The sequence below is a fragment of the Lynx canadensis genome, chromosome D2, assembly GCF_007474595.2.
Source record: "Lynx canadensis isolate LIC74 chromosome D2, mLynCan4.pri.v2, whole genome shotgun sequence".
Classification (NCBI taxonomy): Eukaryota; Metazoa; Chordata; class Mammalia; order Carnivora; family Felidae; genus Lynx; species Lynx canadensis.
In genome coordinates, this window is record NC_044313.2 from 18,842,037 (window position 1) to 18,914,125 (window position 72,089).

At 40.6% G+C, this 72,089-nt stretch overlaps 1 pseudogene; it reads right to left on the reverse strand.

The window, feature by feature from the left end:
- Positions 1-17,171: 17,171 nt before the first annotated feature.
- On the reverse strand, positions 17,172-47,772 carry LOC115526883 (annotated as a pseudogene).
- Between the last annotated feature and the right edge of the window lie 24,317 nt (positions 47,773-72,089).

The following is a 72,089-nucleotide window of genomic DNA, read 5'->3' on the forward strand; positions in this document are numbered from 1 at the left end:
GAAAATTGGCCCAAAAAACATTTATTTTTAATCACATTACTGTCTTCTTCTCTTCAAAATTTTTTTGAATGTATTGTCCACTAGATATTCAGTGTCCTCTATACAAACATCTACAGGATAAATTCTTCTGTCAGTGGAATTCAAAGAAAAAGTTTGTCTCTGTAGAGCGATTCTGATGTTTTCTTGTTATCAGATAATAACCATCATGCAAACCACAATTTCCATTCTTGTCCCTTTTTTGTTCCAGAAAATTCAAGGGCTGAATTCAGTCATTGAGTTCATCTACTGTAAAGTCATTCTCTTCAGAGAGTTGAAGAGATTTGTACCCTCTTTCCCCCTCCCTTTGTTGCTCTATTTTGTGCAGTGTTTAATTTTTGAAGCTGTTTCAAATGCTTTTGGAATAGGTGGGAGATAAACCCTAAACCAATGCAGATCTAATTTGTGGTCTTTCCTCCATTAATTCAAACTCTCGTCAAGATCCAAAATTGGGGATAATATCTCCTTGAGTGCTTGTTCAAATGCTATTCAGCACTGGGAGAAGGGGGAAAAGCAATTTGTGTTTTACTTTATTGAAGATGCAGCCAGTAAGAACATTTGTCTTAGCATCAATAACAATTAATCTTAATTGTAAGGATATGTTCCAAGTAACATTCCGTTCCCAAAGGAGCAGGTTTAGGTAATTTTAGCCTCAGATTAATTTTGTCCTCTGCCATGAAAGTCATGCTAAAGTGGATACTAATCAAGTTCAAAGTGATGAGGTAGAGATATAGCCCCTGAACTTGCATCAAACCTTTGGACACTCTTCTCATCTGATTAAAACTTATGGAAGAGGAACATTATGTGCTTACTACTATATTATATTGTTATTGCATGTAATTATTTGTATAGTCCATAATTATACAATAATAATTTAATGAATAAGGTTAGTCAGTTCTTGTAACTCTGATATGTTTTCAAAGCCTTTGCTAGCCTCTCTCCACATTGAGAATAAAACCTGAACTCCCTATACAGCCGCTAAGCCTGGCATAACCAAGCCCCTGCCTAGCTTTCCAGCCTCATTTCTTTCCAGTCCTTTCTGTTCCTTTAACTTCATATTTGCCACTTAAGGCTCTTATGTGCTTGCTGTTCCCCCTACCTTCTCTATCTCCTATGTCTGGTTCTTCTAATCTCAGCTAAAACAACATTACATCTTCTGAGAAGATGCCCAATCGTTGTCTATCACAACAATTAGCTATTTCCTTCCCAGCACTGACAAGTGCTAGTTTACTCATTTACTGTCTACTGCAGTAGATGATAATAAGCTTCATGAAGGCAGTACCCTACACACAGGCATATCTTTGTACCTCGCTAAGAGCTCTGTTCCTTTTCTCAGGTTATTTTCTGGATTGATACAATCGAACCTTTCCAATTCTCAAATGACAGACCAATCCACAAGTCAAAAAAGATAGTATATGAGAACTGGAACATCCTTTAGAAGTAATCTAGTCTTTCACTTCATAGAAAACAGAATTTAGGCACAGAGAAGTGAAGTAACTTATCCAAGGCACACAATGGTAAGACTAGACTGAGGCTCTAGTCCAGGGCTCTAATTATGTTTCAGTAAATGCTCCATTTCCTCATTGCATGTCACCTTTGGTCTTCCAACAGGTAAATCTTGGCCCAGTTAGGCTGATTGATTTGTCCATGTATACCCAGGATTTTCCTGGTTTTATCACTGAAAGTCCCATGTCCCATGAACCCACTCAGTCCTGTACAAATTGGTCAGTGACCCTAAATGGGTCAGTTGTGATATCATCCCCAGTGTGCACGTTGATACATCCTTCCTCCTCCCAGTTTGTGTGTTACTGCAAGTAATAAAGAGCATGGGCAGTTCATGCTCAGATCAACTAAAATGGGTATTTCCTCAGAAGCTATCATTAGCAACTAATCATCAACAGAAAATCAACACGCCAAATGTTAGCAGACAGCCTTTGAATTCAGAAACATTCCCTTTTGTAACAAGAATCTGGGGTCTAGGGGCGCCTGGGTGGCGCAGTCGGTTAAGCGTCCGACTTCAGCCAGGTCACGATCTCGCGGTCCGTGAGTTCCAGCCCCGCGTCAGGCTCTGGGCTGATGGCTCAGAGCCTGGAGCCTGTTTCCGATTCTGTGTCTCCCTCTCTCTCTGCCCCTCCCCTGTTCATGCTCTGTCTCTCTCTGTCCCAAAAAAAAAAAATAAATAAACGTTGAAAAAAAAAAAAGAATCTGGGGTCTAACAAACCATTCTCTTGGAATAAATGTGTCTTAGTCTGATCAGGATGCAATAACAAAATACTATGGGCTGGGTGGCTTACACAAAAGAAATTTATTTTCTGACAGTTTTGGAGGCTGGAAGTCCAAGATCAGGATGCTACCATGGTCAAGTTATGGTGAGGACTCTCTTCCTGGCGTAGTCCTTCCTCATCCACTCTCCACACCCTCCCAGTTCTCCAGGAAAGAGCATGTTTGTGGAGTTTACTCATGATTTATAACACTTGAGCAGGTCCCCAGGAGAAAGTGTGAAACAGTTAATCCCAGGCAGATCCCAAACTGCTGCTTAGACCCTGGAATGACCTCAGGGCAAAGCCAACTGCAGAATATAAATTTACTTCTTAGGATTGTTTTGCCCAAAAGCAATCACACAGCAGTTCTCAGGATCCCCAAACTGGAATGGCCTACCTGAGTACTTCTGGCTTATTTGGACTTCATTTTTAGCTTCTTCAATAAAACAATACACTCATAATTATCCTGACACAGAATTTTTGTATCCAAATAAGTCAAAGATTTTAAGATTAAGGAAATGCATCCAAATTAGACTTTTAATAATTTTCTATGCAATGGTCTGGAGAAAGAAACATATCCCCCCCAAAAAAAATTGCTTACTGGCCTGCTTCCATCTATTGTATTAAATCTTTCTAAAAACCACAGCTGTAAAGAACAACAAAAACAATAATCCTTAACCATAACTTCAGCCAGAAAACATGGTAGATTTGAAAACTCACAAAAATTTATCTTCAGTGCCATTAATTGCCTCCCACACCATATACCTCTTCAGAATCCCTTCTTGTATGAACACATAGTGTCAATGTCTTTATCCCCACTGTTCTCAAGAAAATTACCTATATCTACACATAAATTTCAATCACTGTTCTTTTTCCCCCATAGCTATGTGTTTAAGCTTCATCTCTGATTATGAAAATGACTTGGTTGCCTAGTAAATAATTTTAGAGACTAGATAGTTCACAGTGGGTGATCTGCTGGCACTATCTTTAAAAACAGCATAAGCACTGGGGCGCCTGGGTGGCGCAGTCGGTTAAGCGTCCGACATCAGCCAGGTCACGATCTCCGGTCCGTGAGTTCGAGCCCCGCGTCAGGCTCTGGGCTGATGGCTCGGAGCCTGGAGCCTGTTTCCGATTCTGTGTCTCCCTCTCTCTCTGCCCCTCCCCCGTTCATGCTCTGTCTCTCTCTGTCCCAAAAATAAATAAAAAAGGTTGAAAAAAAAATTTAAAAAAAAACAGCATAAGCATTGATTATTAATGAAAACATTATACTGGTGCCTTGTGTTAGTCTTCTAGGGCTTCCATAACCAAATACCACAGACCAACAAAAATTTATTTTCTCACAGTTCTGGAGGCTGGAAGTCCAAGGCCAGTGTTTCAGCAGGTTTGTTTCTCCTGAGGCTTTCCTCCTTGGCTTGCAGGTGCCTGTCATCTTGCTGCATCCTTGCATGTTTTTCCCCTGTGTATGGGCATCCTTGGTGTCTCTTGCTCTTCTTCTAAGAACACCAGTCGCATTGGATTAGGACCAATTGCCTACCTTAAGGCCCTATCTCCAAATACTATTACAATGGAGGTTAGGGCTTTAATATATGAATTTCTGGGGATTCACAAAAGATAAAAAGAAGAGAATCACAAAAGATAGAGATTCACAAAATATAAAAAGAGAATCAAAGCATACAACTATGGAAATTTATCAGTTCACAAAAGAAGACAGCAAGAGAGAATGAAAGGAATAAAGGAACTACAAAACCAGAAAACAGTTTATAAGATGGAATTAATAAGTCGTTACATAACAGTAATTACTTTAAATATAAATGGATTAAATTTTTCAGTCAAGAGGCATAGAGTAGATGGATGGATTAAAAAAGCACGACCCAACTATACAATGCCTATAAGAAACTCTCTTTAGCTTTAATAACATACAGAACTCAATGTGAAGTGATGAAAAAATGTATTCTATGAGAGAGGAAACCAAAAGAGAGCAGTGGTACCTCTACTTATAACAGACAAAAGAGACTTTAAGCCAAATATCTTAAGAGAAAAAGAAAGTCATTATATCATGCTAAAGGGGTCAATTCATCAAGAAGATATAATTATCATAAATATATACACACCTATTATTGGTGTACCTAAATATATTAAAGAAATACATACTACAGATCTGATGGGAGAAATATACAAAAGTAAAAAAAAAAATAGTAGGGGACTTTCATACCCACTTTCAACAATGGATAGATCATCGATACAGAAAATTAACAAGGAAATGTTAAACTTGAACCATATCAAAAGGTCCTAACAGACATATACAAAATGTCCCGTCCAACAACAGCAGAATACACATTCTTATGTGCACATGGAATATTCTCCAGGACAGATCACAAAACAAGTCTTAGCAAATTTAACATTGAAATCATAGTAAGTATCTTTTTAAACCACAATAATATGGAACTAGAAATCAATAATTGGAAGAAAGCTGGAAAATTCACAAAATGTGGAAATTAAACAACACACTTCTGTGCAACCAATAAGTCAAAGAAGAAACCAAAAGAGAATTCAAAAAATGACTTGAAACAAATGAAAATGGAAACACAGCATACTGAATCCTGTTAGATGCTCCAAAAACAGTTCTAAAATGGAAGTCTATAACAATAAAGGCTTGCATTAAGAGAAGAGATCTCAAATGAACAACCTAACTCAAGCTAACTGCAATTAGCAAAAAGACGGAAAAAACAAATATCAGAGCAAAAATAAGTGAAATAAGACCAGAAATACAATAGAAAAGGTCAACAAAACCAAGAGCAGATTTTTTGAAAAGCTAAAGAAAATTGAGAAATACTTAGCTAGACTAAGAAAAAAAAAGAAAAAAGACTTCAATAAATAAAACCCAAAATGGAGGAAGAGACCTCAGAACTGATACTACACAGAAATAGAAAGAATCATAAGAGACTACTTTGAATAATTACACACATACACACAAACTTGGATAAACTAGAAGAAACTGATAAATTCCTAAAAACTACAACCTACCAAGACTGAATCATGAAGAAATAGAAAATCTGAACAGACCAATGAGTAAGGAGACTGAATCAGTAGTAGTCAAAATCTCCCAATAAAGAAGAGTTCAGGACCCCCTGGTTTCACTGGTGAATTTTAACAAACATTTTTTTTAATATGTCAATCCTTCTTAAACTCTTTCAAAATCTGAAGAGGAGATAATACTCCCAAACTCAATTTATAAGCCAGCATTAGCCTGACACCAAAACCAGAAAAGGACACCACAAGAAAATTATAGACCAATGTTCCTGATGAACATATATTCTATATTTCATATGAAACTGGAGAAGTGTTCTTCAAAGCAATGTGGAAGAGGTACAGTTACTCCCCATCCTCTCCAGTACTTGATATTGTCAATCCTTTTCATTTTAACCATTCTTCTTTTAATTTTTTTAACATTTATTTATTATTGAGAGACAGAGAGAGACCGTTAGCAGGGGAGGGGCAGAGAGATAGGAAGACAGAATCTGAGGCAGGCTCCAGGCTCCGAGCTGTCAGCACAGAGCCAGACGTGGGGCTCAAACTCACAAACTGAGAGATCATGACCTGAGTGGAAGTCAGATGCTTAACCGACTGAGCCACCCAGGCGCCCCTAATTTTAACCAAAGCAGGCCCAGGTTTTGAGTTTGGGTTATTGGAGACACTGGAGACAGTTGAAATTGCTGGGAAAGATATAGAGCCAGATTTGATTCATACTGTATTTGCAGAACCTGACTCCTTTGACCCACAGTCCTTTTAGTGGTTCCTGGGATTTTGAAGTATGGTTCAGTTTTCCGGGGTCTTTCAAGAACTTTACAAGTTGTCTGGAGGAAACAGAATCACCCCTACCTTGGGGAAATCACAGTGAGTGGACCAGTGGTTGTGATTAGAGCATTAGTTCAACTAAGAGATACAGAAAGAATCCATGTCCCTCCCCACCCTTTTGAGTCCTAAATGAACACTCTAGATTTCTTCCCTACGAAGAGAGCCTACTGAAAGCACTGGCATTTGCATGAAAATCCCAGGAAAAGCTAGGGGGACACTCTCCCAACAGTCTCCAGGGTGTTCCCCAAGTTTTAGACCACATATTTGCAAAGAAAGACGATCTACCTTGCTAATACATTCCAAGTCAACCATCTTCTCTCCTCTAAGGGTGTTTCAAATGACAGTGACAATATAATGGTAAAAAGCAATTGTAGCAGTCCCTGTCACAATACTGAAAATATGAGCATGATAGGAAATGATCTCTATTAACCAGAGTTTGATCCCCATTTTTATTTATGCAGATACAAAGGGCTATTTGGATTAGTAATTATGTTTTTGGCATTTCCTGGGGTTTCAAATTACTTACTGGAAACAGCCTGCTGAATCCAAATACTGGATTCTAAATTTCTTATTCATCTATAAGCCATTGCTCAACAAGGATAATGGAAATGCTGCCCCAGTAAGTAACAACTTGGAATGGAAAATAGATCATTGGAATTCAGAGTGGATTTTTAGGATTTTGGTAACAGCTTCTTACAAAAACTTTAGTGGATTTTCCATGTCACTGAGAGAGACTTAGAAGTTTTAGTTTACTTGTTTTTTTTTTTTTTCTTTTTCAGTTCTGTTATTGTGGAGTTGTTTGTTTCTAGGAAAAATATAACTTTTTTCAAGTCTTGCCATGGATATGTTTGCTCCATTTAATTTACCACAGTGTGCTTCAGTTCAGTTTTCAAATTTCATTCCAAGTACTACCATGTACAGCTCTGTATGCAAGTGTGTGGGTGTATGTGCGTGCAGAGAAAGAGAGAGACTGTTTCAAAATCGCCTCAAGAAGATACTCTATATCCAGCCAGTAATAATCTCTGAGAGCCAATTTTTTAATAGGGAAAAAGATAATTATGAGCATAAACACAGCACTTTGGCGATTCCTTCTCTCAAATTCCCTGGAGAACGTATGTTCTCAGAGCCCAGAGGGAGATTTCTGCCACCCTCACTCAGCATGCCCTCTGCATAACAGGCTGATTCTGAGATAAGGGAGAGAATCATTCTTCAAACAACCGTTTCCCTGCCTTCTACTAATGATAATGGGAAGTTGGATGCATTACTGTTCTAATTTAAAAATCTACTCTTAGGGGTGTGTGTGTGTGTGTGTGTGTGTGTGAGAGAGAGAGAGAGAGAGAGAGAGAACTATCTTCTCAAAAACAGAAAAAGAGGCATAATGCTCGTCTTTTCCTCCCATTACAAACGGCTTTATGTTCCTAGGACTGGAGGTAGGAGGCTTATTAACATAAGAGAGTCAGCTCTACACAAAATATTAACATTGTTGCATTTTTATCTTTGTCCCTTCTCCTTCCCTTTTTCCTTTCCCAGTGTTCTGTTTATATATTCTCTCTCCTCCTCCATCACTAGTGCCTGGGAGGGAGTCTGATCAAGTACCAGTTCCTATCACAGGGCTGTCTGGTTGACTTAAAACAGTGATACTCCATCTTTTCCCCACACGACACACGATGGATGCCACTCACATGTTAGACTCACTGCTGAAGATACAAAGGGTTATAGACCATTCCCAGCCCCCAGCTAATTACAACTCCACCCTTTTCTCTCATGACCATAGAAGAAAATCTAAATTCAGGTGAGTAAGAGGAAGCGATTGTGGAGATAATGTTGAATCTGTCTTAATTTACAAAATGAAATAATTTGCAAGTTTCATTACTTTATTATTTTTTTAATTTTTTTTTAATGTTTATTTATTTTTGAGACGAGAGAGACAGAGCATGAACAGGGGAGGGTCAGAGAGAGGGAGACACAGAATCCGAAACAGGCTCCAGGCTCTGAGCTGTCAGCACAGAGCCCGACGCGGGGCTGGAACTCACAGACCGTGAGATCATGACCTGAGCCGAAGTCGGCCGCTTAACCAACTGAGCCACCCAGGCGCCCCAAGTTTCATTACTTTAAGTGCAATTAGCAACACATTACTTCTGTCCCATCTCACCACTGTAGGCCTTCATGCTGGCCATTCTCCATTTCCTTTCCAGATCCTTCCTTTTCTCCATCCTTCTCATCCTACTTTGTGCCCTGGGAGAGTGTCTCTTTGACCTGCTTCACTTGTGTTTCCTTGTCCTCTGGTCAATGGAGACAGCATCAGAACACTGGAAGGCAGGAGGAAAGGGGAGTTGGTGTATTTGTTCTCATCTCTTTCTCTGCTGGTTATGGATCCTCTTTCAAAGACCTCCTGACTCCTGGTAGACAGCCTTCTTCCATATCTGCAAACTTGATTCTAGTTACAGCTCTCAAAAGTAGGCAGGAATGGATACTTCCCCCACTCCCCCAAGGACAAGGGGAAGGAGGAAGACGAAGGCCTCTGGGGTACTTAACCAGCCCTTGTTGGTTCCTCTTAACTTTGTTCCTACCTTTGTCTTAGTCCACAACTGAGCATGCCACTGTGCCCCCTTCTCCCTGCCAGTACCCTAATTTTACAGTTGAGAACCAATTGCTTCGATTAACACTCCCCCCCCCCCCCAAGAGTGATGATGCTTAATAGGACATTCTTCTTGTTGATAGCACGAAGACTGAAAACCCCGGATATCCAAAAGGAATCACTCTCAAATGGCAGATGTGGATTCTGGCTGCTGAGGGTTGAGTTATTTGAGTACAAGATACCCATTCTTCATTAGTACTGCCTATATGGCCTTTTTCTTCCTGAACCCTTGGGAGACATTTTTCTTTCCATGCCTTTTCTCTTTACCAGGACACTCTCCTTCAACCTATATTTTACGGAGCTAATGTATGGCCAAGAATCCATAAAGCCTTTCTTGACCCATGTTTTCCCTCCTTAGTTCCCTATCCAAGAGTTTACAGTAATCCCCCAGGAAACACACACATACCCTATAACAACTGTAGTTTTCACATTCTAAATATTAACTATTACTTTTAGCCAGACCTTGGACAATGATTTTGTTCATGATCTGAGTTTGTGTCTTATATAAGCTGACAGGATAGGAAAGAAGTTAAAAGCATGCCATTGACTTCGGAGTCAGATGGGTTTGCTTGGAGATTTATCTTCCACTAGCCCACTGTATGTACATGTTATATAACCTTGCTTTGTATCAGTTTCCTGAAAGGAAAAAGGTATAATAATATTCTTATGTGATAGCTGTGAAAATCAAATGAGATATCTGTCTCATTTAAGCATTGTGCCTGTTGCATAGTCAATGCTAAGTAAATATTAGCTAAAACCAACATAAAAAAATAGATTGTGTTGTTTCCATGAAGTTCCTTGAAGGTAACAGATATCTTCTCATCTTTGTGTTCTCCTCAGTAAAATTCCAATATACATTATTGACGGATAGACGATGGATGATGGATGGGTAGATGAGACCAGCAGCCTCAAATAAAAAATTATTCAGGCTCCTTAGACCTTACTTGGCAGAGACCACATTTTAAAAATTTCCAACCAGTCCTTTGAGTCTCTGGATGTGCTTTTTCTTTCTGCTTAATTCATTCAAATCATAGATGGACATTTGCATTTACAGATTGTTTTTTCATTTTTCTTTTAGCAAAGAATTTAAATTCCTTCCTCCATGTTTTGGCATCCTCATTCCAGGTTTTTGGAAGCTTCGGACAGGTATTTATCTCACTCGAGGATTATTTTCAAGTTCCTTTAAAAGCAAAGGATGCCGTTCCTGCCAAAGCTAACAGCAGAGGGTGGAGGAGATCATTAGTTGACTAAATATTTCCATAACAAAAGTTGGGAAATTTAACCTCAAGGGTATTGGTATTTCCAACCATTCTCTATGGATCAACAATTAGAACAAGTTCATCTATCAATTATGAAACAGCCCAGAAAGAATTTGGACTTCTATTTTTGCCAAACAGCAAAACAAATTGAAAAGTATGGAAAATACCACACAAAAGCCCAAATTAATTATTTCTATGTCTGTTACTGTTTTGCCTCTTAACCAGTCAGAAGTTACTGAATCCAATTCAATATTTCCTTTACTACCTACTATGTGATGGGCACTCTGTATACCCATTAAAAGAACTCCTTTGAAATGAAATTTAGTGTAACTTAAACAATCCCTATGATGCATTTGCACTATTTGGCAAAAGTAGACTCTTTCCTCTTTGGCCAGAATGGCCTCACCTGTGACTGAATTCACGCACTACGGTGTCTTCAGGTTTTCCAAAGCTGATAGAGTGGACAATGCATAGACTTTGGTGTCACTTTTAATCCTGGCTGCACAGTTACCAGCTCTATGGCCGAGCAAGTTCTTCTGTCTGTGTGACCCTCTTTTCCCCACTCAAAAACGAGTGTAATAGTATTTACCTCACTGTGCAGGGTTGAAGGATGAATGCAATAGCGCGAGCATCCGGTATCAGCTTCCCTTATCACTTTATACTCATGCATTTTACATAGCATCTAGGACACACTCGAACAAATGCAAGCGCTACGTAACTCAGTTTTTGCTTCCTTATTTAATGACCACAAGAGCAGAAATTTGACCCGATTCATTCTGTGGACCTTCTATTCCTATGAAAGAAATAATCTGAGCTTTGATATGAGATTATTGAAACTTATATTTTGATGACAGGAAAAAAGTCTTTGTCTTGACTCCTATATGCACGTATATCTCAGATTAGTGGATTAGTAAAAATAGAGGAATAGCCAACCTAACCCCTTAGTGCTAAGGTTCTACATAAATTAAGTTCTGAGGCCATTTGTCCTTTTCTCCCAATTGAGTAGGAACTCTGACAGTCTGTCTTGGAGAAATCTCCTTTGAACAGAGATAACAATATAGGAAGGAGTCCAAGCCCTGCTGGTGGATATTGAGGAGCACATCACTCAGAGTACTCTGGTGCCAGCTGTGGAAGCCAAATTAGGCTAACAAAGTAACAAAAACCTCCTAGAAAACTCCTGGATAGTTCACAACATTGAGGGCCTGGAGAACTGAGCTCAAAGATTGGGGAAAAACCAAGGGAGATTGGGACACCATTAAGATGCTGTGGCAGAAACAGTTTTTGTAGACTGCGGCCACTAACCTTGGCACTTTCAAAAAGGCTTTAAGCTCTATTGTAGCTCCTATAATTAATCTCTAACTACTCCTGGGTAGACGTGCTACATTCTTGAGATTCATGTCCAAGTGGTGAGCATCTGATCTTCCAGTTTAGGTCACATGACTGTGCTCTACTCACCATGGAGCTGGGGGAAAGACCGAGATCTGTAATGGAGACAGAGGGAAGAGAAGCTTTGATTTCAAGCTACCATGATTCTTTAGAAAACAAGCAGGTAGTTAGCAATACTGTGTTGTCTGTTTGAAAGTTGCTAAAACAGTAGATCTTAAAATTTTCCGTTACAAGACAAACATTTGTAACTATGTGAGATGATGGATGTTAAAGTGTATGGAGATAATCACTTTGCAATGTATACATACATGAAATCATTATGTTGTACACTTTAAACTAATGCAATGTTATTTGTCATCTATAGCTCACCAAACTAGGGAAAAAAAGAAGGTAGGTTGTTACAATGTCAGGGAGCCAAAAGCAAGTATCCTCTGCAAAAAGTTCACCTCACCTTTCCCCTGTCCTATTGTCTCTTTCTTATTACAGTGGCTGGTGCTGGTCATTTGGGGGTGTGGTATCCTCATGAGCCCACATACAGACGTGTTCTTTGCAAAGACCATAGCTGCATTTTGATGGATGTAACCTTTCTAGGATGATCTGGCTGTGCATCCTGTAGTTAGCCAATTCTGGCCCCTGAATTCCTGTCATGCTCAGAGCTGATGGTTCTCTGGAGGGCCAGTCAGATTACTGGTGAGCACAGCCCCTGAAGTGAGACATCCATGATGGAGATATTGCCTATTGACTTGCTCAAAAATGAAAAATGGGATATGAGGTGCTGAAGTATTTGAGGACATCATGTTAAAAGCTTCTTGTTTGACTTTTAGCACTGAACAATCTTTGTTCGTTTCCTTCATTTCAGGCCCCAGAGGATTAGTTTTGCCAAAGGGAAAGAGGTAGCTAAAAGGCAAAATGGCAACCAAATTGAAAGCACTGTGATGAAAGTGTGTTATAGTGGATAAAAGCATTGATTAAATTTGTGGTCAGCTAGACCCAGGTTGGAATCCAGCCCCCCACACTTTTCAGGACCACAATCTTGGGATGGTAACTTAAAGTTCTGTGAGCCTAACCTATAAAATAGGGATAACAGTGTCCCTAGAAATGGGTGGTTGTGAGGAGTAAAAGAATCTCTTTTAAAGCACTCAGCCACACTACAGCCCATCTAACACTTGATCCTGTCCACCACCACCCCCCCTTCCTCACTCACAGAAGAAAATAGAGAAGTCAGCTTGGTTACTAAACTATAAAGCATGAAGTTACTAGAAACAGTTTGAGTAAAATTCAAAGGCTAGAGGCCAACAGTGGGATAAAACAGAAATAAAAGAAAGGGCATTGAACTTAAGCAAAGAGGAGGCAGAGTTGTGGTATCTGCATATTCCTGCGTCACAGTAAAGCCATTTGGAGTCATTTGGAGTCACTTGGGAAAGACAGGAAGAGGGATCTTCAAAATACGAGAAGTGATCTTTCCAGCGCATATGCTGTGCTCCAAGCTGGGTTCTTTACACACATTATCACATTAAACTACATATCCAGTAGGTACATTATTCCCATTGTGTAGATAGTGAAATTGAGGCCCAGAGAGGCAGTGAGTGGATTCCTTCTGACCTCACTTCCCCTGCTTTCCAAGTGAGATGGCAGAAAATAACTTCCTTCATCAGCCCCAGAGGTTATGTTTCTTCTACTAAAGAAAGCAACAGCCTGAGGTATGAATCACGTTGTCCCATTTCAAATTTGGAGACTGGGTCAGGTGTGAACTGTAGTCTAGTCTACAGTGATGAAGTCAGGCAGGGGAAGAATAGTGTCCATGTGAATAAACATCAAGTCTTCACTATATTCACGTACATGGTTGGGGGAGGGGGGCAGGAACACTGCATCAGCAAATCCAGGGGGCCCATTCATGTTATTTAGTGCTGTTAAGAAAAAGGAATCAAAAGGTAGAGGTACAGCAATAAGATAATTTCACCCTTAATGTCACCTTACACGTTAACTAGCTCACCAAGTATTATTTAATTCTCTAAGATAGGAATGGGCAAACTCTGACCCATACACACATGGTCTTATAAATAAAGTTTTATTGGAACAACCACATCCATTTATTTATGTATTATCTAAAGCTGTTCTTATGCTACAATCTCAGAATTGAGTAGCTTCAAAGGAAACCATATGACCTGGAAAGCCAAAAATATTTACTGTCTGGCTGGTTAAAAAGTTCACCGGCTCCCTGACCTAGAATAATGTACTTATGTTTGAATTTGCTATTTACTATTTGATTAGAGCCCATACTCTGAAGTTATATATCTACTGGTTGATTTTTATAAGGTAGAAAGCATAACCAGAAGGCTACAGATTTATTGCTCTGTAAGATATTAACCAGTTTCATAACATACCAACAAATTCATTTCAGTATCCCTTTGACCTACTAACTAAGGTCATTTGAGGAATTCCCTTCCTCAAATTCTCCTTTGAACCAGAGTTGCCATCCTAATGATCCCCTCATTAAGTAGTAAGTTGAGTAGACATTTGATTCATGTTCATTCTATTTTGTATGAGTCATGTGTTTAACTTTTGGAAAGGTATACTTCGGCAACTACAAGGGACACCGTCGAATACAACATGAAAAGAAAGGGTGATCAGTCTCAAGATAGGGATAGTAGTCCTAGAAAGCCAACCCTATTGGTGCCACTACAATCATACCTCATTTAATCCATAAAATAACCCTATAAGGTATGTTAACCTACAAAATGTATGGGGCGCCTGGGTGGCGCAGTCGGTTAAGTGTCCGACTTCAGCCAGGTCACGATCTCGCAGTCCGTGAGTTCGAGCCCCCTGTCGGGCTCTGGGCTGATGGCTCAGAGCCTGGAGCCTGTTTCCGATTCTGTGTCTCCCTCTCTCTCTCTGCCCCTCCCCCGTTCATGCTCTGTCTCTCTCTCTGTCCCAAAAATAAATAAACGTTGAAAAAAAAATTAAAAAAAAAAATGTAGAAACTAAGATAATAGCAAGACCCACCTCCTCAGGTAATTTGGGTAGTAAAAAAGATTGTGCAAGTCTAATATTTAGCACAATACTTATTGTTAATACTTCCTCATTAAATTATTATTATTATTATTATTATTATTTAATGGTACTATCCTGTGTATTAGCTGTTTCCTTAGTGAAAGTAATGGACATTTGATTCTTACTAGCTTTAGCAAATAAAATTTATAAAAGAAATTATTGGAGGAAGTATAATCAAAGGAAAGGCTAAAGCCCCCTCTTGTCCACATTGGCTGAGACTCATAGGCGAGAGAGCCTGCCATGTCTAAAGATACAAGTGATTTGGTTTTGCAGGACCATAAACCCTGATCAGATAGGGAACTGACCTCATTTCTTCCACCCTGTAAACTGAGGCAGAGATTATAACTTCTTTACCTTTGTATCCTCATGTTGCTCAGCACAGTACCTGCCACCGGGTACATGCTCAATAAAACTTTATTGAGTTAAATAACCAGCATGTTGATGGGGATGATAAGTAAATATGGCTGGCAAAAAAAAAAAAAAAAAAAAAAAAAGTCAAGATCTATAGAAATAGTAGTGTATCTGATTTGGTGGTTCAGATGGAGGCCAGGTTGGGACAAGCACTTTGAGTGGGGTAGCCCAAGGCTACTTTTCCTCTTCACAACTACAAAATAAGATAAAGCTAACATTCCCATCACAGCTTGAATGTGCAGAAGTCAGTGTTGTGTTCTGTTCTTTCTGTTGTTGGAATCTTCCTCTGCTTTGGGGGAAGTTAAGAGATAAAACCTATTCCTGTTAACCCTGAGGGGCACAAGATGGGCCACCTTTATTACATTACCAGATCTGTCTACCTCAATTGTATTGACAAGACCTGCCAGGCCTGTGCACACATCCTGATCCTTCTCATCCCTTCAGTTCCATCACCTGGACATTTTATTTGAAATTGATTTTTAAATGTCTGAGTAATTGAGGTTTATATGTAGTTGCCTCTCTGCAACAGAGGTAAGCTGAGGCTGCTTATAGCCTCATTAAATGCTGATTAAAAATGATTGCATTACTGGAGCCCCCAAATGGTGCCCTTCCTCAGGGCACCCATCAAAGAACAGGTTCTGTACTTGGCAGATCTGAGCATCTGAAAGGCAGAAACTGCAGAGTTGGGCTTTGCATCCACTGTTTATCATCCACAGATGACCAACTCTAATAGGAGGACTATTTTCCAGGCTTCCCATCTCTGGAACACATACAAGGCTTCAGGCTCCGATGAAGGCAAAATATCCACTTTTTTCCCAAGTCATGAGATTCTCACTAGAGTCAATCTTTTTTCTTTTTTCAATGATTTTATTTTTGAGAGGGAGAGAGCGTGAACAGGAGAGGGGCACACGGGGTGGGGGTGGGGGGGCAGGTGGGGCAGAGGATCCAAAGAAGAGTCAGCACTGACAGCTTCAGCACTCACAGCAACAAGCCCGACCAGGGGCTCGAACTCACAAACTGCAAGATCATGACCTGAGCCAAGGTCGGGAGCTGAACCAACTGAGCCACCCAGGCGCCACTCACTGGAGTCAATCTTATGACCAAAATTTTGAAGTAGGAAGTCTAATGTCTTTTGGGACAGATCAAGGGAACTGTACAAGTTCTGGAGCGTCTCTTTCCATTCCCCACCCCCCACCCCCACTCCCAATGTCCCAGTCATACACTGTATGTGTGATTCTAGACTTGTTCTTTAACAAATAAATTGGCCTTCAGATTTGGCACAGGGAAGGCCTACCAGTGAACAAAGGAGACCACTAGGAATGGTTATGATTTTAAAATCATTCTCTGTCCACCATGGTCTGGCTAACACCTTTACCACTGTCCATTGCAAGAGGCGTACAGTTTTGGTTTTGTTTTTGTTTTCCTTGGTGGATCAGAGATTTATTTAACACCAGCGGGCTCAGAGGAGACCGTTTCTCCAAAGATCTGAGCCCTGAATGAAGGGGGGAAGGGTAATTTATAGCGTCGTCTTCAACATTCGTGGCAGCTTTCACGCAAGGCAAACAGGGCAGGAAGAGCCCGGAAAAGGGGTTTCTAAGCTAAGGAACTACAGCTTCTTTTAGTCCTGTCAGCCATCTTATGGTGTAAAACTTTACTCATTTTCCCAACATTCCCCCCTTTGTTGTCTTTTTAAAAATCTTTTCTTAGGCATCACTTTTTGGCTCTAGGGGTTGGTACCCTCAGAGGGCTAAGATACGTGCTGCGGTTTGGCGAGCAACAGTGTTTTTCAATAAAACATACCAGGGTATTTAGTATACAGGGGCCGATGGTCACAAGTAAAATTAAGGAAAGGAGGGGCCCTGCCAGGGCAGGGAGCCAGGATGCCCAGTCTGTGAGATCCCATCCTCTCCATTGACTGATAGTTTCCTGTTGCTAAATTGAATTCTTTCCTTGAGTTCCTTAACCTTAATCCTGACTATTCCTGATTGGTTTACAAAATGGCAACATTCCTCCCCCCAGAAAGACACAAGTCCCTCCTTTTTCTGAAATGAGGAGGTGGAGGGCCTGCCTATTTTGGAGGGACACTGCTACCAGTGAGTTTATTTGGCTTTGTCAGGTTACCAGGGAGTCTGTCATCCGTTCCACATCCAGCCTGTTGGTGCAGTCCCTATTAGCCCAACAGCAAGAAGCAAGATTAGGGTTATGACACCAGTAAGGGGCAAGGGCTGGCGGAGTTGCATCCAAACCCCTGGGCTGAGTCCACAAGTTGATTCCTCAGGCTTTTGCCATGCGCAGGCCAGCCAGCTTCCGGGGTATGGCTGGAGCAGAGCTGGAGATCTCAGGGGCCAGTGTCTTTTTGAGGGTCAGTTTAGGCGGGTTGACTGGATCTGGATCACTTCGCCAGTTTGAGGGTTCCTCTGAGTTGGCCTTCTTAGCTCTGGAGTGATCACCATGGGGTGGTACCCGAAACTGAGTCCTCTACTTGGTTATACATCTGTAAAGTCCACCTCCGAGTCTTCAAAAGGGGTGGGTTTGTGGTAACTGTCAGATCAGGTTTAGGGAAGATATGGTTTGCATATGTAGAGATCCATCCTGTTTTCCAGCTCTTCAAATAATCATATGCCCATAGGGTCTTAGTACTATCCCCACAGAATAACAAGCACAGAAGATTGTCCATACACAAAATACTGTGACAATTTTTCTGAAGTTTACCTCAAGTTATCTAGTTTAGGCAAACAACAAACATTTAAAGACAATCAGAACTAGAATTTAACATCCGTAACGGTGCATTGTTGAAACATAGTTTTTCTCTCTAAAACCCCTGCTTTCCAGAGATAGCCAAATTAAGACCAATGCACTTGTAGAACGAGTCCAGTCTTAGCAAACCTGGCCTAATTATTTGCATAAGCTCAGCAAGAATAGCGAATGATCATGAAGATCTTTTAAAGTTTGCTTTGCTGGAACCTTTTATCAGGAATTTCCAGGTTGAACTTTTAGTAGCCTCTCCAGGCCAGAAGCCAAGCCAAATACTTGCCATCAAACAGGCCTGCAATACCTGTAGAATTGGGCGAATTCCTCTTTATGAGGTCCCCAAGATATCCTGAGGTTCCTGCACCTGCCAGGAAGTGACCTTCTTTCCTCACCTGGTGAGGTTGCTGGGAACTCTGTAAGCAAGGTATCAGTCCAACATTTCCAAGGGGTTTTATGGCTCCATGTTTCATAAAGCCAACCTTAGTTCCTTAAATCTGTCTGGTCATATCTGAGTCTATGAATGTCACTCTCAAATATGACATTCCAGTCAAAGACTTGTTCTTATTACCTCACAAAATGTGTTTCTTCTTCAAGGAGATTTATGAAAAGGACTTTGGGGACAAATACAGGTATTCTACATCTTTAAGATTAATACTAAAATGGGTAAGAATTTCCAGAACTAAAAAGCTGCATTCAAATTGAACAAGAATTAGGAACATGAGATTAAATGAACTGGGGAAGATTATAGTTTTGTGACTTTTGTTGGAAATATGGTTCTCTAGTGTTTGCTCTTCCAGATTAAGGAAACTTTCTCTTAAGATATCTATGATATACAGAAATGTCATAAAGCATTCATTTGTAAACTGAAGCATCTATCTTTTGTCTCTACCTAAACCCTCTGAAATGCAAACACTCTCAGTGAGTATTCTTTCTTTCATGGCAATTACAATTGTTTGCATAAGTTCAGTAAGAATCTGTTCATCCTGTAACAGGTCACCATTGGAAATTCTGGTTATTTTACCAAGGCATACAGTTTTGAAGTTGAAAGTGATGTTGGCAAATTTTGATGTTGAGGTCAGGAAATCCTGGGCTTGAATCTGGTCTCAACCCGTGAAAAGCTGGATAGCCATGGGTAAAATCCTGAATCTCTCTTTGGCTCAGTTTCTTCATCTGGGAAATGGGGATATCAGAGCCTGCTTCACAGGGTAAGTGTCAATACATAATGAATCCCATGGCGCCTGGGTGACTCGGTCGGTTGAGTGTCCAACTCTTGATTTCCACTCAGGTCATGATCCCGGGGTTGTGGGATCAAGCCCTGTGTCAGGCTGTGTGCTGAACATGCAGCCTGCTTAAGATTCTCATTCTGTCTCTCAAACTCTGTCTCTCTCTCCCCCTTTACGCCCTCCCCCACTTGTACTCTCTGTCTCTCTAAAAAAATATATAAAATAAAACAAAATAAAATAAAAAGTCAGTTATTCTTCCCTAAAGGATTGTTAAGGTCACCTAAAAAAATAAACAAAAACAAAATAAAAACACCCCACCTGACCCTTGCAGCTTTTTGGTTTTTGGTTTTTGTTTGTTTTGCTTTTGGTCTTGGATTCTCCATTATGGATGAGTAACTCTGGGTTTCTTGAAGGGGCATTAGCGATGTTCTGGAGGAAAAAAGGGAGATCAAAGAGGCAGGGCTCTGAGATCTCCAATCTTTCCCAGAGCATACACCATCTGGAGCAACTTACTTTTCATCTATTTTATTTATGGGGGTTCTATATAAAATTTCTGTTAAAAACTTTGCACAACTTTCAAAAGAAAAGTTGACTACTATTACTGTATTAGAAAATTCATGGAGTTCACAAGGTAAAAAGTACGAACTCCCTATTTCCCATCACACTGCAATGTCTTCTCAGCACACAAGGTGGCAGAAGCTCCTTGGTATGTCTGTGAGGAAATTTCACAGCCTGTCTGGACTAGTGCATCACTAAAGCTTTTGCAGCAGAGAACAGAATGCACACAGATTCAGTTAATTAAGGGCTAAGCCTCTAGAACTTGGAGTTCTCTCTCTCTCTCTCTCTCTCTCTCTCTCTCTCTCTCTCTTTTTTTAAGCCAAAACCCAGAGCAGCAGAACTCTCTCTGGGCTTTGTCTTTCCAGAGTCGTTCCTAACACATTATCAGTCTCAATTCCAGCACCCTACACTGAATTGGGCATTGGGTAGGAATTCGGTAACTGTTGATCAACAGAATGGTCTCTATTCCAAGTAGATCAGACCTCAGTCCTCATGGCTTGTGCTGGTTTGCCCTGCAACGCCCAGGCAGTATATCTTTTGTGCTGAACATGTGCCAAGACAACAAACTTAGAGTGGAGAGAAGCTGCTGGTGGAGGGATATGGCAGGGAGGACCTCACAGGGGAGGCAATGATTAAGATGGTCCCTTCTAGTGTTAGGACTTGGAAGAGACAAGAGAAAACCCAAGTGATTCTTGGCAGGGTCCAGAGTCAAAGCAAAAGTGAAAGGCAAGGCTGAGCAGAGTGTGTGAAGAGGAAAAAGATATGAGTGAATAGGACTCAAAAGAAATGGGAAAATGTGTTTTCCTAGATGCTGCTTAGAAAATGTTGGGTCCCTGTCCTCACTGTAGATCAGAGAATCGAGTCACTATTAAACGGCATAAACAGAGATCTTCTCCCAAAGTATTTAGCCAGGAATCTGTGTCCCTTTCCAAAAAGGAGAAGAAATAAATAGGGCAAAAGGTTAGGCTGCCATTTATTGGACATTAGTATGTGGCAAGCACGTTACTAAACACTTTAATGTGGACTCATTTAACACAAAGAGCGGCCCTATTCATACATTCATTTATTCATTCAACATAAATGTATTCAGTGTTAACATGTTCTGGGCTTGGTATATAAGCTCAGAATTTTGATATGGCAGAGTATAAAGCACCCCGTGTCTGCCTCCTTGTGGAATTTAGATTTGCAGGACAGAAAAACAGTAAAATAATAAACTAACATTTAGTAAACATGAAGAAATATTGGGTATTCCCTCGCTCCCTCTCAGATACCGAGGCACGGAGTGCTTATGCAAAATACCCACAGTCACCCATAGGCAACAGCAAACCCAGAAATGAGTGTCTTCAAATCCTGTGTTTTTAACCACAAGGCCTTTCTCATTCTTCTGGCATCATTGGGAAATTTCTATTCTTTTCCCTTGAAATACTCTGATCCTTTAAGCCAAAGGAACCAGCCAACGTCCATGGAAGACTTTTGAGATGCATACCCGGCCACATGCCTGCCCATGGGATGATTTTGAGCTCTGTGGAGCCTTCTTCTTTCTGGAGCCTTGAACATTAATTCATCTTCCCTCCTCAGATGAAATCACATAATTGCTTTTAACCCATCTCAGCTCAGTTCCAGGTAGGAATTTATAGACTGCTTGTTTCTAGGCCACTTCTGTGTCACTGTGACTTAATAACCTGATTTTAGTCTTTCTGATGTAGTCACTTACTGGAGTTATTGGGTATTCTATCCTCCCCTACTTCTTCTTAAAGAAATATGCTCATAGCCCAAAGCAAAAATAAATGCACTAGAGTCCGCATCTATACAATTAGGGACAAAGGATTCCCCTCTGCAGGTTCTGTCCTGGAAGTTGGATTCCCAGTGAAGCATCTTTAATAAAGGTTCTTTCATGAAAGTCTCATCTTTGAGACCCAGGCAGGGTTTCCTGTGAAAGTGAAGAGGCTCCCACTACATATTACAAATGGTATACATTGTTTCTCAAAATAAGTACTAGCTATGTATGCATCTCTCATTTCCCCCCAATATAAACAAATGTCACTGAACTAAAACAATTTGGGAGCTCCCAGGTGGTAGAATGCGTGCGTGGATCCGTGGGTGCCCAGGGAGCAAGGGGAGATTTGCATTCCCTCTCCTTTGTTACTTTTCTTTGTTCATGGACATGTGGCATACACATTAAGTACACATTTTGTTCTTCCACAAGAGACATCTTTAAAATAAACAAGAGAAAAAATTCTCCCTTCTCCTTAGCACTCGTGTTTTAGGGAAAAACCCATAAGATAAATGCTAAGACATACAATAGTTTTGGAGAAAACACATTGTGTTCGACCCAGAATGGAGCACTCAAAAAATTAGGGCCCCTGTGTGGCTCAGCAGATTAATTGTCTAACTTTTTATTTCAGCTCAGGTCATGATCTCACAGTTCATTGGATTGAGCCCTGAATCAGGCTCTGCACTAACAGCTCCAAGCCTCCTTGGGATTTTCTCTCTCCCTCTCTCTCTGCCCCTTCCTGGCTTGTGCATGCGTGCGCGCTCTCTCTCTCTCTCTGTCTCTGTCTCTCTTTCTCTCTCTCTCTCTCAAAATAAATAAACATTTTTTAAAAAAAGAAAACTTAAAAATCTTTGTCTCTGTCTTCAAAGACTGACCTATTGATAAGAAACAGGCCCACAAATTCTGTAGAAAATATCAAGGAAGAGCTTTGGGTGAAGAAAACAAGGGCAAAGGGAGTATGAACACGGTTTGTAGTATACACCCTTGTCCCCGTGCCTGTAAGTGCTCCCAAAGAGGATGCACACCTATTGAAACTGACCCCTTCAAGCACCCCCCACATACACCCTTAGAGTCACCAAAGTTGCCAGCACTGTCTCCTTCAATGAGTCTCAACTGCAAATGGAATAAAAGCTCAAATCCTCCTCCCAGTCTTTAAAGCTCCCAAGTTTGAGATCCTCCCTTCCTCCCTTCCTTCTTTCTGAACTTCCTCCTTGAGAAATGTACCCCTTCTCTCCATGTATGCCAGGCTTCAGCCACCTGAAGGATATGACTGTCTTCCACGTTCTCTGTACCTTTTCTCTGTATAATTATAGTCATGGGTCTAGATGAGATTGGCTAAGCACAGAGGGAAGATAGAAAAGAGAAGGGAGACCAGGATGAACCCCAGAGGGACTCCAGTATTTAGAGATCAGACATAGTCCAAGAAGGGCAGAAAAAAGACAAAAAGAGCTATTCTTGAGATGGGAAGAAATGTAGGAGAGTGTGGATCTCAGAAACCGAGAGAAGAGAGGTTTTTCGGAAGCAGAGAGTGGTCAGATGCCGGGCAATGTTGAGAGATCAAGTGAAGAAAGAGACACACATACTGGTTGTGTTAATATGGACATTGTGGAGTTGTCTTCATGGGATACAAAAGTAGAAAACCCAAAGGTTCAAGGCAGACGAGCAGATGAGGGAGTGGAGTTTTCCTGGAAATTACACTCTGTGGGGCATTTTCCAGGACAGCTAACCTAATCTGTAACAAGTCCATGGCATAGAAAAAAACCGTATGTTCCAGACTGAACTCCATGTAAGACTAAACTATGTAAGAGATAAAATCAGATGCAATGTAAAAACCTTGTTTGCATTGTTAGTCAACTAAACCAACATGAAAAGACTTTTGCGGTATAATTGAGTGTAATGTGAATCTAAAACTAGATATTAGATGATATTAAGAAATTTTTGTTAAGTGTGTTATGTGTGGTAACATTATCATGGTTATGTAATAAAATGCACTTTTTTAAAAAATTTGCTATGTTTATTTATTTTTGAGAGAGACAGAACGTGAGTGGGGGAGGGGCAGAGAGAGAGGGAGGCACAGAATCTGAAGCAGGCTCCGGGCTCTGGGCTGTCAACACGGTACCTGATGTGGGGCTCTAAGCCAGAACCGTGAGATCACGACCTGAGCCGCAGTTAGATGCTTAACCAACTGAGCTAACCAGGCATCCCTAAAATGCGCTTATTTTTAAGGAACACACTGAAATATGTAGAAATTGAATGTCATAAAATTTGATATTTGCTTTAAAGTGCTAAAGCAAAAAATGAAAAGAGTAATAATGAAGGAAGTATGACCAAAGTGTATAATTTTTAACTTTGTATAGCGACTACATGGGGGTTCATTATAAAATCCTACTTTTAGGCATACTTAATATTTATCCTAATAAATGCTTAAAAAAAGAGTTGTACTGTGAAAGAGAACAGAGGAATAGGACAGTAGCTAGAGAAAAATGTAGGCCGAGAGAAATTTGGGGGGTTTTGTAAACACTTTTTTTAAAGAGCAGTTTTTAGGTTCACAAGAAAATTGAAAGGAAAGTACAGAGATTTCCCATATATTCCCTGCCCCCACAAGTGTATAACTCCCCCATTATGGACATCCCTCACAGAACTGTAACATTTGTTACAACTGATGAGCATTGACACAACGCCAATGTTGATTGACGATGTTGATTGACAACACTGACACAATGTTAATGGTGATTGACACAATATAACTACCCAAAGTCCATAGTTTACCTTAGGGATCACTTTTGGTGTTGTGCACTCTGTAGGTTTGGGCAAGAATATAATGACACGTGTCCATCATTATAGCATCACACAGAGCATTTGCACCGCCCAAAAAATCTGTGTTCTGCCTATTCATCCCTTTACCCCCCCAACCCAACCTGTGGCAACCACTGATCACTTTACACTCTGCATAGTTTTGCTTTTCTAGGATGTCTTAGAGTTGGAATCACATTGTCTATCTCCTTTTCAGGTTGTTGTTTTTTTTCACTCAGCAATATGCACTAACAACTCCCCCATGTCTTTTCATGGTTTGATAGCTCATTTCTTCGTAGCATGGAAAAATATTTTATTATATGGATGTACCAGTTTATCTCTTCACCTTCTGAAGGAAAGCTTGATTGCTTTTACTTTTTGTCAATTATAAATAAAGCTACATCCTTGTGCAAGTTTTTGTGTGGACATGCATTTCCAACTCCTTCGGATATATACAAAGTAGTGCACTTGTTGGATCATCTGGTAAAAATATGTGTTGTTTTGTCAGAAACCACCAAACTGTCTTTCAAAGTGGCTGTACCATTGTGCATTTCTACCATCAGTGAATGAGGTTTCCTGCTGTTTCACATCCTCATCCACATTTGGTGATGTCAGTGTTTGGATTTTGTCCATTCTAATAGGTTTGTAGTGGTATCTAACTATCGTTTTAATTTTCATTTCCCTGATGGCACGTAATGTGGACATCTTTTCATATGTTTATTTTCCATTTCTATATCTTCCCTGCTGGGGTTTCTGTTAAGCTCTTTTGCCCATTTTTTAATCAGGTTGTTTGCTTTCTTGCTGTTGAGTTTTAAGACTTCTTTGTATACTTTGTATAAACATCCTATATCTGATATGTCTTTTCCCAAATATCTGCTCCCAGTCTATGTCTTGTCTGCTAATTCTGTTGATATTGACTTTTGAAGAGCAAAAGTTTTAAGTTTTAACAAAATCTATCTTGTTTGTGTGTGTGTTTTTTGTCTGTTTAATGGAGCATGTCTTTGATGTTGTGTCTAAAAAATTATTGCCGTAGCCAAGATCACCTAAGTTTTCCCTTATGTTATTTTCTGAGTTTATAGTTCTGCATTTTGCATTTAGTTCTGTGATCTATACTGAGTTAATTTTTGTGGTAGGTGTAGGGTCTGTGTCCAGATTTATGATTCTACATGTGGATGTCCAGTTGTTCCAGTGCTATTTGTTAAAAAGACTCTTGGCTCCATTGTATTGCCTTTGGTCCTTTGTCACTATATATGGGCCTATTTCTTGGTTCTCTATTGTGTTCCACTAATCTATTTGTCTATTCTTCCACTAATATCATATTGTCTTGATTACTATAGCTTTATAGTTAGTAAGTCTTAGAGTCCAGGAGTGTCAAACCCCCAACTTTGTTCATTATCAGTATTGTGTTGACTATCCTCAGTCTTTTGTCTCTGCATACAAACTTTACAATCAGTTTATCAATATCCACAAAACAGCTTGCTGGGACTCTGATTTGGATTGCAAAGAATCTATTGATTAAATTGGGAAGAACTGAACTCTTAATACTATTGAGTCTTCCTGTCCATGAACATGGAATATCTATTCATTTATTTAGTTAGTTTTTTCAGAACTTTGTAGTTTTCCAAATATATAGACCTTGTACATCTTTTTTTTTAATCTTTATACCTAACTATTCCATTATTTTGGTGCCAATGTAAATGGTATTGTGTTTTTAATTTTAAATTCCACTTATTCATTGCTGGTATATAGGTATACTTTTGTATATTAACCTTATATCCTGCAACCTTACTATAATTTTGTATTAGTTGCAAGAGTTTTCTTGTCTGTTCTTTAAGATTTTCTACATAGACCATCGTGTCATCTAAAAAAAAAAAAAAAAGACACTTTTATTCCTTCCTGTCAAATCTGTGTACATTTTCTTTTCTTGTCTAATTGCATTAATGAGGACTTCCTGTATGATATTAAAAAGAACTGGTGAGAGGAGACAAACTTGCCTCCTGCCAGATATTAGTGGGAAAGCTTCAAGTTTCTCACCATTAAGAATGATGTTAGCTATAGGTTTTTTGTAGATACTTTTTATCAAGTAGAAGAAGTTCTCCTCTACTTCCAGTTTATGGAGAGTTTTTATCATACATAAGTGTTATATTTGGTCAGATGCTTTTTCTGCATCTATTGATATGATTGTTGATTCTTCTTTTTGAGCCTGCTGATGTGATGAATTCTATTAATTAATTTTTAAATGTTGTACCAGCCTTGCATACCTGGAAGAAACCCCACTTGGATGATGTATAACTCTTTTTATACATTGTTGGATTTGTTTGAGTAATATTTTGTTGAGAATTTTGCATCTATGATCATGAGATATATTGGTCTATAGTTTTTGTTCTTATAATGTCTCTTTCCAGTTTTGATATTAGGGCAATACTGACCTCCTAAAATTAGTTAGGAAGTATTCCCTCTGCTTCTGTCTTCTGAAAGAAATTGTAGAGAATTGGTATAATTTCTTCCTTTAATATTTAGTAGAATTCACCAAGGAAGCCATCTGGGTCTTAAGGAAAGTTCTTAAATTTTTCTTTAAAGAAGAAACACTAGATTTGATGACAAGGATCCAAGAGAGAGGGAGAAATAGATGATACAGGAAAGACATGGAGCAATCATGGTTCCAAGTATCTAAGGAGACCAGAGGGGACTCTATCAATTATAAGTGCAAACATTGGCCTCTGAATTTTGAGAAGAGAAAAAAAGTTGGCAAGTGGGCCAGTGGACTTGGCACTGGAAAGGAAAATACCTTTCCCTTAGGTTTATTCTACTTTCTCAGTGACCCATGAAATGAACTTGTCAGCTAAGAAGTAGTCCACGGTGGCAACAAAGGTGGGAGAAGAAAGGAGACTACATGAAATTGATAATTGGGGAAGGGAAAAGTATAGTTAGATTGCCAAGTGGTGTCAAGAACTCATCAGAGATGTTCAGTTATTAATTGCAATTGAGAAGCATCAGAACTCTCGGTGGTTTCCTCCAGCAGTTGTCCAGGTGAAGGCATGGGGATGGTAGTTGGTTCTAACCAGGTTGGGGCTTTGCAACATATGTGCATATATATTGAGAATAATCAAATGAGGGACTTAACACGTTCAGAAGGGACTAATTATAAGGATGGATGGAATTTACACTAGCTAAGGAGGAAAGTAAGAACATGTAGAAGGGAAGTAATGGAGAGAGAGAGTTTAACTCGAAGGATTGGACAGCCTTCCTATTTATTGAGCAAATGCCATGTTTTTGGGCACTGTTTGAAGCATTTTATATGTATTTCCTGAATCATTACGACAACCCTGAGGTGTATTGTTATTGTTTACCTCTTAAAGGTGAGTAAACTAAAGAACAGAAAGCTTAAGGGACTTGTGAACATCCCTACAGCTGTTAAATGCTGGGTTGGGACCCTGACAACACAGGTCTACACTAACGCACTAATGGCATAGTTTCATTTATAATTTTTGGAGTGGATATTGTGAAGTAGGTGAGCTAGACAGTTAGGAGGTGGTGGTCAGAGAATGATATGCTTAAAATAGGGCGTCCAAGAGTTTGAACATAAGAAAATGTGGTGGAGCAGGGGGAAAAAAAAGATCACTAGAGATGAGAAGTTTAAAGAAATAAAGAGTCTAGATATTGTTCAAAAATTAGCACAGATATTGGGACCTTCAAGAATGGTGACGAGTGTTAAGGAAACAGATTTCCTTACTGCAGGGCTTCTTAAAGAGACCCTTATATGCTGACTTCATTTATGACATACCAAAAGGGGAAAACATATGTTGCATTTCTCATATTTATTCATCAAGATATTCATTCTCTCAAAACATATAATAATATATTCATAGGGATCTAGTCCAAGAAATAATGCAGAGAAATAAGCTCCAGGGTAAAACGTAGATCATATCTCCACCCAATTGCTAATGCCTACACACCTACCCTTTATCACCCCCCACCCCAAATGAAGCAAGAAACAGTTCTGGAAATATTTATACCCCACTAAGGGACAAACATGTGCCTTTGAAAGAATTATTTAATACAAGACTCTGAAAGTTTCGCTTTTCATTCATCTCTGTCCATGCTGAGCTCTAGTCCAAATGGTCAAATGAACTGCAGTTCTGATTGCCAGAAAAATGTCAGCTGCAAAACGCTCTCCCAAAGCAATCCCGGCCTGCTTTTCAGGCTTCAGAGTTTGAGATGAGGCAAATCATCTGCAAGATAAACATTTGATCTTCCCCCTTGCTGAAGCCAACCTGAATACTTGGTTTTTGAAATTCACTCATCAACAGTCCTCTATGATTGTGGAACTCTGTACTGCCCTGTACTTGGACACCTGGACACAGTCCAAGTAAATAAAAAACAACCCACCCTTTTCCTTCTATTTTCTCTGCTAACGGAAACCTTTTAAACTGCTGAACCTTGTATTGGTTATTTGTTAATGTCATTTGCCATTGTCTGTTCCCAAGATGATGGATCTGTCACTAAATCCACTTCTCACTAAGCCTTGGTGGGAATTGAATTGACATTCAAGTGCAAACAGTCCAGCCACTAACCATAATACAATTCCAGCCACCATTATCCATGTCCAGATTAATTTTATTCATTTGTAAACAACATGTGAATGGTAAAGTTAAAGTCAATGAAGAAAGAGGATAATATTGGCAATAATTCCCTCCAGCCAATCTCAACCTGCCTCCCATTGTTACATATTACTTCACCAACTAGAATGGATTTATCTCCACCGTTTCTTGTTGATAGAAAACCAGCTTAGAATGGCCACCTTTCACGTTGCTTTGGGCTATATTATTATCACAGTGTAACTGTATGCTATGATGACATGTTTGTTGGAATTTCCAAAACATGATTCTCTCTTCTCTTTCCACCAAAGAGGAGCCATGAAACACAGCTAATAAAAGTACTATTTTTTATTTCACAGCTTTTAGGCCCATGTAAATGATGATCGATAATTTATGGCAAATAAACCCAATGTCTTTGGTTTTTTGAGTGTTCCATTTTTTCTAACAAATATCTATCTATCTATCTATCATCTGTCTTTCTATCTATCTGTATCTTGTATTACAGTCATTGTACAGTTCAGTACATTACTGAACACAAAGATTAAGCTCAATGGTCTCCATGAATTCTGGGGTCAATATGGGATGGACTTAGAAGTGCCAAAGAGATTTGTAGAAGTAAGGTTCGTTTATATTCTTCCACAGGAAACATTCTAAATTAGCTATTTAAAACCAACGATACTAAGATGTAATTTACAAACAATAAAAAGCCCACATTTGAAATGCACAAATCAATGAGCTTTGAAAAATATAGAAATGAACACAACCATTAGCAAAAGCAGGATATAAAACACTTCCCATTTCCACCTCAAAGTCTTTAGTGTCCCTTTCCCGACAATGCCTACCCCATAGGAAACTCCTATTCTGAAATCTATTTCTGAGTGCTTTTCCTGTTTTGGGCCTGTTATTCTCTTTTTATAAATGAAATCATACAATATGTACTGTCTTACACCTGGCTTCCTTAGTTCATCATGAGACTTTTTTTTTCTTCCAACTTTTTATTTAAATTCCACTTAGTTAATGTACAATGTGATATTAGTTTCAGGCATACAATTTAGTGATTCAACACTTACATACAATAGCCAGTGCTCATCACAAGCGCTCTCCTTAATCCCCATCCCCTATTTAGCCCATCCCCCAACCCACATCGCATCTAGCAACCCTCAGTTTTTTCTCTGTAGTTAAGAGCCTGTTCTATGGTATTTTTGAACTTCCAGTATTTTATTGTTCAGCTTTTCCTTTTAAGTCTGTGTTCCATTCTGAATTGATCTTTTTATATGATGTGAGAGAGTGGCTGAGATTTGTGTTTTTCTCACAGGAATAAATAATTTTCTTTCTGTATAGAAATTTGTTAATGACTTTGCTGAAAATCAACTATATGACCATATGTGTGAATCTATTTCTAGAATATCTGTTCTGTTCCACTGATCTAAATGTGTATATTTACTTAATACCACACTGCTTTCATTACTGTAGATTTGTAGTAACTCTTGAAATCATATAATGTAGGCATTCCAACTCATTTTTCTTTCTCCAAACCATTTGGCTATTTTAGATCTTTTGCATTGCCATATAAATTTGAGAATCAGCTTGTAAAATTTTTTAAAAGCCTGGTAAAATTATTATTGTAATTTTGTTGAATCTATAAATTAACAATATTGACAATATTATATCATCCAATCCATGAACATGATATATTTCCCCATTTACTCACAAACTCTTTTTAGGGGCGCCTGGGTGGCGCAGTCGGTTAAGCGTCCGACTTCAGCCAGGTCACGATCTCGCGGTCCCTGAGTTCGAGCCCCGCGTCGGGCTCTGGGCTGATGGCTCAGAGCCTGGAGCCTGTTTCCCATTCTGTGTCTCCCTCTCTCTCTGCCCCTCCCCCGTTCATGCTCTGTCTCTCTCTGTCCCAAAAATAAATAAACGTTAAAAAAAAAAAATTAAAAAAAAAAAAAAACTCTTTTTAATTTCGCTCAGCAATGTTCTACAATTTTTGGTGTAGGGTTTTTGCACGTTTGGATATTTTTATGGTATTGTAAATATAATTTAAGAAACTTTTAATTGTTTGTTGTTAATATGTAGAAAATAGTCCATTTTTGTATTATGACCTTGTGTTCTGTGACTTCATTATATTTGTTCATTCATTCACATAGCTATTTCTAAAGACTATTTAGCATTTCCTACATAGATATTTATACTATAAATAAAGGCAGTTATATTTCTTCTTTTGTAATCTGTATACTTCTTTATTGCCTATTGAACTGGCTAGGATCTCCAATACAATGGTGAATAGAAATGATAAGAGTGAACATATTTGCCTTGCTTTTAAGCTTAGTGAAAAAATATTCAATATATCACCATTTTTGGATGGTATTAGCTATAAAGTTTTCATAGATGCCCTTAATCAGGTTACTTTTGAACTTCTGATATGTTGTATTTTCATTACTATTCAATTAAAAATATTTTCTAATTCCCCTTAAGATTTCTTCTTAAACATATCAGTTATTTAGAAGTAGGTCATTAAATTTATAAATATTTAGAAACTCTTTGAAGTATTATATTCTTATAAATTACTAATTTAACTATGTTTGGGTATAGAACATATTTTACAAGATTTTTGTCTTTTAAAAATCACTGAGGCTTATCGTATGGCCAAGTATATGGTTTTTATTAATACTCCATGTACTTTTGTAAAGAACATATTTTCTGTGATTTTTAGGTATTATGTTCTACAAATTTCTCAACTGGGTCAAGTTTCACAGCATTTTTAAAATTTTTTTATACCCTTACCAATTTTTTTCACCTACTTATTATATCAACTATAGTAACACTCCTAAGAGATTATGTTAAAATCTTCAGCTCTGATGGCAGATTTGTTATTCTTTTTTTGATTTCTGATTTCATGACTGTTGTTGCTCTCTTATTGGGTAAATTAATGTTTTAAAAATATTTTGTCTTCTTGGTGAATTGTGACTTTAATCATTATGAAATGTCCATCTTTATGCATTCTTTTGTAAAACTTATTATCTTGACAACTGCTTCCTCAAATAGTAATATAGCCATAACTACTTTCTTATGCTTACCTTTAGCCAGATATATCTTTTTTCCATTTCTTATCTTTCAAATCATCTGTGGATTTATATTTCAAATATGTTTCTAGTGTAGGGCATATAATTGGGGACTGCTTTTTGATCTAACCTGCCAGTATCTGCATTTTAATTTCAATCTTTAGTTTACTTACATTTAATGTAATTATTGATATAGCTCTATTAAAGTCTACTATCATGCTATTTGTTTTCTATTCTATTTGTCCAATGTGTCCTTTTTCTTCTTTTCTCCTTTCCCATACCCCCACCCCCCCCCCAAGGAATCAACTATTTTTAGTGAGCCATTTAGTAACCTTTCTGTATCTTTGGCTATAACTTACTATTTGTATTCATTACGTTGGGGTTAAAAGTATGCAAAATTAATGTATCGATATTTATTTACAAATTGATATTGTAATTCACAATATCTTCACAATTCACACCTGCTAGTTCTCATTTTCTTCTCCTCAATTCCCATTTGGTACTTCAAAATAATAATATATATTTACACACTCCCACATTCTTTGTGCTATTTTTGTCATATATCTATATTTCATCTTTGTTAATGAAGGGATATGTTCTGTGTATATAGAATATGAGATATCAGATTTTTCTTTATCAGCATTTAAAAATATGCAATTCCATTATCTTCCTACTTTCATTGTTTCTGATGAAGTCCACCATCACCCTCATAGCTTCCCTGTATCCACAATGCTTTCTCTGCTTTCAAGATGTTTTATTTCTTTATTTTTTTTAATTTTTTCTGTTTAGGTTTAGTATGTCTAAGTGTAGCTTTCTTTGTGTTTTTTTCTGCTGCGGATTCACCGAACATCTTGGATCTGTAAATCAGTGTTTCTCAACAAATATAGAAAATATTTGGCTACTAATTTTCAAAGTTTTTGTACTGCTTTCTTGCTCTCATCCTTCTCAGACTCTACTTACATGTTTGATAAGGTCTCGATATTATTCCAAAAGTTCCTAATGTGCTGCTAATTTTGTTTCAGTCTTTTATTTTATTTTTTATTTTTTTACTGTTTACTTATTTTTGAGACAGAGAGAGACAGAGCATGAGCGGAAGAAGGGCAGAGAGAGAGGGAGACACAGAATCCAAAGCAGGCTCCAGGCTCAGAGCTGTCAGCACAGAGTCTGAAGCGGGGCTCGAACTCACGAGCTGTGAGATCATGACCTGAGCTGAAGTCAGACGCTCAACCAACTGAGCCACCCAGGTGCCCCTCAGTCTTTTATTTTAAATTCTGTTGAGGCAGATCTGGGAGGAGCCTTATTCTAAAGTATGACCATTAATTTTAAGGTAAAGTCTTCCTGGTGTCTTAACCAGATGTTGGAGTGTTAATGAAGTTTATCCATTCTACCTGTGCTGGACCTCCAATGTTTTCTAGCACCGTTGAGGTCTAGAATCTTTGTTTCCTTCCCAATGCCATTAACAGCCACTTTCTCTTATGCCTCCATGTAATGTTGCCCTGCATATGGGCAGCCTGGACCTCAACCAAGGATGCACAAGGAACCTCCATGCCAACTTTCATCACCACCACCCCTGCAAGATGCAGCTCCTCTTTCCTTGCAGAATATAGCTTTTTTAGCTGCCTTGAATTCTAAGCTTTTTTTTCCCCCTTAGTGAAACAGCTGCACTCTGTTCATTGTGTTGAGGTCAGAAGATTGTACCCAGGAGACAGCTGGGTGATCTTGGGGCTCATTTCGTAAGTTTTCCTTTATCTCAGGAATTGCATTCTTCCATGCCTATTTCCTATCCTGAAAAGAGTTGCATTACATATGTCATTGAGTTTTCTGTCCGTGTGTGTGTGTGTGTGTGTGTGTGTGTGTATTTTAAGGAAAACTATGTCTAGAGGAGTTCCAAATAAAAATTGTTATGCATTTGCTATCTACTTCTTCAAATTGTTTGCATATAAACTCTAAAAAACCATAAGAAGAGATGATCAAAATGTTCTTATGAGAAGAAAAAAGGAAAATTGAGAAACATTTTTGGCTTGAAACCTCAGAATGACTGTTTCTATATGTGTACCCCATCTTCTGAGGCAAGATAGTCTATAAGTGTTCCATATGGTGACTCATGTTTTTTCAATTGTCAATCTTCTCTGGAAATTCTATTCCATCAGTCTAAGCGGCCAGATTTACTATTTTTGTAGCTTCTTCTAGATTTTCAATAGCATTTTCCTTCTTTGATAATTCAGGGCCCTCTTACTCAAGATGTCAGTGTTCTTTCCTTAGCGCTAAATCCACAATGCTGTAGAAGAAATGAGTGGCTGTCTCTTTTGAGCATTTTGTTTGAATAAGAAATACTAATATTTCTGAAGTGGTTTTTCAAGTTAAAAGGCCAACACTCTTGACTGCCTGAAGTCCCTTCTATTAAGATATTTCTTGTTTTTGTTTTTGTTTTACTCCCAGGGTATTATTGGATATGTATCAGGACATTTCCTTTAAGCAGATTTCATGCAGGAGCTAATTATGCTGACAGCCAGATACTCATCAGTAGACAGTAGAGAGAAAGCCAACAAAAGATGAAAGATGTTGGGTATATTCATCAGGCCAGATGGTCAAACCGGAAGTTTGAGCCACCTGAACACACTGTGTTATTTTATTGGCCATTAAGCAAAGTGAAATTTTGCAGTAATATTTAACAACATGTTTTTTTTCTCCCTCATTTAAAACCACCAGGCCTAAAATGTGTCAAATGAAATTTCAACTCAGAGTGCAGTCTGTGTTCCAGGAAATGTCACTAAGGATTTTGAAGCAGCTGTCACTGGCGTTACAGTTTTACGAGAGCAAGACTATAGAATTTATCAAGGGTTCTCTGCCTGATGAGTTGTATATATGTGAAATCTCTAGTGTTTGACTTTATTTTTGCTTCAGCTCCAAGAAGAAGACCATAGAAGTGTCCTCCCCATAAAACCATCCTTGCTCAAAAGTGAGGTAGATAGATGTCATCCTAAGCCTTCCTATCACATGGGACAGAAATAGAGCCCACCTCTCAGTCCCCTCCCTTTGAGCTGCTATGCTTTATGCGCATGGACCAGAGTTCATACTGGGATTTAAGTTATATATCCCATTTCTCCCTAAAACCCCTCTCTTTCCCCAGCATGGAGAATATTTGTGTTCTTTTCATGCTGATGTTCTCGAAAGGATTATTCCCAAGAGGATGTTGTCTATTGGCTTTAGGACTGCTGTGAAATGTCAAGAGGGCTCCTCGGATCTGTATATCATTAGTGTTTCCTGTTGCTCATCATGTAGCTAGTATGTTTTGATCTTTCTTTCTTCTAGTGCTGCTGCTTCTTATCTGCCCCTCTTCCTTCTCTGGGGGCTGCATAGAGTCCTCACCAGCTCATCACCTCAGTTGCCTTCATCTTCAATGAGAATCTTAGTCACCTTTAAGTGGTTTCAAGTGTTAACTTTAGGTGAACTTCTAATGTATATGGAAGACTGGTAGGTTTTCTTTTTTTTACACCTCCAGTTTATTGAGTTAGAAATTTAAAGTTCTACCCAAAGACCAAAAGGCCCCAAGTGACAGTGAAATGAAAGAAATTTGTGAAGTTTCAGCAAATTCTTCTGCCCAGAAAATGTAGCCAGACCCAGTATTCCTGAGTTTGGGGTCTGACTAGACTCCAATCTGGGCAGCCCATTCTCAGGGGCTATTTCCCCTCCTACCACACCCTCAGTGGGTTTCCAGATTGAAGAGAGAATAAGGAACGCCCAGCTATTAATATTATGTGTCATGTTAAAATGCAGAACCTGATTATTCATAATGATACCATCTTCCCTGAGTACATTCATGTTTCTGCTGCAGACTCAATAAACATTTTAGTGCTGGCCAAGCAGCATGAGACACGCGCTAGGGACACTGAGATGAATGAGATGATAACCTTGCCTGAAAAGAGTACACACAGAATTCAGTAGTTTAAACTATCAGTCCTAAAACTGTTTCTAATGAGTCTTTTGACTCTACAAGAGATAGGAATCTCCAGACAGGAAATCCCTTTACTGGACCACATTCTTTTTATATTGCCAGATGCTTTATGCCTCCTCACCTCCATTCCAAGAGCTCCAATGCCCAAACATGATTTGCCACATCCTTCCCTCAGATGTGGACTCTTCATTTGTTCTTAGTTTTCACTAGCGAAATTACATCCATCTTTGCCATTTAATGTTCTGCCAGCATTGTGCTAACTGACCACTCTACTCCAGAATAAGAAATTGCCTCTGCTTTCTTAGAAAATAGAGACCAACAAGGGATGCTCTAAATCATCTTTGGATGATTTGACTAAGAAAAGCAATGCAACTTAAGAAAGTATCTGTGCAGGGGCTCCTGGGTGGCTTAGTTGGTTAAATGTCCGACTTCAGCTCAGGTCATGATCTCAGGGTTCATGAGTTTGAGCCCCTTGTTGGGCTTTGTGCTGACAGCTCAGAGCCTGGAGCCTGCTTCAGATTCTGTGTCTCCCTCTCTCTCTTTCTCCTCTCTCTCTCTCTCATAATAAACGTTAAAAAATTAAAAAAGAAAAAGAAAGAAATATCTGTGCAATGCCTGGTTAAGCCAGCCACTGGTGCTAGGCACTAGGGTGGATACAGACATGAATTTCCCATGAAGCTCATGAGGCTTAAGTCTCAGGGTCCATCACCTGCATGGCCTTGGGAGGAGTCCTAGCAATGTCCCATGGTCACTCTGCATTTTTCTCTGCAAAAAGGGCTACCTAAATTGAGTATGCCTTTGTTCCCACAAAACCTATGCATATATTTGGGTATATTTAAGAACAAATCGATAAGAGAGAGTCTCTGTCCTCTAAGATTAATGTCAGCAAGTGAAAAAAAATAGCATAAGTACAACAAAATAAGTAGACCCCGAATATAAAGCAGTCCTTCCATTTTCCCACTGATAATTTTTTTTGGTGAATTTTACTCTATTCGTGCTTAGAGATGTGGTTGGAATAATCGATATTTCATTTCTTACTTTACTTACAATAGGTATTTAAATTCATGTTACCTAATATAGTGATCCAGAAATATGACTTTTTCTACTCTCAAATTTCATGGAATAATTTGATTCAAACTTTTCACATGCAACTTTGACGTCAATGTCTTAATCATCACTAGAGTCCCTTTTTGAATCATCTAGTAAAGTTTTCTTGCATATCATATTCACTGCTGACTAAGTTGTTTCAACTATAGCACTGTTTGATTCTGTGCATAATTCTGTCACTGGAAATTTTGTCCTATGCCACAAGAACCCACTAACAGAAGAGCATGTTTTTCATTTATCCTATAGATGTATATTTGGGAATCCCACAACATATGACGATGTATCTTTTTTTAATGATGTGAGAAATATATTTTTATAATAGATTATTTGCAATGGTGAAGACTTTCCTCTGAAGAATACTCATTAAGTCTGTGTTGAATCCCTGCTTCTGCAGATAAATTTTATAAACATCAAACCCTAGTACTAAGGTTATTTTCAGTTATCAGTGATCCTCAGACCTAGCTGTACATTGGAATCACCTGGAGAACATTTGAAAAACACAGATGCCTGGATCTACTTCCAGAGGTTCTGATGTAATGGTCTGGGATGCAGCTTGCATGTTGAAATTTTTAAAAGTTCTCCAGGCAATCCAAATGTGCAGCCAAAGTCAAAATCCATTATGTTCCCCAAGCAATTCTTTGCTATTCAAAATAAAATAATTGGGAGAAGGACAGATCTTAACATAAGAGACTTCATAAGGACTTAAATATGAAATAGCTACTTTTTTCTAAGTGATGGTTTAAAGAAATATAAATGTCACTTATATAGATATACGTGCAATATAGACATATATGTATTTTATTCACACAGATGCAATAAGGAACTATTTTGAATATGGTGAATTTTTCCTGTTTTAAAAGTTACCCTTGTTAATTAAATAGAGAAAAGGTCAGACTATCTGTTCTGTTTGAGGATTCAAGAAGAAAGATATTCAGATATGATGTCAGTTAGGAGAAACTGACATCAGAGGATTTTTTTGGGCAAAGAGTGAAGATTAATGTAGACACAGAGATTAAGGAGAGGCAGATGTACCAGGCAAAGGAAAATGAAAATGTAATACTCTAAGTCCCCCCAAATATGGTGTCTTTGAGGTGGCAATTAAAATTTCTTTTAAAAAACAAAGACAAATGTTTTCTTGATGAACAAAGCTATGTGTCTGGTTTTAGAGATAACGAGCACTTCAGGATTACTTATTTGGTAGCTTTTGGCATGGAAGTATAGACTAACATCTAGAAATGATTGTCCAGTCATCAAGTGTGTTATTTACTGCTTTACTCATGACATAAATGCAATTTTCTACCTGGACACTTGTGGCTTAATGGGTAATGACTTCCTTTGGCCACGGTATTTTACATTCTTCTTTCCTGCCCCTTGTTTGGTTTTGTAAGATCAGTTAACAGCAAATGATTCAAAAAGCAAAAGTTGATCATCCTAAATATCTAAATTGAGAAAGTCACATCAAGCTTCGTCTCTACTCCTAATATGACAGCAGATGTTTCTGGTTGAAATTCACTTAGAAAGCAGAAAAAAAAAATAGAAAACAAATACTAAGTAAGATCTGTGTATTGATTTTCTTTGTAAGAGATAGAGATAAGAAAAGAATAAGAATGAAAGTGGGCGTGGTACATGATGAAACTTGGTTTCTGACTCAGTTGACTTCATCAGCAAAAAAAAAAAAAAAAAAAAAAGGGATAAAGAGCAGAGTTCAATCTTTGAAAAGATAAACACCTGAAACACAAAATCATGTACATTTGTAAAGCACTTAACATTTTTCGAAGTCTTTATGTGCATGGTATTCTTGTTAGTTTAGGAGATGTGTATCAGACAAGTATTGTTATTCCCATTTCCTGGAAGAAATAACAGGTCAGGGAAGTTGAGTGACTTTTCCAAGGTCACGAAGCAGGAAGAGACCTAAATCTCTCAAGTCTCAGTGCTCTTTTTATTACCACCCAGAACAGATCCCTACACTTCATGCTTTACTTCTACGAGTAGCACTAATTTAGTGGATTCCCAGAAAGGTCACCCACCAAAAGGATGAGAACAAGTAGCGATGGATTATTTTCAATAAACGAAGAGGATTTTCTTTAAAAAATTGTGTATACTTAAAGAAATTTTAGAAAATGCAGAAGACAAACACAAAGAGTTCACTATAGTTCTATTAATCATATATTTTCACTTAATATTGTTTATATATCCTTCAGCCTTATCTTTTATATTTACCATCGTTATTTTTTTAATGTGAAAGCCTACATTCTTTGACTTTTAAGATGGCATAAACACTTCTTCCTTGCTTTTATGCAGACTTTATGAATATTTAATGGCTCTATAATGGTAGCTCTCATTTATGAAGTGTCCGCCATATTCCAAGCATGATGATCTAGTCTTAGCTAGATACCACAATGACCTTATTAGGCAAGAGATTTTATAACCATTTTCCAGATTAAAAAAAAAAAAAAAAAACATAAGCAAGAGAGCAACCTCCCTACAAGTTGTAAACTAGAAGGTGCAGCTGTGGAATTCATCCACCAGGGGTCTGTGAACCCTACTCTGCTACACAATTTCTAATCAAGTAGATGTCCTCTGGTTTATTCAAACATTCCCATTGAGTTGAACATTTCTAATATTGCCTATTATAAATAACACTGAAATAAATATTTTAAGACCAGTAAATAGGTCTGCATCATACCGACTATCTCAGTATTATTTATATTAACACTAACCACATACTAATACTAACCAAATATTTCCTTAGGATAAACCATAGAAATGGAATTCCTAGATCAAAGAACATAAACCATTTAATGTGACTTCAATGTCACCCCCTCAAAGGTATAATTTTCTTTTGCAAGAAATTTATGTTCCCAGCTTAGAGTCCCATCTTACAGTGCCTTTGCCTACGTCAAGGTTTAGGTTAATAGTTCCTTACTTTTTCCCCCTATTAAATTACAGATGAAAAATATTAACTAACTTTTCATAGTTGCATTGAGATGTAATTGATATAAAAAAAAACTGCACATATCTAAGATATACAATTTGATGAGTTTGGACAAATACGTACACCCATGATACCATCACCATAGTCAAAGTAGTAAACATACCCATCACCTCTGAAAGTTTCCTTATGTACCTTTGCTTTTTGTGTGTATGGTAAGAACCACTAGATCTACTCTCTTAAAATTTTCAATGTACAACACTGATGAGGGAGCATAACGCAAGCTGAGGGCAAAGTATAAGCTAGGACCCCCACCCCTGCAGGTGGGATATGTGTGATATTGCTCTCACACTCCTGGCTGCCCAAGAACAAGGGAAAGGAAAGAAAGCAAATAGTTGACTGATAGAGATCACAGTCATGTAGGACGGGAGTCTCCTTCAGTTTACAGATAACTTAGTAAACTGCAAGAAAAAGGCAATCTTATCTATTGCCTAATCTCCAGAAACCTGTAGACTCTGTTTCCCGGAGCCCTAATATCACCCTCATCGAGCTGTAAGGGGGAATAAGTGCTTGCCATGGTGGTGTGGGAAACCACAGCAAATGAAAAATTAAATACCCTTACTGCCCACAGCCCATTGACAAGTCCTTGAAACAGGCAGTGACCTTCCTCTGGGACCTCAGCTGCCTCAGTGATGACCCATTGCTAAGGGCAAAAGGGAATCTTGGCTTAACATTATCCTGGCTCCCCAGGATCCTATAAGTCTACTTTAACATATAAAAATTCCTTTGGAAACTTCCTTAACCTCAACTCCCTCAAGATAGATATATGCTGGCAATCATACTCCAAGCTTATGGCCCCCCATATACATCTGAAGGGTCTCATAAGTGAGGTTTTACTAAGCAATAATAAATGACATTTTTCTAACAACAGCTAGCCCCTCCAGATTCTGGAAACCTTGCTTACAAAATTCCTTAGAGACTTACCCTGTCCCTCACCCCCTCCTAACCTGAGGCTATATAATGAGTTACCCATCACAACCCCAGTGCAGCTCTTTCTGACCACGTGTCCTGTCCCTGTGCTTCAATAAAACCACCTTTTTGCACCAAAGACCTCTTCAAAAATCTTTTTTTGGCCATCAGCTCCAAACCCCACCATCACCCCAAAACTTCATCAACACCATATTGCTAACTACAGGCACAATGTTGTACAACAGATCTATAGAACTTACTCATCTTGTATCACTTTGCCCTCATTGAATAACAACTCCCTGCATTCCCAGGTAACCACCATTCTATTTTCTGTTTCTAAGGAGTTTGACTATTTTATATATTTTCACTCTTATAAGTGGAATCTTGTAGCATTTGTCTTTTTGTGACTAACTTAACTTAGCATAATCTCTTCCAGATCTATCCGTGTGTTCACAAATGAGAGGATTTCCTTCATATTTAAGGCTAAATACTATGTTATTATATCTATATACCACATTTTCTTTGTTCATCTGCCAATAAACATTTGGGTGATTTCCATATCTTGGCTATTGTGAATAATGCCACAATGAAACTTGGAGTGCAGATATCTCTTTAAAATCCTGATTTTTATTCTTTTGGATATATACCCAGAAGATCACCGCATGCAAAAGGATGAAATCAGACCCCCATCTTACACCTTACACAAAAATCCAGTCAAAATGGGTTGAAGAATTAAATATAAGATCCTAAACTATAAAAAATCCTGGAAGAAAATAGGGGGAAAGCTTTATGACATTGGTCTTGACAATTATTTCACAGATATGACACCAAAAGCACGGGTGACAAAAACAAAAATAGACAAGTGAGACGTCATCAAACTAGAAACCTTCTGCCCAGCAAAGGAAACAATCAACAGATTTAAAAAACAACCAACAGAAAGGGAGAAAATGTCTGCAAACCATATACCTGATAAGAAGTTGATTTTCAAAACATATAAGGAACTCTTATAACTCAATAACAGAAAAAAATGTAAATTTTCCAATTTAAAAATGGGCAAAGGACTAAAATAGACATTTATCCAAAGAAGACATACAAATGGCCAAGAGATATATGAAAAGGTGCTCAACATCACTAATTATTAGGGAAATACTAATCAAAACCACAATGAAAGATCACCTCCTATTTGTCAGGATGGCTATTGTAGAAGGAAAAAAATCACATTTTACTCTACCCTTTTAAATTTTCAGCTGGGACTCCCGTGACAAAAGACACATTAGCAAGAGAAAAGTGTACAAATTTATTTCATATGCATTTTACATGAAACAGAAAGCTTCATAAGGAAATGAAGACCCAAAGAAATGGTTAAGCCTGAGTTTCTATGCTAGGTTTGATGAAGAGTTGTAGAAAAATATGAGAGGACAAAGGCAAGCTAAGTATAGTAAACTGAAGGAAATTTAGCAGGGCCTGTTCATTCAGATTCCTCCCTATGTCCTTTTGTCTTTGTGAAATGCTTCCTTTCTCTAAGGTTAGGGAGGGTGACCTCTCACCAGAGGCTTTTGTGACCTGCTTCAGGGGAAGGTCAGAAATTTGGTCTTACATATACCATTTCTCAAATTCTTTCAGTTTGAAATATTCAGTATGCCAAGGTACCTGATGAAGTTTTGGGGTGCTGGTGGGGTGGTCTGGAGCTGACGACCAAGAAAGAATTCTTGAAGACGTCTTTGGTGCAAAAAGGTGACTTTATTGAAGCACAGAGACAGGACACATGGGCAGAAAATGCTGCACTGGGGTTGTGATGGGTAACTCATTATATAGCCTCAGGTTGGGAGAGGGTCAGGGACAGCGTAAGTGTCTAAGGTATTTTGGAAGCAAGGTTTCCAGGACCTTGAGGGGCTAGCTGTTGCTAGGGAAATGCCATTTATTACCCTTTAATCAAACCTCAGTCTTGAGACCCTTCAGATGTGTATCAGGGGGCCATAAGCTTGGAGTAAGATTGCCAGCATATTTCTTGGGGCAGTTGACATAAAGGAAGTAGACTTACAGGATCCTTGAGAGGTCAGGCTATTGTTAAGCTAAGATTCTCTTTTGCCCCTAGCAAAGTGTCATCATCAGGCACCTGGGCTTCTAGAGAGAGGTCAGTCTGCCTGTTTCAAGGACTTAGTGGGCTGTAGGCAGTAAGGGAATTTAATTTGCCTTAGTTCCCCACAGCACCATGGCAAGCACTTAAAACCCCTTTCCTTTTTTCTTGCATAGCCAGGAGTGTCCGAGGAGCATCACACATATTCCACCTGGGGTGTGTGTGTGTGTGTGCGCGCACATGCGCGCCAGCCTGTTTGCCCTCAGTTGTCTCCCTTATCAGTACCTATTTGGGGGTAGTGGGTCTTGACCCTCACTACTGTTATCAGAAAAAACAAAGGACAAGTGTTAGGTGGAGAAGAGGGAACTTCTCTACACCATTGTTCACAATTGGTAACTTGGTGTAGCCGCTGTGGAAACCAGCACGAGGATCCCTTTAAAAATGAAAAATAGGACTCCCATACGATCCAGCAATACTTCTGAGTATTAGCTATTTCTTTTAAAAGAAAATATTCTGATACATTTTGAAAGGCCTAAGTTGTCATATCAACACTTGCCTTTTTCCTCCCACGTATACTTTTACCTCTTTTACTTAAGATTTTTCTCTCCACTTTTCTTATCATCATGAACAAAAATTGTCCACTATCTGTCAGGCTTTATGTTTGATGATATTTGGGGACAATTAGATATGTAGGAGAGCCACCGGTGTGGGAGAGCTTAAACTTTAGTTAACACGTAGGAAGAAAATTGACAAAATAATTGCCAGAAGAACTCCCAGTGTTCTGCGGAAGGAGAGAGAAAAGTTTCCTCAGCTCTTCTCTTCCTTCTCTGCCTCAGACAAGGGCACATTTTCTCCCCTCCCCCAACCTCCTTCCAAACCGCTGAGTCATGTTGCTGAATAATTATCAAGCAGATGCCCAAATTCCAGCACAAGTATTTATTTATTCCTTCAGCATATTTTATGCATATGTATTTATTTTAATTGGCAGGGGGTGAGTGCTGGAAGGGTGGTTGGGAGTTCTGCTTATCATAAAAGTAAGGATTCTGGAAAACTCCTTAGTATAATAGACACTATTCACTATAAGCGGTTATTGGAATAAGCTAGGGAACTTTCCCTAGTGAAGTGTAGCCCTTAAGAAGGGCAAATTATGACAAATTCAATTGCAAATTAAAAAGTGTCTCCTAGACCACCGGAGAAAAAAAGTTGTTGGGGGGAGGGTTTTCCTGACTGTGTCGTTATGAAAGCAAGGACAGTAAGTGAGGGTATTAAGATGATTTAGCATCTCAGAACAGTCTCAGGAAGATAAACACCCTTGCTTTTACAAGAGCAGGTTTGGTGCACAAGAATCTGCGGCTGAAAAGGGAATTACCTAAACCTGGAGTGTTGTCAGTTATTTTGCAGTCATTTGGAGGGTGGTAGGGTGAGGGAGGAGGGCCAGTGGCTAAGAGCAGAAGCCGGAGACGGAGAAGAGAGTCCAGGCCTGTCCCTCTACTGGATGGGTGACGGGGTGTATGTGGAGCTGGCTCAGGAGTCAGTGATGGTGGCCAGAGGCAATGGGGAGAGGACATGCGGAAGAATTCTAGCCTGGGAGGGAAGGGGGAGATGGGAGGCAAGCCTTTGTGAGGGTGGGGCCGCCAGGTGCCCATCACAGTGCCTGGCACAGGGCATGCCTGCCGTAATTCCTGTACCCCTCATCCCTTGGTTTGCAAAGTCTTATCTTTCAAGCATCTGGTTGCATGTCTTGAATCTCTCTTCCTCAAAGAAGCCTTTCCTGATCCCCTAGAGCACAGATTTGCTACCCACCCCGCTCCCTCCGAAGCCCCTTCTAGGATGCTGTATTTCCAGGACATCACAGCACATTTCACACAACATTTTCGTGTTTTCACCGTCTCATCCTCTCAAGATTGTAAACTCACCATGGCAAGAGGGTCTTATATAAGGCTTATATCCCCAGGGTTTAGTATAGTGTCTGACACATAAAGGGTTAAGAAATACTTGTTGAATAAGGAGTGGGAATTAGGAGGTGACCCACCAAGATGTTTTAGAATAGACATCCGCACAAAAATACCTTTTACTTCAGCTAGGTTTCACCATGAATGATTTTTTCATCACTTTTCTGTTTTCCAGAGAAAATGTTGAGAAAAAATAATTTTTTCAGGGTATCCATCATGGCTTATTTGTTTGATCATATAATTAAGAGTCCAATTCTTTTCCATTGTTTATGGCTAAAGGCTAGATTCTAGCCAGTGATATAAGCAATGTTATATAGACAACTCAAGATAATGTAAAACTTTGTTGAAAAGCTAATATGGGCCAATAAATTCAGATCACTGAAGAGCTGAAATTTTTAGCACTTTATTTAAAAACAATAAGAAGGGCTCTTCTATATATCTTCACAAAATTTAATTAATCAGGCTTGAGTTAATGATCTGCATATTAGCCAAGGTCTGGACTTGAGATGCAGCATCTTTTATCCCTTAAAGTAGTTGTATACTCAGAAATGTGCCTAATTAGCTAATGGATTAGTCCCTGGCATTGACATTTCCAAGAATAAATCCTAAAAAGGAGAATAAGAAGTTTGCTGGGAAGGAGGATTGTGCAATTACACAATGTAAGAAAAAAACCTAGATCAAGCTTTTTGTAGGCATGAGATATAATCTTGTGTGCTTGTATGCTTGGATTTTTGCTTTCGTTTTTACCTATTTATTATTGTTAATCATACAATTAATCAATTCATACATTTTTGTAAATAGTCAATCAGATCAATAATTCTACAAATAGAGCCCCTTTGCCACACCAATCTCACAGGCTTCTTGAGATATAATTTTATACAGTTTGGTGTACATATGTCCAGATCTTATTCTATACATTACATGTATATATGTTTATATTTAGAATTATATATTTTTGTTCACTTGTTTTTACATAAAAGGAATTATATTGTGCATTATTTTATAAAATCATTTTTTTCAGATGGCAGTATATCTTAGAGATCTATGACAGTACATATAAATGTACCTCGTTCTTTTTCATTGCTGCGTAATATTCCATGGACTAGATAAAACACTTTATTTAACTGTACTTGATGGACATTTACTTAGTCATGTAATAAACAACATTATTATGTTTATAATGCATTGTGTACACATGGGAATATTTTTCTAGGCAAATACTATTTTAAATCTAATTGCCAATTAAATCTTGATAAACAATGTGAAATTCTTCTCCAGAAGAGGCTGTATCGATCAATTTTAGCACCAACAATAATGTATAGAAGTCTCCATTATCTTCTGCTCCTTATGCTTCTACTACTTATTCCCCTTTGTCTTCCAAATTTATGGGAGCAAAACTGATATTTCATCGTTGTTTAATTTGTATGTCTCTGCTTATAAATGAAGTTTCATATCTTTTCATATATTTCCAGCTATTTGAATTTCCTTTCCTGTGAACTACCTGCTCATATTCTTTGCCTCTTTATCTTTTTATTATCAATAGAAACTTTTTATATTTTAACTTTTTATATTTACCTGCTAGACTGAAAGAAAACATCTGCAACATACATGTATTATATTTTAACTTAGTTAATGTGTTTTGTTAGATACTTTCTGTACCATCCAGTTATTCAAACTGTATCTAATTTAAAAATCTCTGCCCCAATATCTAGTGTCAATTCTTTCCTGTATTTTCTTCTTTTACATTGAAGCTTTTTACATTTTTATTTCTCACTTATCTAGAATTAATTTTTTTGGCCCCCAAGAAGGTCTGGCTTGAAAAAGTAAACTGGTTTTTATTCTAAACACTGCCAAGGGGGAGGTGCCGACGGGGGCTTCTCCTGCACCCCACTGTGACTCTCAGCAGAGAGGGCTGGGCTTGGACTACCTACCCATAGGCCAAGCTTCTTGTCACCTGAAGGCCTGCGTGTGCTGGGGGGACCGGAGCCCTCAGGGTGGGCAAGCTGCCCCTGCCCTGAGTCACCAGCACCTCAGTGCCCGCCTTTCCCCCCACCAGCAGTGACAGGGCATCTTCCACATGGCCTGTGGCTGCTAGTACGACCACTGCCTGCTCTGTGAGGAAGCCCATGTGCTCCAGCCTGTAGGATGTGGGGCACGGGGAGGGACTGGTCAAGGCTACCTCCAGACCCCGAGCCAGGAGACCCCACCCCTGCCCGCCCACCTCATCCCAGAGAAGTGATGGAACATTTAAGCAGCCAGAGCAGGGGTTCTCAGGACACGGGGCGGGCTCTTCAAGGAGCGAGGCCTGGATCCCCTCCTGCGGCATCTGCTCATCCAGGGCCGCCCACAGCGGGGTCTCTGGGCGGAAGCTGGGCCAGGCCCACCTCTGAGGAGCCCACCCAGGTCCGCTGCACAGACCCCAGGCCGGGAGCTGGGATGAGTCTTCACTGCAGGACAAGAGGCTAGGGGTGACCATGTAAGGAGGTCCAGGGATGGCAGGATGGGTGATAAGCAGCTTGGCCAAGCTGCCTGGGGTACGGAGGAGTCTGACCAGCACCTGGCCGGGGCCCTGCCAAAGACGCCCTCCTGCATTGCCCGCAGCCACTGCTCAGAGAGCGCCAGCCACCGGGAGGCCCCGGCTGCACAGCCCAGGCCAGCAAGGAGGACTCAGAAGAGCTGTAGGAAGGGTGGCTCCCGCTGAGCAGTGGTATCTAGGCAGCAGCCATGGGGGCAGGCCCCCCCCCCCCTTGGCTGTCTAGGGCAGTAACAGGGCCAGAGGGACAGGCATGTGGACACCCGGAGGCCTGCCAGCAGCACGGCTATTAGCCCAGCAGCGAGGGCGAGCAGGGCAGAGGCACGCAGGAACCGCCGCGTGCCCAGGTGGTTCTCCAGCCACCAACCCAGTGTGGGCGGGAGCAGCAGGCTCAGGAGCCGGCCGGGTAAGGGCCGAGGGGCCCAGGGCGTGGGTCAGCAGCCCGTGTGCCTGCCAAGGGTCCGGCAGCAGTTCGGGGTCAAGGCAAGACTGCAGACTCAGCAGCGGCAGCAGCAGCAGGAAGGAGGAGTCTAAAGGCAGCGCTGGGCGCAGTAGGCGGGGCGTGGCGGGGTGGCCTTGGGCATGCATCGCCTGGCTGAAGGTGTCAGGGGTAGTCTTGGGGCTGTGTGTGCTCAGAGCATCCTACGCTCCCCCCCCCCCTTCCCCGCCCCGCGAATGCCAGGTGGAGTCCCGGGCTGGGAGTCAGGACTCCAGATTCCCTGCAAAGCCCGAGAGCCCGCAGCCCATTCGCCTGGCACTGGGCTTGACCCCGCCCACCAGCAGGTGTCCCACCCCTTCCCCTGCCCCCCCCTGGTTAGTCCACAGTTGCTCTAGGCCCGGGGCCCTTCTCCTACAATTAATTTTGTATACTGTTTTAGATATGGATCTAATTTTCCTTTTTCTCAGCTAGCCAATTGTCCCAAGTTCTTTCCTCGGTTATATGAAATGCTATCTCTAGAATATATTTATCTTTGAATTCTTTTGAGTCCCACTGATCCCTTTTTATCTACTTCTATTCCAATTCGGTGTCTTGGTACATTACCACAGCTGTATAGTATATTTTGATGTCTAACAAGCCCTATCCCCATCATTGTTTTCTTTTTCTTTAAAAAAAAAAAAAATACTCACGTAACATTTTCTATTCTACAAGGATTTTAGAATTAATTTGTCAAGTCCCATAGAAATTTGATTGGGAATGCGACTAAATTTTTAGATTAATTTATGAAGAATTTATTGAGTCTTCCTAAATACAAACATGGCATATTTCTATTTTATCAAGACTTCTTTTCTGTCTCCCAGTAAGCTTTATACTTTCCTTCATGTTCATATTAGAAAATTATGCTTTATAACTAACTGTCCCTGGTGTGTAGAAATAAGTGATAGTTAGATGGAATCCATCAAACTTGTTGAATTTTCTTGAGTTCTAATAGAAAAATCAAAGATTACCTGAGAAACTACTTAGATTTTTGTATAAATCCCAAATAATATCAGCTGTGTCTCTTTCTGTCTAGTGACTATTACTTATTTTCCATGTCTTATTGCATTATTCTAGAATCTTCATTATAATGTTCAATAGTAGTAATCATAATAGCCATACTTATCTTATTCCTGATTTTAGTAAGAATGCTTCTAATATTTCAACATTAAGTAATATGTGCATTTGAGGTATAAGTTTTTGTATATCCCACGAATAAAAGCAAACGTGTGTGTTTGCATCGGCGTTAGTCTGATGGAAAGTGTTGGAAAATAATTAATTTTACAGTTTCCTAACCTTCACATCAATCTAACGAGTCCCCAAGAGCATTTTGTGAAGAGAGCCCGGGTTAACATATCCTACCACTCCTTAATGCCTCAAGTTGTTTTCCCATTAACCCACAAGTAAATAAAAATTATTCCCCTTTGATTAAAATCACCAGAATGGACTTCATATGTGTCATTTCCTTCTAGGTTTTAATTTTGTAACCACTTCAACTCTATGCAGCTTTAAAGCACCCTGATGTCCTCATGGCATGAGCTCCAGGCTCCAATCCCCTAAGAATCCCTCTACCACCACTGTAATGACTTTCAAATTTTTCAAGAAATCTCCTGTGCTATGTCCACATAGGCCTGACGGTTATCTCCTTGACCCCGGAGAACCTCTCCTTTCCCCATTTCCCCATTCTAAGCAGCTAGCTTTGATGTGTATATGACCTGTATTTGCAGAAGTTGTCTATCAGGGTGATTCATTTTGCACCCATATAGTAATCACTTACTGTAGCCTGGCTCTATACTAGAATATTTAGTGACTAACAAAAGCATAGAAGACATTGCCTTCTTTCTCCAATTTTCCTACAATTGCTTGTATTCTAATTGCATAAGAAATGTAAGACCTGTTTCTGAAAGCTAGGAGATTCTTAGAGGAGGGGCATTCTTGAATTAGGTCCTAAAGGGCCTTATAGACATAGGTCAGTATATAAGGTCTAAAATGTGTTTATTTTTTAATTAATTTATCTTCATTAGCGGCAATCTGGATTGGGACACACATTGCCACATGTCTCCCCATATTGAAGCCCTCTCTGTAAATCACTTTCACATATTCAGACGCATATCCTTATCTCCTTCTCATTCACATTCTGACAGGTGCCCAGGCGGCCTAGGGCATCTCCATTCATTATTATAAAAACATTTGTCTTACCTAGAGTAACGAAGTCCCCATCTAAGTAGCTTCCCCATCTTCAATTTCTTATCTCTCCAATCTTTCATATACACAGCTACCATCTCAAGCTTACAGAGAAACTTCAAGGATGTCAATCCACTTCTCAGGATTAATGACTTTCTGTTTTCACACTGCATTTAAAATCCTGGGTGACCTTTTCCACCTTTTTACAAAGAGCTGGTTTTCTATAATCCAACCATACATAAGTGTTCAATTAAGTCTTTACCTCTGTTCACGCTGTTATATCTACTGGAATATCTTCCTCTCTTTTTATTATCCCATGGCTTAGCTCCAACAACAAAAAATTTTCTGCATTATTTCCATCTCTCATTAATTCTGCCTTTCACTGGGTTTTACAGCGATTTAAAGTATGTGTGCCAATTAAGTTACAGTGCTGTGTTTTATGTGTGTGTAGCCATATTTCTTATCCTTCTCACCTAGATTGTGAACTCTGAGGAAGACATTGTTACCTGTATCATTGCTATATTTTCTTAGGAGTGCTTACAATGCCTATCACACAGGAGGGCCTTTGTAAATACCTTCTGGATTGAACTGATCATTTAGATAATAAACTGAGATGATTAGAGGTCTTAAGTTTACCCATGGATTGGGTTAATTTCCATTTATAATATTTCGTCTGCATGGTCCAGAAGACTATGTATAAGCTGGTTTTACACACTGAGTAAATCACAGTAGGAATTGTCAGCTTTTCTTACAGATATGCCTAGACCTGTCCTTGATTTTTTCTCTTTCCTAGAAAAAACTACAACCTTGTCCTTCCCTCTCCTTATCTTTAGAGAATGCCCCAGCTTCTTTCATTCGTGTTTTAATTTTAATTAAAACAAAACAAAACCCACCTATTCACTTGGAGAATCAGTTACATTTCCTTTCTTTTCAAATTTTAAGAATCCTCCATATGAGTTCCCAGAACAAGATAAACAATGTAAGCCTTCAAGGACCCAGAGAAAGTGGTTTGCACCTATTTAAATGTCATTCTGAGTGTTATTTAGAGATGCTTCACAGAGGGTGGGCACTGCCAGACCATCACAAGGCTTTTACGCTCTTCAATCTAACTGTGCTTCAATCCCAGAGAATCCCACAGCCACAAATTTGTGCTGTGTAATACCAATGAAAGGGAAACGGTTAAAAGGAATTTCTGAGTTCATTTCTTTTCTTCAAGTATTTATGAACAAAAAGTTGGAAAGAAATTCACAGCATAAGTGCATCTAGAAGAAGGCTAAGAGCAGCAGAAAACCAGATGACACATTCTGGAACGGGAGCAATCAAGGTTCTATTCAATCCATTCCCCCTACCCCTCGTGCATCAGAATAGTTTCCCCTTTGAGACTTCTTGCACAGTTGCACAGGTGTATTGAATTCACACTGCTCCACCAAAAAAAAAAAAAAAAAAGGCAAAAAACATGTTCCTCTGTCAACAGCTCTAGAAATTTCAGCAAATTCTTTAAGAGGCAAAGATTAAAAATAATCCGCTGAGGATTGTTTCCTACTATCAAGACAATGGCAATGCTTTTCAGCTGTGAAGAGTCTCTTGATCTAACGATAAAGAAAAAAATGTGTCTACATCGGTACCATGTACTGGGAAGGTATGTGGCTAGGACAGGAGTCAGAAAACTTTTTTGTAAAAGGCTGGCAGTAAATATTACAGGCTTGGCAAGGTACCCAATCTCTGTTGCAACTACTCAACTCGGCCTTGTAGCTGAAAAGCAGCCATAGACACTACATAAACAAATCGGCATGCCTGCATTCCAATAAAACTTTATTAACAAAACAGCCTGCAGCCATAGTTTGCCCAGGGTTAGACTCTATGTTCCTTGACTGGAGTGATCATCTCTTTCTTAGTAACAATTGCTAAGGTTGGAGCAGGGTCCAGATTGTGTCTGACACATAGTAGGTGCCAAAGAAATACTTGTAAGTACAAAAAATAATTATTTAACATTTTTAAGACGTATTTTTTGTCTTCAGCTCACCATCTAGATTTTTGCGGAAGACTAAACGAGGAAAATGTAGAGTAAGAACAAAAAGATCATGGATTGTGGATTCCGCGTTAGTTCTTAATTCAACATCAACTTTTTCTACCAACTTTAATGAGAGTTTATATATCGACATCTCAATGACTCAGTTTTCCTAATTATTGAGATAGGATTTAGACTTAGTCGGTCATTTTTGTGAAGCTCAGCTCAAGTCAGAAATCTGAAAGGAGCCCCAAGAAGTTCACAAGGTAAAAGAGATTGCACTTGGCCAGATGACCCCGCCCCCCCCCCCCCCACCGCTTCTATTCACTTTTATCGATCTCTTTATCTGTCACTTCTGTCACTGTGCACATCTCCCATGGCATGGAAGATGAATCAGACCCCATTGCTACCATCAGCAAAGCTCTAGCTGGGCTCCTAAAAGGGGCTACCTAAAGGAGATATAGCAAGAATGGAGGCACGTTCTGAAAGTTAAGTGTTATTTGATGGCGAATTTTCTCTCTAGCCAGCACAGGTCATCTCTGGGGGCACTGTAGCTGGATCTTGATTTGGACAATGTGAGACTAGTATATCAGTTAGAGTCCCAAAATAAAGTAGATGGCACACTCAGGATAATTCAAGGATAGTTAATTTACAAAGAGATTATTTACAAAGATGTGGATGGGGCATAGGAAAAACACAAAGCACGGGGCAACACCCTAAGGTTAATAAGGAAAGAGGTCACCACCCCTAAGCCCAAAGAGATGAGGGAGGAAGAGTTGTGTGAATCCTGAAGGAAAAAGTCATCTAGAACTGGTCACCATGTGAGGAGCAGTGACCTTGCGTTGGGTAACAGAGCTAGATGGAGGCCCTACAGAAAGATGAGAAGGGAAGTAATTCCTTACTGTCACTTCCCTTCCTCTCTTTGATTCCCTTTGGAGGTCCTGATTGGCTGCACTAAACCATCAAAGTGCAAGGGTGCCTGTTGGTGTGGTCCACACAAGTCAGTCTCCAGGGACAGTGAACAGGGTAAAGACAGTGGAGAGCAGATCTGGAGAGACAAACAGAAGATGTCCAGCACAAATGGAGCCCAAAGGCACAGAAAGCTTATTACACTGAGGCCATCCTCTGTGAGGGTTGTTAGGTACATCAGGGTGGCATCAGATTGATTATTCACACACTCCCATTTTTCTTCTGAATGAGATTTTCACTGTCTACAAGGAAATGAATTGAGCAATTTTTTGTTCCCTGCAGTGTAAGGAGAATCTTTTGCCAACCACCGTCATTTAGCAGATGGTAGGTGACACTGTGAGGCCTGCTTGGCACCTTCCAAGGCAATAACCAGGGAGAGAGCACTGAGTCAAGAGTCCCAGGTCCCAGCTCTGGCTTTGCTCCTAAGTAACTAAGTGACTGCAGAAAAGTCACTTCTCTTGGGGCTCAGCCTCACTTTCCTAATCTAAAATAAGTGGTTATTGGATCTGATGATCTGTGATCACAGTCCTTAATCTAGAGTCCTCTTGAAAATATTTAAAACCATTGAAAATTTTGCATGGTGCATAAGAGCATTTCCTATCAGAATAATAATGGTTCCCTCTTATCAAACACTTACTACCATCTAGGCACTTAGGTACTACTATGCTTAGCTCATTCTCTGTCTCTTCTTTCTCTTCCCTCCTCCCTCTAGAAAATCTCATTGAATCCCCACAACAACCTTGAAGCTCATGAGTCTTTTTCTATTTTATCTTTGAGTAACTTGCCCAAGACACGTGGTTAGGAAGCAGAAGAACCAGAATTGTCACCACTCTCTTTAACCCCTAAGATCATGGTCCACCTACCCTACCCCCATGTTCCCTTGACCCCAGAGTCAGACATGCGTGGTGAAGGATGCCAAATGTGCATTAACTGCTCCTGTAGAAGAGGCCTCAGGCAACATGGGGGCCACTACCTGGAAAAGGTGTGAGAGTTGGAGTGTTGAGGTCCTCCCTGATGGCCACAGTGTGGGAGAGGTTAAGGAAGGACAGTTGAGGCTGAGGGAGTCAAGTCCTGCTGTGCTGAGTCCTAGGGGTAAAAGAGATGCCTCACAGAGCAAACCCAAAGGCCAAGGGTCTTGGAGCCGAACAGGAGTACTTCCTCTTTCATTGAAGATGGTTTTTCCTGTTAACCATCTATAAATCTTGTTGGCCCATCTGATGAAGGAAGTATTGCCCCATTCTATAGTAGCCTCAGAAGGCTCTGGAGAATAAGCTCCTCCATTCTAAAGGGAGAACCCATCATACTTTCCAGAGAACAGAGGCAACAGAAGGTTGGGGTTCTTGGGGCCCTGTGATCTGGCACATTCAAGCCACTTAAGCCACCAGAGCTTCATGCTGGGATTGCTGCTGGCTACCCTGTCACCATCTGGAGAGCCTTTCAACCAGGCCTTGGCTACCCTGTGAAAGCCAACCTGTTCTGTTGCTTATTCCAAACGGAGCAAGTGCCTAAAGAGCATCTGTGAAGCCAAGATACCCCATCTGTGAAGCTCCTAAGGTACTCTGAGTCCAAGAAGGACTTTTCGGATCCATCCTCTGAGCTCCAAAATGGGAGAAATCCCTCTGAGCCAACTTGCAGCTTTTTTACGCCTGGTCAGTGCACGTCACCTGCCGTGGAACACCAGGGACACAATTCCCCTGAGGAAATCCCATTTCTGGGAGGAAATGATTTGCTGGCCTCTCTGCAAGGGCAATGGGGACTTCAGAGCTCTTCAACACCGCACCTCAAGGTGGGGGACTCTAGTGGGTGCAGGCGGCCAGCCAGCCAGGTTTATTTCCTCTGTGCTGGCACAGCCATAGCAACAGCAAACCTTGGCAGCCCTGCCATTTGACCTGGATCACGAATGCGAAGTGCTCTGCACGGCCTGGCGAATCCTCTAGATTCCACTTTGTTCTGCCAGAGGCCTTCTCTGCACACTCCATCAATCCCTGTAATCCCTTCCTTATTGCCTGGCTGCGCGGATGGCTTAACTTGCCTCCGAGCTGCCTGAAGCCTGCAGTCTGCTGCCGCTGCTGGTGCCAGAAACCCCAGTCCAGTACCCAGGGCAGGAGGGACTCTGAAGCTTTCCATCTGGGCGCCAGGATGGAAAGGGATACTTGGCCCCACTGTTCTTGACCAGAGAAACATGAAGAATTTTTTGAATAGCCCAACAGTAAGGAATCAGTGGATGCAGAATGTAATCCTGCTCCCGATTTGGCCTTGGAGCCTATGCCGACGTGTCAGCAAAAAAGACATGTTTTCCTTTTGCTGGTTTGCTGAATCCCACAACTTCCTACCAATGATGGTGACTTTGAGATACCAGGGAACCTCCTTTAAACTTTGGCGCCTGGCTACTTGAATTATTTTCGTGGATGGCATTTCACAGATAAAGAAACTGAGATACAGGGAGATGAGCCAGATGCCTCACAGTGGCCAAGCTAGAAAGCCAAGGACAAGACTGGACACAGCACTTACTATATGATGAGTGACGTGGGACTAGCACTCTATGCACCTTCCCTTCAATCCCCAACTCGCACTTGAGGCAAACATCATCTCCCCTCATTCTTGCCGTCACTGATAAGAACGTATGGTTCTGGCCTTAAGTTTGCAGTCCGACGTTCTCTCCGACACACCGATTTGCGTTTCTTCCACCTATTTTCAAGACCTGCGTCTTTCATATTCCCTTCTTCTGAAAGCTTCCTTCTTATTCAGGAAATGAAATCTATGGATGATTTATCTTGCACTTCACTTCTTCCTGTAAAGGCCAAATTCAACCAGAAACTCATGAAATTCAATATTAACCAATTTCCTTCCAATGTTTCCCTTAAACCAGCTTTGACCATGCACTCTGTGGGAGGCAATAATAAGCACCCAAGAGAAGAGACCCCATCCTCTAGAAATTTATCAAGTAGATGACAATGATCCAGAAATTTCCCTTTTGCAATAACTCTTGCAATTGGGAACCTGGAGCCAGTTTCAAGAATGGTCAATGAAGCATGCTAATAATTATTTTAAGTGAAATAACCCAAATATATATCAGTAGTAGAATGTACACCTAACGTGTGGGAAAGTGATACTACCCAGCAATGACAACTGAGTGAACTATAACTCTAGGTATCAATGAATATAAACCCCAAAATATACCATAGAGTGGAAGAAGTAAGGCACAAAAAAATGCAGGTGATACACATATTTACATGGCATTGAAATGTAAAAAAAAAAAAATAGAATAATATTTAGTGTTCATTACATAGGTGGAAAAACTAGAGGGGCACAAGCTACTAGCCAAGATGATTCTTTCCTTTGGCATCAGGGGAAATGGAGAAGGATGTGACTGACAAGGGACACATAACATGCTTCTAGGAGAAAATGTTCTGTGTCTTCCCTTGAGAGGTAGGTACCAAATCGTCTGTCTCATTCTTTAAATTGTATACCTGTTTTTGTAGACATTTTTATGTCTGTGTCTGTCTCATTCCCTAGAATGTGAGCTCCATGAAGGCAAGGTTTTACTTGTTTATCGCCAGACCATCAACATCTAGAAGGGTGCATAAAAAGCCAATATTCAATGCCTATTTTTGAGCAAGTGAGTGAATTCATTACTTAATGAATATTTTCATAATATAACTTTTAGTAAGTTAATGTTTGATACAATAAAACCCATAGACAAGAGTGCTTTTGCAACAAGGTCCACAAATGCTGAGGCCTGAGGAAATGGAGTGAAATGAAGGGAGGGGTGTTCACTGTGACCAGTGTCATCTGGGGAGGATGCAGCCAGACACTGAAGATGAGAAGAGAAGACAGGGGAGGGGAACTCCGAGCCAAATGACCAACACAAGAATTACTACTATTAACTGAATTTTTTACACTGTGCCAAGATCTTATTGGACTTTCACTACAAGTCATTAAGATAAGTACCATTATTACGTCCATTTCACAGATGAACTCATGGCTTTCATTGAGCTGGTAAGTGGACTTGTGGTCCAGTATGTCTGACTCTAGTAGATATACAAGCAGAAGAGGGAATATACAGGGAATCTTCAGTAGGGGCATGGAGACTGGCTTCTGCTGGGCAGGGCTTACCAAGTTCAGCTCTGACTCAGCTCCCAATGAGCTCACTCTCCAACCAGGCCCCATTGCTCTGTGCTGGGAGCCAACTATTTGTGGGGAGCACAGTTCCTCTGCAGTGGAAGTGAGTGAGCAGCAGATGATCAGTAGTGAGTCACCTGCTTCTCATTCCGTGGTGGCAGTGTAAGCACCATTATCTAGACAGAGATCCTCCTCCTGCAAAAGGTGGGTACAGGCAGAGGAATTGGGGTTTTGCAGCTCAGATTTCCATTCGATGCATGAACACCACCTGAGGTCAATGGGATTGCAAACCAAGGCCCAACTTAGACATAACCATCGAAACTTCTGCTTGTCAACAACAAGTCCTCATTTTCCAGGGGAAATTAATATTAATAGTCAACATTACTATCATCAAAAAATGGCAGCACTTATCCAATACCAAGCCCTATGCTAAGTGCTTCATAAGAACTGAATTTTCCTAAGAGTAATGTGAGGTATTTAATACCTCCATCTTACTGATCTGAGATTTTAAATGACTTGATCAAAGTAATACAAACTGTCATCCATATCTGCAAAACTCAAATCCCTGTTGATGGGCTACAGAACTTAGGTTCTTAACCACCTCACTCTATTGCCTCTTGGGCAGAGCAATGCAGTAAAACGTTCAGGAAATACCTGGGAAGGTGTCGAGAAAGGACATGATGGTCTTACCCATCATGCTGAGGACTCGGGAAACAGATCTCGTTGGGCATCCTTGGGGCACTTCACCAAGATCTATCTCTCTCTTTCTCCCCTCCACCTGCCCCCAGACCTCAAGAAAATGTGAGCTTCTCTGAAAGTTCATCAGATTAGCAGGAGGAGCCTTAAAGGCTGTACTTCTCCGTGCAAGATTAACAAGGATATGTGTTAAATTCCCTCCTCCCCTCTCCCCCCTCCCCCCCCCCCCCCCCACAGAGCTCCCTGTGTTTCCCTTTTGTGTCAAGTTAAAATTCAGGCACATTTTCTTCTTCATTTCACCTTGAGCTTCTATTGGCAGTGGCTCCTACCGCCTCAGATTTCAGTTTCCCTGTTCTTTCCTTCATACCACCTTAATTCCTGTAAGACTTGAACAGGGACTTAATGCTCTGAAACAGATCTGTAAGGCACCCAGGAGAGTTTGCAGCTTTAAAAAGTTAGAATAAAATTTAGAATCAAATGAAGAAGCAAATCAACACTTTCTGCTTTTATCTTATTTGTAACTTTGGGTTTTCTTAAATCATGACTCCTTCTAAAGCAAGACGGAATTTGAGTTATGAGCAAAATATGATTGGAAAAAGAAATCCTGTAATTAGAGAAATAGGATATTCAAGGTTCATAATGCAAAAATCCTAGCCCCTCTTCTGACTATATCTTTTAAACCTGAAATGCTAAATTCCATTAAATTGCTTCTAATTTATATATTGGAAACAGAACCCAGACAGACTCAATTATCCAAATTAAGATTCATCTAGTCTCCACCCTGGGCTCAGACCAAATTGGGTCTCCTAGCTCTGCCTCCCTCATGCTCATAGCAATCACACCATTTCTCTGGTGGGTTTCGCAGATGTGGTCGGACAGCACTAGGCATTGCCGGCTGCCCCAACTCAGGAAATTAACTCTGCATGGTTTGTCCTGTGCCCTGTCATTGCTGGAACATGGAACACAGGTGAAAAGAAAACAGACCGGCTTGGCCTCATCCTGCCTCTCTCTCCAGTGCCACAGAGGCCTTTCAGGATGTTTTTGGTATCACATGGCAAGAAAATTGCCAAGAAGAGACCTTCAGAAGTCGCTGGGAGACTTAATACTGTGGTCGGGTGGAAAGCTATAAAAATGAAAGAAGAAAATCAAAACAGAAGGTCAGACAGTACAAACAGGGAGTCTCAAGAGGGTGTTAGATGAAGATTTAAAATATTTGAAGATGGATGGTCCAAAAAAAAAAGAGGAATAATTTTAAAGAATAGACAAAACTGAAATATGTACATGAGCTGCAGGACAAAGAGAATTTTCTAACACCTAAATGCTTAATAATACTTGGTGTCTGTTTGACAGGTGCAGGATTTTATAATGAAGTTTCCACCTCTCCCCACCTCTCCCTATACAACACTCTCCCCATACATAGATGAAACAAAAAGAGACATAGGTATTTGACCTTGCTAAGATTTATACCTTCCCTTTCCTGTGTCTAGAGTCTCCACTTTAGTCCATTGATTCTCAGACACTTAGCAGTGTAAATCAAGGACAGATGATACTATTACTACTCTTGACTACTACTGCTAATAACAATAGCAGCTAAGATTGAGTGCTTACTGTGTACCAGGCACTGTTCTAAGCACTGGATAAGTATGAACTCATTAATCCTCACAGCACTTTGCTCACAGGATTAAATTTCCACATTGGATATGAAGAAGCTGGGACATAAACAGTCTACTACCTGCCTATGGTTACACAGCTTGTAAGCGATAGCATGTTGGAGAAGCTGGAGGAGAGATCAGAAGACTGAGGCAACTAGGCTCAGTCCACATACCAGCGGCCTGCGGTGGTGAGGGAGGACGGGAGAAAAGCTAAATGAACTGGGAATCAAGAAGAACTTCAGGGACACCAGAGCAACAGCAGGGAGGAAAGAATTAAGGAGAGAAGAACTGCTTTTCAGAAACATTGTTATAGATGCTGAATTGGATCAAATTTAATGCTCTTCAGGGGACGTAAGTAAAAATTTGAGATTCCTATTAGAATATTCTACGTTTTGGACTGGTTCTCAGATTACAATTCTGCAGAGACTGAAACATTTAAGGAACCTGCTTGTATGATAGTCACACATGTAAAGTGCTTAATGATTTCACATATGTAATCTCACCAGTTAAGCACAATCTCATGAAGATAAAACGTAGGGATGATGTATATTTTTAGGGAGAGAGCAGGGAGGTGTGAGGTGCTTCCAAATAGCTTGGAAGCAAGATGGCTCCTCTGATAATTAAACTATGAAATCAACAATGGATTCTTTTAAGGGATATTTATGGAGCACCTACTATGTGGCAGGAATTGCTCTATACAATGGGATATGGCACTTAACAAAATAAACATTTCTTGGAGCTTACGTTCTAGTAAGGAGAGAAAGAAAATAAGCAAATAAATAAATATTTACCATAGTGTCAGTTAGGAGCTGACACAATGGTTCTCAGCAAAGACATGAATGGACATCTCCAGCTCTACAAGCTCCTGCTTTCACCTCCAGGATTGAAGGTGTCACCCACCAGGAGGGGAGGGGGTTGGGAAGTTACAGAAGAATGGAAAAGGGAGTGCTACAAGAGCCCAATACCAGCAGAGCCCATAAAACAATCAAATAAATAAAAACAAAAGTAAAAACTGTAGGAGAGACATATTTCAAATCTAGCTCTGCTCCTTCCTAGCTATGTGACTTTGGGCCAGTTATTCACCCTCCCTTACTTTGGTTCCCTCCACTATAATAATACTGCCTGCATCTTAGGATTGGGGTATGCATTTAAAAAGGCAATATCTAGGGGCGCCTGGGTGGTGCAGTCGGTTAAGCGTCCGACTTCAGCCAGGTCACGATCTCGCGGTCCGTGAGTTCGAGCCCCGCGTCAGGCTCTGGGCTGATGGCTCGGAGCCCGGAGCCTGTTTCCGATTCTGTGTCTCCCTCTCTCTCTGCCCCTCCCCCGTTCATGCTCTGTCTCTCTCTGTCCCAAAAATAAATAAACGTTGAAAAAACAAAAATTAAAAAAAAAGGCAATATCTATAAAATTTCTACCACAGTGAGCCCAGTACCTGTTGCTCACTATTAACAGTATGCAGTATCCCTACTGATAAAGCTGTTGGTTCTAGGAGAATCAGTGAAACTCCTCAAGTTGACTGCAAAGACTAACATGTATCATAAGAATCCAACTTGGTGACAGTGGATCCTTACTGCTGATGACAGTTGGCGGTCCTTACTGTTGGTGACAGTAAGTGGTCCTTACTGTTGATCACAAGCCCCACTTAGACTGAAGTCTGGCACAGAGCCCAGCATAGACAGAAAATGCCCTCCAGAGATACCAGAATCAGGTGGTCGTACATTTCTCTATATTCAAAATTCTTTCTTTTCTTTCTTCTTTCTTTCTTTTTTTTTTTTTTTTTTGAGAGACAGAATGAGAGAGAGAGCAAGTTGGGGAGGAGCACAGAGAGACAGAGACACAGAATCTGAAGCAGGCTCCAGGTTCTGAGCTGTCAGCACAGAGCCCAACGCAGGGCTCAACCAAACCCACAAGCCATGAGATCACGACCCAAGCTGAAGTCAGATGCTTAACTGACTGAGCCACCGAGGCACCCCTCTATATTCAAAATTTTTATTAATTTTCTTATTAACCAAAAGAGGCATCAGTAGTCATTACCAAGCACTCATTGGATGCCAGCACTAAACCCATGTTCTAGAGAATATAAGGGCAAAAATTAACAAAAGGTCAAACTCAGTTTTCTGCCTTAATAAACTGCAAGATTTACATGAACTCTTGGATCAAAAATCTCTAAGCAGCACAAAATAAGGGCAAGCCCTGGGGTTCCCCCCAAGTACCACACAGGAGATTAAGAAAGATGTTCCCTTCAGAGAAGGCTGAATCATAGGAGGATGAAGGGGGCACACTTTTGTGGAGTACCTCCTATGTGCCAGCCACCAAACACACATTCTCGTTACTCCTCACATGCGCTGTTGGGACAGATTCTTAAGCCCATTTTATAGATGAGAACATTCAGCTTCAGAGCAGTTGAATGATTTCTTCAAAGTCATCTAGTTAAACAGAGACTGCCCCAGGATGCAATTCATGTCTGACCTTAAACTCTGTTATTTTCTCTGTTACAAGGAGGAAACATAGGGTAAAGGTCAAGAGTGCAGTGGGCTCTGGGGACATAGCTGGGATTTGAATTCCTCTAACTATGAGGTTTAGGAAAATTATTTTATCTCCTTGTACCTGTTCTCTCAGATACAAACTATTTTCATGACAAGCTCTCTCATACAATGTTGTTGGGAATTCAATGACATAATCTTTGCTTAGTGCATAGGTGGTGCTCCAAGTGTTATTTGTGATATCAGATAAGATGACACCTGTTTATAAGTCCTCTTCCCACTGGGACTTATAATGACAGCTTGTTTGGTTTCTGAATAGAGCTTATTACACAAACACCCAGTTTGCTTATAATAGGGACTGTAACTGAATCAGTGTCACCAGCCAGATTACCAGTTTTTCACAAATGTTTTCTCCACTGCCCCCAACCCTGGCCTCCTGTGCGGCATGGGGTCCTCACACCCTTGGTTATCCTGATGCTCTTCTCAGGAGAGGGCTGGAGAAAGCAGTCAATGTCTATATTATTTTTGAACTAAAAAGTGTTTGAGCCGAGGATTTAGAAAAAAACAGATCTGCTGAGTCAGCAAAGGTTTAGGGTAAAGAATCCTTTCACAAAACAACCCACTGAGAACGGACAGCTTCACTGTAGCAGCTTAAGAGATATCTTGGGGGAAGAGACAAGTTGTAATCTTTCTCATTATCTGAGTCTGAGTACTTAGGAAAGTCTTTATGCTGACAACTGGACTTTTAGCATAGTGCAAAACAGCCCTTTGTAAAGGTCTATCAGATGTCATTGATTCATTTAGAAAATATATAATGAGCACCTACTATTTGCACTGACAGGCACTGATCTAGGTAATGAGGAAAGAGTAATGAAAATAAGCAGGGGCGCCTGGGTGGCTCAGTTGGTTAAGCGGCCAACTTTGGCTCAGGTCATGATCTCAGTTTGTGGGTTCAAGCCCTGTGTTGGGCTCTGTGTTGACAGCTCAGAGCCTGGAGTCTGCTTTGGATTCTGTGTCTCCATCTCTCTCTTCCCCACTCCCACCCCCCTCCCACCCTCCCACCCCCGCCATGCTCTGTGTGTGTCTCTCTCTCAAAAAATAAATAAACATGAAAAAATTTAAATAAGAAAAGAAACAAACAACAACCAAAAAACCCATAGCCTCCGCCCTCAGGAAGCTTACATTCTGCATTATCTATGGTTCCATAACAAGTGATACCAAAACTGGCTGGCTTAGAGCAGTAACCATTTGTTCTCAGTTCTGTAGACTAGCAATTTGGGTTCAGCTCGGCTGTCCTTTTTGTCTCGCCTGGAGTCACTCGTGTAACTGCAGTCATTTGGAGCTTCTACTGGGGCCGCACGGTCTAAGATGGCCTGACTCACAGCTGACCAGGTGGTATTAGCTATCAGCTGTTTGGTCTAGAGTACCTCCACTGGGACACCTTATGTCTGTTCCACAAAGCCTTTCTTCCTCCAGTTAGGCTCGCCTCAAATGTCCTACCCTGTCATATCTACAACATTCTATTGGCCAAAGCCAATCACAAGGTCAGCCCAGCCCATCTCTTGATGGGAATACTTCAAACTGCATGTATACAGTTTGGGAAGAAATTTGTTGCCCTCTCCCCCTTTTTTTTTTTTTCAATCTACTACATTTTTGAGTAGTTGAGACAAACAGCAAACATATAATAATGCTTAGGCTGAAGTTTGCAATCCTGGTTCCACATAAGAATTACCTGGAGGGCTTCTTTAAAAAACAAAAACAAAAACAAAAAACACATCCTCCACCACAGACAAATTAAATACCATGGATTGGAACTCGGGGATCCACATGATTGACCAACGCCCCCAAGTGATTCCAATTTGCAGCTGATTTTAAGAATCACTGGTTAAAGTGCCCTGAAGGAAACATAGGAGGGGTGGGGGAATCTAGAACAATGAGAGAGTTGTGTCAGATGCAGAGGCAAGGAAAACCTTTCTAAAGAGGAAACGTTTGAGCTAAGATCTAAATGAAGCAGGAGAGCACTGGAGCCATCGGAAGCAGAGAGGGAAGAGCAAATGAAAAATACCCCAGGAGCAGAGGTAAAGAACCAGCTGGGGCAGCAGGAACAGATTTGGTAGAAAACATATTGGAAACATGTCCCACACCACGGAGGCAGTGCCTCGGAGGAATGTTCTGCTCGCTTTCCTACAGTCAAGTCCTCATAGTGTGATCACTTCTCTTGGTTTTTGTAAAGAGATGAAGTCATGAATAACTGAGCGGATAATAGACTGTGGAAGAACACACAACTTTTAAGAAGTTACTTTCTTAAGAGAACTCACTAGTTCAAGAGCAGTCTCTAGGAAATGGGAAACAAAGCTGGAGGGGAGAATGTGCAATAGGGGGAAACAAACCACAAGAAAAAGCATTGCATCAGAGAAGACAAGTGTTGGAAAAAAATAACTCCAGTCCGAGAGTTCACCAGCAGTGGGTTCTCCGACTCGCAGGAGTGGAGGGAAGCCTTGAGAACAAAGGCTGGTACCCATCCCACAGCTCGTCAGAAGTTGAGAGGAGATTAGGATGTAGGGACTCTTGCTCCTGCTTCACTTTCAGGTCTTCCCTCCTCCCACCATTCCTTGCCACCCCCTCTCCCTGCCCAGTCTGTCCTTGTCAGTGCAGGATTGTGAACTGCCACCAGGATCCTTGGCATCTTACCTCCCAACACCCTTCTCCAACAAAGTGGCCAACTTACTGCCTAGGCTGTAGTTTCCATGGAAGAAGCCAGCTCAGCATGGAGTTGCTTCACCCCTCAGCATTTTGTCCTCTCTGGGAAGCAGCAGGATCCATCCCTTGGTAGAGGTGAGAAGGTAATGAGAATGTGGTATGGCCCAATTCCCAATGACAGTGCCCCTAGCAAGAAGGAATCCTTCTGGAGAAGAGAAAAGGAAGGCCCAAACAAGGAAATCCAAACGCACCAAGAACTGGCCACCAAATGAAAAATGACCAGTGTCACTTCCCCGAAACTATATGCGTGGAAATTCTACTGGCCTCTTTTCTGCTCCTGGTGGGATCCAAGTCAGCAACAGAGTTTTCAACTGCCCTGAGAGCTGCCAGTCCACAGCCTCCCCTGGTCCCACTCCTGCCAGACTCCTCCCCAAGGGCCCTGTGACCCTGCACCAGAATGAAGCAGGAGGATGACTGTTAAATAGGCAGAGACCAGGGCCCTCTCCAAACCCACTGCATCAGAATCTATGGGGTTGGGACCTTAGACTACTCATTTTAAACAAGCTTCCCAGGTAATGCTGTTCCAAGTTAAAAATCACAAATGAAGGGCGCCTGGGTGGCTCAATCCAACTTTTGATTTCAGCTCACGTCATGATCTCAGGGTTTGTGAGTTTGATCCCCACAACAGGCTCTGCACTGACAGTGTGGAGCCTGCTTGGGATTCTCTCTCCCTCTCTGACCCTCCCCCACTCATGCTCTCTGTCTGTCTCAAAATAAACTTTTAAAAAAATCACAAATGAAATTTTAAATGCAATTCTCAACCTCCCAACAACCAAGCACATTTCTCTCTCAGCAACTTGGTAGGAAATCTCAGAACCCAAACCCTTTTCCAGAACTTACCACTAAATAGGAGGTCACAGTCGTGAGCCCCAACTCTGGCAGAAAGAGGACATTTTCCCAGGAAGCACTTTGAATAAGCTTGGAAGACAATTTACTCTCCAACCTACACAGCTCCCCATGGATGAGAAGGATCTTACTAAACTTGAATGAGGAGACCCTCACGACCAGGGGTCTTAGCTGGCTTGAGCCCACACCCTAGTTGTAGGCCTTGATATTGTTGACAGAAATCCCAGAACATAGTTTTGGGAGAGGAGAGAAGAAAGACCTGGCAAGAAAGCAAGACCTTCATCGGTGAAGAGGCTTAGCTCAAGCCAGTTCTCTTGGAGAGGCCGACTTTAATTAAGTGGTGGTGTTGATGGTGGCGAAAAAGCTAGAAGGAAACAGAGAACCAGAGAGACAGGCAGGGCCTATTCTCAACTCTGCCTGGTTCGAGGCTCACCAGATCTAATTAAATCTTGAATTTCTTCCCAACACTTTATCCTGACTGGGTGCATTTGGTACCCCTGCCTTCAGATTTGCCTCTCTTCCCTGAAGTCACCCACGCCCTTGGGTTGGACTGCATGGAAGTATTTTGTTTTCCAATATTTCCAGCCAACATTTACCTAGTGATGCCTCATTACCATTGAGAGAACAACCTTCACAATGTATATTGGGAATCATTACTTATTTTCCCCCTCAGAAAGAGGAGGTGTTTTGATATATTGCACTCTTTTTCAGACTTTGGCTCCAAGTCTGATCCAAAGACACTTTAAACAGATGTATTTAAGAGACATTTGCATACTTCCTACTAATTCATTGGTCAGGGAGACGATTCCCAGCTGCCGATAAAGATGGCCTCAAGGCATCAACAGCAATACCTTCCTTCACCTTCACAACTAAAACCAAGGGAAAGTAAAGGTTGCCTCTCAACATCTTTTTCTTCTACTGCTGAACCTAAAGACAGACTTTGCTCTGATGGAAATCGTATTGACTCAACCTTGCCCAGTGGGGTATTTGAAGGAAGGGTTACTTGGCTGTAGAATGGGATCCTGGAATATTTAGAGAAATTACTATACACTGTTATCTTTGGGAAGATGCTTTTGAAATGCATGCACTTCATCTTGTTGTATAGAGAACCTACCTACTTGTTTGCAATTAGAATAATGAGGAAAGATATCCGCAAACTTTAAAATCTGCTCTATCCAAAAAGGTAGAAAGAAAGATGTTTTGGCCCTCCAACAGGGATGCCTGGTGAGAGAGATGAATACTAGTGCAGCAGCCTGTCCTCAACTACAGAGATGGGGCTGAAAGTCATCCTAATCCCCACAACCTGGCTGAATATCATAAACACAGAGACTAAGAGAACTAGAAGATTATCTGCTCAAACCTCTGGTTCTAGAGATGAGGAAAATGAGGACCCAGTGGAGACAAGTGACTTTCCTGAGTTATGTAGCAAATCAATGGCACTGCTGAGATGAATCCCCAAGATGATGTGATCTTCTACAAGAACTTTCCTTGGCACCAGGATGATCCCTGATTATTGTCTTTATTTCGTTAATTCATAAGGACTCAGCTCTATGTAGAGACAGAGAAAGTAACTGACATGGGCCCCACACACGAAGAGCTTTTGATTCTTCTAATCATCCTGAAACAACATTATCACTCTTTTGAGCTAGCCAACTGACCAGAGGAGACCCGTTAGACTGTATTTAATACAGCACCTCCCTTTTCAATAAAGAAAGAAGCTTACTTCACAACTACTATTTCTTCAGCATTTACTGGGATCAGTGGGAAATAATGGTTTTAAGTATGGAGAACAGAAGCTGACAAGAAGGGAGGCACTTTCTTCTCTCTATAACACACGAGAATAGCAGGCAGGAAACTAAGTTGCATCCATGTACATGAGTGGTATGATACAGAGTGTGGTGTGTGTGTGTGTGTCTGTGCCAATTTTAGTCTGAAATGGCACATATCTAACACATCTAACACATGCAGGGATTTTCATTTCAGACAGATTGGGCTCAAATATCAACCTGACAACATCTACCATGTGATCTTAGCCAAAGTAGGGAACCTTTCTTAGCATCAGTTTCCTCATGTCTGAAGTGGGAATCACATCTCACAGTCACTGACATGAAGCCTCGGTGTAAATATTCAGGAAGGGCAGAGACTGGGAAGTCCCTGCACCCAGCAGATGAAGGAGAGGGTCAGTTTCTCCTCAGGGAGAGTGGAGAAAGGAGCTGTATACTTCCTATTTCCCCCATATTCTTTAAATGCTTAGGATTAAGATGTTTCCATTGTGAAACAGAAGAGAGGAGCAGGAGAGAGACTTTATTAAGGATGAAAAATGGCTACAATTTTTAAAGCAGCCTTGTTGACAGAATGTATGTTTCCAGAATAATTAACAGGAAATCCAGGACTGAGGAAATTAATTACCATTGGTACAACTGCCTTCCAACACTCACTGCACGGTTAGGCCTCAGTTTCTCAATGGGGTCAGGGAAGGCTTCTGTTGATCAGCTGCTGGCTGCCCTGGGAGACAAAGGAGGGTGGCTCTGTCCATGATCACAATATCTCCCAAAGATGGGAATGGATATTTGTTAAGCTTCTACTATGTGCTCACTGATACCAGCTGCTTTTGCATGCACAAATTTAAGTATCTTATTGATCTTATCAATTAGGTACTTCATTTTACAAATGAGGGGAATTCAGAACTGGGAACTTAACTTGCCTGAGGACACGCGTTGGGAAATTGACAGTCATTTACAAACCCAAGCCTGCCTAACTCCAAAGCTTAAGTTCTTTCCTCTCTACAAGACTACTTTCCACAAAGTATGTGGTGAATGTGAGGGAGATTAGCTTAGGACACTCAAGGCCAAGGGCTCATTTTATTGATAATTATTCCATTTGTCCTAGGTTGAGAACCACCATGTAGTAGCTGGGTGAATTTGGCATATTACTTAACCTGTCTGATTTCCAACCTCAATTCCACATCCGCAACCATTTTGTGACTTTGAAGATATTGTTGCCATCCTACAGGGATACTAGAGGTTTAGAACCTATACACCGCCCACCCTCACTCAGAATGTGGCCAGAGCCTAACTTCACTGAATAAAGAATGGGTAGGGGCGCCTGGGTGGCTCAGTCAGTTAAGCCTCCGACTGCAGCTCAGGTCATGATCTCGTGATTTATGGTTCAAGCCCCAGGTCGGGCTCTGTGCTGACAGCTCAGAGCCTGGAGCCTGCTTGGGATTCTATGTCTCCCTCTCTCTCTGTCCCCTCTCCTCTCACGCTCTGTCTCTCTTTCCTTCAAAAATAAATAAACATAAAGAAAAACATTTTAAGAATGGGTAAAGATGCATACAGGAAAGTATGTGTGTGTCTCCAGATAGAGGGTGTAAACTCAAGTTTCATATATTTCCTTGCCTGGGAGGTCAACGAGACCCTTATCCACTCACCTGGGCTAAGCATCCTTTCATGTTTTGTAACCTTCTCTGTCCAAATTTTCTAGAATCTCCTGTCTGCAGGAGGCCAAGAGAACTGAATAAGTGGCTGAGAGCCTGGTAACTCTCCAGATCCAAGATTGATGAACAGTAGTGAACTTGAGAAAAGCTACAACTCTGAGTCCAGTCCTTGTGGAAAACACAGAGAGAAGCCCCAGCTGTCAAGGACTGCCAATTCTAACTAGCAGATGAGACCTATAGCACCTATTGTAGGATGGAAAAAGCATGGACATTGGAGACTATAGGTTGGAAACTCAATTCCAAAATGACTGGCTGAGTGACCTTGGGGCAAGGCTTTCTAATGGGCCAACTTTGCTCAGGGATTCCTCACTGATCTCGCCAAAAAACTCCTCAGAAGTGCATGGTCTGTACTCTTTTGCCTAAGTCCTCATTTCTTCCCTCTCCTTTCTTAGATATCAGCTCCAAAGGCTTTTCCTGCCCTTCATTTCCCCTTCCCTCTCTATCCCTCATAGCTGTTCCTTCCCACAAATTTCCTCCACATCTGATCACATCTTCATATCTGCTTCTCAGAAGACCTGAACAGACCAGGGTATTGGAAGTGGTCTGAAAAAGCCTGAGGATTGCACACATTCACTGCCTAGCTGGTAACAAGGATCTCATCCTGAGACATAAGACATGAATAGTCCTGGCACAGGGTGGTGGCCCCTTAGCTGAAGATTCACTGAAGCAACCTGAGAAACATCTTGATGGAGGGAAATGTCCCCTGCCAGATTGATCATTCAGGCTTTTTGAAGATATGGTAAAACTATGATGCCTACAAGGGTAGCAGAGGTGGCTGGACACTGGTAAAGTTGTACTGATGCTCTGCAGAGGGATAAAGAGAAGCTAAAGATGATCAACAAACAGCTAAAGGCTGAGTGTAAGAGCCAGTGTCGGTGTGTAAGAGCTAAAGGATCTATTTGGTAGCTTAAAGGAGGTTCTTATTTCCTGCACAGGAAGCATAGACAATGACATTCACTTATGGTTTTGCCCTAGGCCTGTATTAGCTGCTTTTCCCTCTATAATTACATAGTCCAGTGAGATCTAGACCTTGTGGGATTACCTACAGAATGTCACCTTGACCCATTACACTAATGTCATCGCATTGATTGAGCAGTACAACAAGAAGTGCCACCAATGCTAGAGACCTAGTACCACACATTGCTAAGGTTGATGGGAGAGAAATTCTGTATTTCAGGGATCTCCTGCTACAGAAAGGTTTCTAGGGGTTTCATGGTCAGGGCTACACTAGAATATTATTTCCAAAGTAAAAGACCAAATGACTGTGTCTTGCATCCCCTACTCCAGAGAAGCACAGCATCTGGTTAGACCTCTTAGAGTTCTGGAGGAAGCACATGTCCCCAGATTTTAGTCTTGTAGGTGCTTTGGACTTTAGCTGTGGCAGGTGGCTAGAGTAGGCCATAACACCTTATTCCAATGAGGAGATTCCCTCCTTTCAGGCTCAACTTTACACATCACAAGGCTTGCCTAGCTTTGATCTGATGCTACTTACTTTTATTTGTAGTTCTTAAAGGGTCTTACCTGAAGTCCTTGGGTGTTTTCCAGGATCCTTCATCCTTCAAGGTATTGAACTTCACATTTTTTTTTTAATCTCATTTGTAGTGTTAGGCCATTTAGCTTTTCAGCTACATTCTGCTCTATTTCTCTGTCTCTCTCTCTGTCTCTGTCTGTCTCTCCAGCTTAAAAGCAAATGGCAAATACCTCAAGGGGTTACTATATCAGACTCACATTCCTGCATCTGAGTCCCTCAAGTTCTGATAACTTAGGCTCTCCCCAGGGCTTTCAAGTATATTTGCAATTTTATCCAACTTTTCCCACCATTCTTGGTGAGAATATTGATGCTATAAGCCATCTAAACTATGCATCATACCGTATTTTTTTATTATCTAAAATCTTCATCAACCTAAATAGGAAATTGAAAAGACCTCCACAACCAAGCAGAAGGATATTTTGGTCCCTGCTACACACTGGGAGGGTACAGCCCTCTTATGATAGGCCTTTGTTCCAGAGCTCCAAAGAAGAACTCTACACTGAACCACAGCAGGCCTGGGAGAAACCCAGCACTATGCCTGTTATTAAAAAAGAACTTCAGGGGCACTTAGGTGGCTCGGTGAGTTAAGCATCCAACTTCGGATCAGGTTCATTATCTCGTCATTCATGGGTTCGAGCCCCATGTCGGGCTCTGTACTGACAGCTCAGAGCCTGAAGCCTGCTTGGGATTCAAGGTGGGGGGGGGGATTCTCCCCCTCTCTCTGGCCCCTCCCTGCTCTCTCTCTCTCTCCTCAAAAATAATAAATAAATAAATAAACATTAAAAAAAAAAAGAACTTCCAAGTGCCCAACATAGAACAGGTAATATAAGATCAAAACCTCCCTTTGCTTACCATAGGATACACAACACACACCCACACTCACTACATACAGGGGCTGCTCACTCTGAAGGAATGGGAAAAGCTGATGCTTAGATTACATAGTTAATTAATGGAATGTATAATATCTTTCTTGAAATCTGTATTGTGTGTCAAGAGCGTAATCTTCTTGATGGCCAAGACAAACTTGCCTTTGCAACGCTACAATCTGGTTAAGTAGCTCAGTGCTTGGCATGTAGTATGCATTCAGTAAATTTTAACTCTATTTTGGAAAGCACAAACAAAGGAAAGGGAAGAGGCAACTTGAAGGGAAAGTGCCCCTTATAGAAGCAGTAATATAAAAACAAGCCACAATTATCAAAGATTCTTGAAGCTGAATGTGTCTGCACTGAGTGTAATTGTGAGACTGCCCTGGAGTAGAAATCAAGCATTTCTGAAACTTAGCCGCCTGTTCATTTTCCATCCTTCACTTTCCATATTCCTCTGTCTCAGTGGAAAGGGGAATGTAAATCTCCTCCTATTAGCGACTCCTGGCCTCAATGGATTTCATGTGGTATTGAGTGGATTGTCAAAATAAAAATCCAAAGGGAGACCAGGGTATTGGTTTATGGGAAGTAACTGTAATATTCAAATGAAAGCTACAAATCAGCTATGCAAATGAGCCTGTACCCAGGGCAGAATTGCAATCAAACAGCCGGCAGAAGGAAACTTAATAAGCCCTGCCTCTCCTTCTATTACCTTGTGAGTAAGTTTCCTGAGAGTCCAGGTCTTGTGAGGGCACTGAAAGAATGTAGCTTCGGCATTCCACTGGCTGTCACAGAGCTGCACTGGGACCTGGCAGCGCAA